Source organism: Lutra lutra, chromosome 1 (genome assembly GCF_902655055.1).
Source record: "Lutra lutra chromosome 1, mLutLut1.2, whole genome shotgun sequence".
NCBI classification, from domain to species: Eukaryota; Metazoa; Chordata; class Mammalia; order Carnivora; family Mustelidae; genus Lutra; species Lutra lutra.
The window spans coordinates 65,632,804-65,704,892 of record NC_062278.1 but is presented as its reverse complement, the minus strand read 5'-3'; the positions used below and the strand labels follow the sequence as shown (position 1 = coordinate 65,704,892).

General features: G+C 37.9%; 1 pseudogene; it reads right to left on the bottom strand.

Moving 5' to 3' along the window:
* Positions 1 to 13,646: 13,646 nt before the first annotated feature.
* On the bottom strand, positions 13,647 to 25,747 carry LOC125097196 (DNA ligase 3-like; annotated as a pseudogene).
* Positions 25,748 to 72,089: the final 46,342 nt, after the last annotated feature.

Here is a 72,089-nt window from a genome sequence, read left to right as displayed (position 1 = left end):
ATATAATGAATATATGAAATAAATACCAAGGATTACTTAAATCTAAAAATATTAGTTCTCCAGTTAGTACAATTTATAATATAATTCCAGTCAAAATATCAATGAATGTTTTTGAAAAGTTTTAAAGATGTTTCTAAAGGTCAGCTTGGAAAATTAATGATTCTAACATCCCACAAATTCTGAAAATAAAAGAATAATGAGAAGTGGTTTGTACTGGTTAATAATAAAATGGTATTAGAATGCCAAAGTCATTAAAATAGTTTGGCGTGGAGTAAGAACTGACTGATTAATTGTACCAAGTAGAAAGCATAAGGGTAGATCCAGCCACATTTATATACAGATTATGGAACAGTTCACATGAAGCTAATATAAAAAGTAGGATATATTTGGGGGAATGATGCCTTCTAAATGATTAAATAGTTAAAACAAAAAAAGGACCAACTATAAAATGCCTAGAAGAAAAGGAAAGCTGGAATTCAGGGAAAATATTGTATACATTAAAGAAAAAAAAAATCCTACAGCCAGATCGATATTTTCCATAAATAACAATGAAAATTGACACATACTATAAAGTTATTATCACTATTAAAACAAAAAATTTAAGATTTAAAAATTTAATTTTAAATTAGTAGCTTATAAGAGGAGATGCAAAGAGCTTGCTTCCTTTCTGTGCTGTCTGCCATAAGAATACAAGGAAAAGACAACCATTTACAAATCAGAAAGAAGGCCTTCGCCAAGAACCCCACCATGCTGGCACCATGATCTGAGATTTCCCAACCTCTAGAACTGTGAGAAACAAATTTCTGTTGTTTAGGTTACTCAGTGTGTGGTACTTGTTAGAGTAGCCTGAATTGACTAAGGCATATATGAGCAGATGATTAATTATGACAGTAATCATTAGTCATTAATAATGACAAAAATCCCTAGTTAAATAGTTCCTCACAAAAATCAAAGAGATGTTCATTAAGAAAATGAGACTCTCTAGTTAGTCCATCCTCTTTAATTTAACCCTTAATTGCTTAATCCATGAATTTATGCAGTTGCTCTAGGACTTTTTTGGTTTTTGGAATGAATTAAAAATTTGTTTTTCCCACAGATAAGTTAATTACTGCACTTCCTACCATTTTTTGTAATTATCACCAGGGGATGGATTTTGTATTTTTGAGGACTAAAGAAGAGTAACAGATTCAGAATGATGATATCTAGTATTGATAAAGTATTTTTATTTTTATAAAAACACTTCAATAACTACAATTTCATTTTATTCTCATGTGCATTTTGTTATAAATCTATTTACAGATTCATACTTTCTTTCCTACCACACAATAAAACTAAACTAAAATAGAATATTATGGCCATTTATTAATTTTTAAATTTTAGTTTAGTTGTAAAATACTATATTTAAAAAAAATAGGTATATTAACATTAGGAAGCCTTAAATGCAGGCAAAAATAATTATGCTTAATGGCAACTAGAATTTCTCAGAGTATATAACAATATTGAACTTCATACATTTAACAATATAGACTTGAAATATATGAAGAAGAAAGCAAAGAATTTCAGAGAGTGACAAATTTTTTTATCATAGTGTAAACCTTTAACAAATGTATCTCAGAATCTGGTGAGTCATGCAAGAAGAAACTTATTGAAGATGCAGAAAAATTGAACAACACAATGAATAAGCTTAATACAATTGATTTTTATCAAAACTGCATCTCAAAAATAGAAAATAAGCATTATTTTTAAGCTTATATAAAACTTACCACATATTAGGCCATAAAGGAACTTTTAATAAATACAAAATAAACAGTATTTTTAAAATAAATACAAAATAAACAATATCCATTTATCAAAAGGAACTTTTAATAAATACAAAATAAACAATATCCAATATCAGTCCAAATTCCTTAGAGGATGCATTATGATTAGAAATAGCAATCTAAGTTGGTCTATAAGATCTGATAAATTTGGAATCTAAAGACATACTTTTACATAGTTTATGAATCAAATGGGAAATCCTAATGAAAACAGCAAAATATTTAGGAGTGATCATCAGACTTGCAAGATGAAGCCTCAGTTTAGAAGATACATATAGCCTTAAGTCCATTTGTTAGAAAATAATTGTAAAAATAACGAAGTTTAAGACTTCTGCTTTGGGTGAGGAAAACTGAAACTGAATCTGATCTCTTACCTTAAGTAATTACAAAATTGAACAAAATATATGAAAAAGTGATTTTCAAATATTGGACAAGAGACAACACAAAATAGATCTGAGAAAAGAGAATCAAATAAGGTGAGCTGTATAATTACCTCCAATTTCATTATAGTTTCCAGGATGAAGCATAAGGAGAGGGAAATCAAATTAGGTCCAGTGGTATAACAAGACAGAATTCAGGTTTTGGGAGGCCAAAGTGCTAAAATTCATAGGGAAGAATACTAGAGAAAAGACAATTGCATAGGGAAAGAGTGCCCCAGAGATTTGTAAAGGGTTCTTCCAGAATCTTCAGCTGAGTACTAATTGGTGCATGTGGGTGAGGAAATTAACAAAGTTGGTAGAAATAACAAGTATGGGAGAACTAGCAGATAAGAATATTAAATATGTGTTATAAATATTTACCAGGGGCGCCTGGGTGGCTCAGTGGGTTAAGCCGCTGCCTTCGGCTCAGGTCATGATCCCAGGTCCTGGGTTCGAGCCCCACATCGGGCTTTCTGCTCAGCGGGAAGCCTGCTTCCTCCTCTCTCTCTCTGCCTGCCTCTCTGCCTACTTGTGATTTCTCTCTGTCAAATAAATAAATAAATAAATAAATAAATATTTACCATATGCTCAATATGAAGAGGAAAGCATGAAGTTGTTAAAGAAAGATATAGAATGGACAGATGAATGGATAAAGATGTTACACACACACACACACACACACACACACACACACACAGGAATATTACTCAGCTATCAAAAAAGAAGTCTTTCCATTTGTAATGACATGGATGGAACTATAGAATGTTATACTAAGTGAAATAAATCAGAGAAAGACAAATACCATGTGATTTCACTCATATGTGGAATTTAAGAAACACAACTGATGAACATGAAAGAAGGGAAGGAAAAATAAAATAAGAGAAAAACAGAGAGGGAGGCAAACCATAAGAGACTTAACTATAGGGAACAATAGAGAACAAACAGGGTTCCTGTAGGGGGAATAGGTGGGGGAATGGGACAATTGGGAGATGGGCATTAAGGAGGGCACTTAATATTATAAGCACTGGGTGTTGTATGCAACTGATGAATCACTAGGTTCTACCCCTGAAACTAATAATACACTATATCTTAACTAAATTGAATTTAAATTTTAAAAAGACAGCGAGAAACGAAGACACAAAATAGCCCAAATCAAGCTTCCAGAGATAGAAGTTGGTCTTGTATATGATGAAAAATACATAAGATGGGTTTAATGGCAGAATAGACATAAATAACATAATAAACAGTGATTACTGAGAAAAATCTACAAAACCAGAGGTAGTAAAAACTCCCATTTTACACTAAAGGAAAAAAGAATGATGGCATATTTCTCCTCAGAAACAATGTAAGTCAGAGAAGAGTGGAACACTCTAACCAAATAAAATTATCTTTCATAAACAAAGGTGAAATAATTTTAAGATATAGAAAAGCTTAGAGTATAATCACTAGTAGACTACCACTATACTACTTACCATTATGACTATAAGAAATGTTAAAGGGAATCCCTTAGTGAAAAGAAAAATAATGACTGATGCAAATTTGGATGTACTTAAAGAATGAAATGCATGAGAAGTGGAAAATGTGTTGGTAAATATATTTTTCTTATTATGTAAATTCCTTTAAAAAGTATTGACATTTTAAAGAAAACATAATAAAAATGTGTTGTGGGCTTTTAACATAAGTAAAATGAAAATGTATGACCCACAGTACAAAGGTCCAGCATGGCCCACTAACTGATAGAATAATAGAAAGAAAATTAGTAAGGCTAGAGAAGATATGAGCCGTGCAATTAAATCTTTTGACCTGATTTACATTTATAAAGCAGTCACTCAGCAACATTCTTTTTAAATGCACACAAAACAACTAATAAGATACACCATATTCTATGCCATAAAAACTGATGAAGTTTTAGAATATAAGTGAAGGCTGGAGCCAAAGACCAAGAAGTTCTTGAGACATCTTTGACGCAAAATGGCCGTTCATTAAAGCAAGGAACAGGACCCATAGATAGAAAGAACTGCTGGCATTGTGAGGGGTGGCTGATTATATATTATGGGGTTGGGGAAAGAATTTTCATATGCTAAAGAGGACCTACAAGATACCAGAGGCCTTGCCATTGTAAAGGGTTGTTTTTCCCCTCTAGCAAAGCATTACCATTAAGATAGGTGGGAGATTCCTGGAAGAAGGTCACACAGGTCCCACCAAGGAGTCGGGGGCTGGGGCAGGTTGCAGGGTGTCAACTTCTGCTTTGTCCTCAGCTAGCCTTCTGTTCCCTCATCAGAACAAATGTCAATAAATTCTTTAAATTTCAGATAAAATGAATTATTTGCTCTGACCACAGTGGAATTGAATTAGAAATCAGTAAGAGAAAGATATGTCGAAAATCCCCCAGGATTTAGAATCCAGTCAACATACTACTATGGAATGCGTAGGTCAAAAAATATCACAAGGGAAATTAGAAAATATTTTAAAATTATGGATAGCAAAAACACAGCATAGAAATATTTGCAGATGTAGCTAAAGAAGGGCTTAAAGGCAATTTTATAATATGGAAAATTAAGGGTCAGTAAGTCTATAATCAGCAATTTATGCTTCCATCTTAAGAAACTAGATAATTAGTTAAAACCAAATGTAATCATTATGAAGGAATCAATTAAATAAAAGCAGAAACTAATGTAATACCAATCAAACAAATCAGTAAAAACTGAGGAAATCAAAAGTGGTTTTTTGAAGAAGATCAGTTGACAATCATCTAAATAGATGGGTTAGAAAAGAAGAGGAAAAATAATATACCAATATTAAGAATGAGAGAACTAAATTCTACCCTTGAAACTAATAATACAGTATATGTTAACTAAATTAACTTCAAATACAATTAAAAGAATGAGAGAGCTGGTACAGATCCCATAGACACTGAAAAGATAATAACCAAATACAGTAAACATATGTCTATAAATTTGACAATATGAACTATACATTGATATTCCTCATGACCATCCACACAAAGTGTTAACAAAATTTTATCAGATATAATCCACAAAATATACAAAGCTAATGTCTTGGCTAAGTATAACTTATAATTGAAAGGTATAGTTGGCTTGACATTCTAAGATCAACCAGTATATTACTCACTGTATTAAGCTATGAAAAAAGAAATGTCATATAAGCAGTTTAATAGATGCAGGTAAGTCATTTAATAAAATTACATATCCATGTTTTTATTAAAAAAAATAACTCACTGCAAACAGGAAACAAAAGGAAACTTCTTCAGATAAAAACATGTATGTAAAATTTACAACTAGCATCATATTAATGGTGAAAGTTGAATCTGTTTCCCCAATATAAGGGACAAGCAAGGATGACTGCTTTCATCACTTCTGTTGAACATTGTTCTGGAGGTTGGAAGCAATTCAATAAGACAAGATAATATAATATTAAATGAGATTAATTAAGTAAAATAAAATAATTAGTACAATAAAAATAAAATACATCCAGATTTTCAAGTTAGGTTAAAACTATTGTTACTTGCAGACAACATAATCCTCCACATAGAAAATTCTAATGGGATCTGGAGGAATCAAGATGGCGGAGAAGTAGCAGGCTGAGACTACTTCAATAAGCAGGAGATCAGCTAGATAGCTTATCTAAAGATTGCAAACACCTACAAATCCAACGGGAGATCGAAGAGAAGAAGAACAGCAACTCTAGAAACAGAAAACAACCACCTTCTGAAAGGTAGGACTGGCGGAGAAGTGAATCCAAAGCAGCGGGAAGATAGACCGCGGGGGGAGGGGCCGGCTCCTGGCGAGCGGCGGAGCAACGGAGCACAAAATCAGGACTTTTAAAAGTCTGTTCCACTGAGGGACATCGCTCCAGAGGCTAAACCGGGGTGAAGCCCATGCAGGGTCAGCGTGGCCTCAGGTCCCGCAGGGTCACAGAAGGATCGGGGGTGTCTGAGTGTCGCAGAGCTTACAGGTATTAGAACGGGGAAGCCAGCTACAGAGACAGAGCCAAGGAGTGAGCTCTAAGCTCGGGTTACCTTGAACCGGTCGCAGGCTCGGTCAGCTCGGAGCGCGGCCAGAGGCGCGCACTGATTGGGTGCTGTTCTCTGAGGGTGCACTGAGGAGTGGGGCCCCAGGCTCTCAGCTACTCTGGGCCGGAGACCGGAAGGCCTCCATCTTCATTTCCGTCCTCCGGAACTCTACGGAAAGCGCTCAGGGAACAAAAGCTCCCGAAAGCGAACCCGAGCGGATTACTCAGCCCGGCCCTGGGTAAGGGCGGTACAATTCCGCCTGGGGCAAAGACACTTGAGAATCACTACAACAGGCCCCTCCCCAGAAGATCAATGAGAAACCCAGCCAGGACCAAGTTCACCTACCAAGAAGTGCAGTTTCAATACCAAGGAGAGCAGCAGAATTCCAGAGGAGGGGAAAGCAAAGCACGGAACTCATGGCTTTCTCCCCATGATTCTTTAGCCTTGCAGTAAATTTTTTTTTTCTTTTTCAATTTTTTTCTCTTCTTCTGCTAAATTTTTTTAACTTTTACCCTTTTTTTTAACGTTTTTTAACTAGTTTATCTAATATATTTTTTCCTTTTTATATACTTTCTTTATTCATTTTCTTCTTTTAATTGTTTCATTTATTTTTCTTTCTGAAACTCTTTTTATCCCCTTTCTCCCCCCTCATGATTTGGGATCTCTTCTGATTTGGTTAAAGCATATTTTCCTGGGGTTGTTGCCACCCTTCTAGTATTTTACTTGCTCTTTCATATACTCTTATCTGGACAAAATGACAAGGTGGAAAAATTCACCACAAAAAAAAAAGAACAAGAGGCAGTACCAAAGGCTAGGGACCTAATCAATACAGACATTGGTAATATGTCAGATCTAGAGTTCAGAATGACGATTCTCAAGGTTCTAGCCGGGCTCGAAAAAGGCATGGAAGATATTAGAGAAACCCTCTCGGGAGAGATAAAAGCCCTTTCTGGAGAAATAAAAGAACTAAAATCTAACCAAGTTGAAATCAAAAAAGCTATTAATGAGGTGCAATCAAAAATGGAGGCTCTCACTGCTAGGATAAATGAGGCGGAAGAAAGAATTAGCAATATAGAAGACCAAATGACAGAGAATAAAGAAGCTGAGCAAAAGAGGGACAAACAGCTACTGGACCACGAGGGGAGAATTCGAGAGATAAGTGACACCATAAGACGAAACAACATTAGAATAATTGGGATTCCAGAAGAAGAGGAAACAGAGAGGGGAGCAGAAGGTATATTGGAGAGAAATATTGGAGAGAATTTCCCCAATATGGCAAAGGAAACAAGCATCAAAAATCAGGAGGTTCACAGAACCCCCCTCAAAATCAATAGGAATAGGTCCACACCCTGTCACCTAATAGTAAAATTTACAAGTCTTAGTGACAAAGAGAAAATCCTGAAGCAGCCCGGGAAAAGAAGTCTGTAACATACAATGGTAAAAATATTAGATTGGCAGCAGACTTATCCACAGAGACCTGGCAGGCCAGAAAGAGCTGGCATGATATATTCAGAGTACTAAATGAGAAAAACATGCAGCCAAGAATACTATATCCAGCTAGGCTATCATTGAAAATAGAAGGAGAGATTAAAAGCTTCCAGGACAAACAAAAACTGAAAGAATTTGCAAATACCAAACCAGCTCTACAGGAAATATTGAAAGGGGTCCTCTAAGCAAAGAGAGAGCCTAAAAGTAGTAGATCAGAAAGGAACAGAGACAATATACAATAACAGTCACCTTACAGGCAATACAATGGCACTAAATTCATATCTCTCAATAGTTACCCTGAATGTTAATGGGCTAAATGCCCCAATCAAAAGACACAGGGTATCAGAATGGATCAAAAAACAAAACCCATTTATATGTTGCCTACAAGAAACTCATTTTAAACCCGAAGACACCTCCAGGTTTAAAGTGAGGGGGTGGAAAAGAATTTACCATGCTAATGGACATCAGAAGAAAGCAGGAGTGGCAATCCTTATATCAGATCAATTAGATTTTAAGCCAAAGACTATAATAAGAGATGAGGAAGGACACTATATCATACTCAAAGGAACTGTCCAACAAGAAGATCTAACAATTTTAAATATCTATGCCCCTAACGTGGGAGCAGCCAACTATATAAACCAATTAATAACAAAATCAAAGAAACACATCGACAAGAATACAATAATAGTAGGGGATTTTAACACTCCCCTCACTGAAATGGACAGATCATCCAAGCAAAAGATCAACAAGGAAATCAAGGCCTTAAATGACACACTGGACCAGATGGACATCACAGATATATTCAGAACATTTCATCCCAAAGCAACAGAATACACATTCTTCTCTAGTGCACATGGAACATTCTCCAGAATAGATCACATCCTCGGTCCTAAATCAGGTCTCAACCGGTATCAACAATTGGGACCATTCCCTGCATATTTTCAGACCACAACGCTCTGAAGCTAAAACTCAATCACAAGAGGAAATTTGGAAAGAACCCAAATACATGGAGACTAAACAGCATCCTTCTAAAGAATGAATGGGTCAACCAGGAAATTAAAGAAGAATTGAAAAAATTCATGGAAACAAATGATAATGAAAACACAATGGTTCAAAATCTGTGGGACACAACAAAGGCAGTCCTGAGAGGAAAATATATAGCGGTACAAGCCTTTCTCAAGAAACAAGAAAGGTCTCAGGTACACAACCTAACCCTAAACCTAAAGGAGCTGGAGAAAGAACAAGAAAGAAACCCTAAACCCAGCAAGAGAAGAGAAATCCTAAAGATCAGAGCAGAAAACAATGAAATAGAAACCAAAAAAAAAAAAAAAAAAAAAAATAGAACAAATCAACGAAACTAGGAGCTGGTTCTTTGAAAGAATTAATAAGATTCATAAACCCCCGGCCAGACTTACCAAGAAGAAAAGAGAAAGGACCCAAATTTATAAAATCATGAATGAAAGAGGAGAGATCACAATGAACACCAAAGAAATACAGACAATTATAAGAACATACTATGAGCAACTCTACGCCAACAAATTTGACAATCTGGAAGGAATGGATGCATTCCTAGAGACATATAAACTACCACAACTGAACCAGGAAGAAATAGAAAGCCTGAACAGACCCATAACCAGTAAGGAGATTGAAACAGTCATCAAAAATCTCCAAACAAACAAAAGCCCAGGGCCAGATGGCTTCCCGGGGGAATTCTACCAAACATTTAAAGAAGAACTAATTCCTATTCTCCTGAAACTGTTCCAAAAAATAGAAATAGAAGGAAAACTTCCAAACTCATTTTATGAGGCCAGCATCACCTTGATCCCACAACCAGACAAGGATCCCATCAAAAAAGAGAACTACAGACCAATATCCTTGATGAACACAGATGCAAAAATTCTCGCCAAAATACTAGCCAATAGGATTCAACAGTACATTAAAAGGATTATTCACCACGACCAAGTGGGATTTATTCCAGGGCTGCAAGGTTGGTTCAACATCCGCAAATCAATCAATGTGATACAACACATTAATAAAAGAAAGAACAAGAACCATATGATACTCTCCATAGATGCTGAAAAAGCATTTGACAAAGTACAGCATCCCTTCCTGATCAAAACTCTTCAAAGTGTAGGGATAGAGGGCACATACCTCAATATTATCAAAGCCATCTATGAAAAACCCACCGCAAATATCATTCTCAATGGAGAAAAACTGAAAGCTTTTCCGCTAAGGTCAGGAACACGGCAGGGATGTCCGTTATCACCACTGCTATTCAACATAGTACTAGAAGTCCTAGCCTCAGCAATCAGACAACAAAAGGAAATTAAAGGCATCCATATCGGCAAAGAAGAAGTCAAACTATCACTCTTTGCAGATGATATGATACTATATGTGGAAAACCCAAAAAACTCCACTCCAAAACTGCTAGAACTTGTACAGGAATTCAGTAAAGTGTCAGGATATAAAATCAATGCACAGAAATCAGTTGCATTTCTCTACACCAACAACAAGACAGAAGAAAGAGAAATTAAGGAGTCAATCCCATTTACAATTGCACCCAAAACTATAAGATACCTAGGAATAAACCTAACCAAAGAGACGAAGAATCTATACTCAGAAAACTATAAAGTACTCATGAAAGAAATTGAGGAAGACACAAAGAAATGGAAAAATATTCCATGCTCCTGGATTGAAGAATAAATATTGTGAAAATGTCTATGCTACCTAAAGCAATCTACACATTTAATGCAATTCCTATCAAAGTGCCATCCATATTTTTCAAAGAAATGGAACAAAGAATCCTAAAATTTATATGGAACCAGAAAAGACCTCGAATAGCCAAAGGAATATTGAAAAAGAAAGCCAAAGTTGGTGGCATCACAATCCCGGACTTCAAGCTCTATTACAAAGCTCTCATCATCAAGACAGCATGGTACTGGCACAAAAACAGAAACATCGATCAATGGAACAGAATAGAGAGCCCAGAAATAGACCCTCAATTCTATGGTCAACTAATCTTCGACAATGCAGGAAAGAATGTCCAGTGGAAAAAAGAAAGCCTCTTCAATAAATGGTGTTGGGAAAATTGGACAGCCACATGCAGAAAAATGAAATTGGATCATTTCCTTACACCACACACGAAAATAGACTCAAAATGGATGAAGGACCTCAATGTGAGAAAGGAATCCATCCAAATCCTTGAGGAGAACACAGGCAGCAACCTCTTCGACCTCAGCCGCAGCAACATCTTCCTAGGAACATCGCCAAAGGCAAGGGAAGCAAGGGCAAAAATGAACTATTAGGATTTCATCAAGATCAAAAGCTTTTGCACAGCAAAGGAAACAGTTAACAAAACCAAAAGACAACTGACAGAATGGGAGAAGATATTTGCAAACGACATATCAGATAAAGGGCTAGTGTCCAAAATCTATAAAGAACTTAGCAAACTCAACACCCAAAGAACAAATAATCCAATCAAGAAATGGGCAGAGGACATTAACAGACATTTCTGCAAAGAAGACATCCAGATGGCCAACAGACACATGAAAAAGTGCTCCATATCACTCGGCATCAGGGAAATACAAATCAAAACCACAATGAGATATCACCTCACACCAGTCAGAATGGCTAAAATTAACAAGTCAGGAAATGACAGATGCTGGTGAGGATGCGGAAAAAGGTGAACCCTCCTACACTGTCTGTGGGATTGCAAACTGGTGCAACCACTCTGGAAAACAGCATGGAGGTTCCTCAAAAAGTTGAAAATAAAACTACCCTATGACCCAGCAATTGCACTGCTGGGTATTTACCCTAAAGATACAAACGTAGTGATCCGAAGGGGCACGTGCACCCGAATGTTTATAGCAGTAATGTCTACAATAGCCAAACTATGGAAAAAACCTAGATGTCCATCAACAGATGAATGGATAAAGAAGATGTGGTATACATACACAATGGAATACTATGCAGCCATCAAAAGAAATGAAATCTTGCCATTTGCGACGACGTGGATGGAACTAGAGGGTATCATGCTTAGCGAAATAAGTCAATCGGAGAAAGACAACTATCATATGATCTCCCTGATATGAGGGAGAGGAGATGCAACATGGGGGGTTAAGGGGGTAGGAGAAGAGTAAATGAAACAAGATGGGATTGGGAGGGAGACAAACCATAGTGACTCTTAATCTCACAAAACAACTGAGGGTTTATTGGGAAGGGCGGTTGGGAGAGGGGGGTGGGGTTATGGACATTGGGGAGTGTATGTGCTATGGTCAATGCTGTGAAATGTGTAAACCTGGCGATTCACAGACCTGTACCCCTGGGGATAAAAATATATTATATGTTTAAAAATAAATAAATAAAATAAATAAATAAATAAATAAATAAATAAAAAAGAAAAGAAAATTGTAATGGATCAAAAAGCTTCCAGAATTAGTAAAGATGCAGGATGAATTTATCATACCAAAAATCAATTGTAAATTGAAATTGAAAAAAATAGTTTAAAATATTATAAGTATATGAAATAAAGACTACTTTAACAAATTATGCATGAAACCCTCAAACTGAAAACTACAAAATATTACTGAAAATCAAATAACTTTTTTTTTTTAAAGATTTTATTTATTTATTTGACAGAGAGAAATCACACGTAGGCAGAGAAGCAGGCAGAGAGAGAGAGGAGGAAGCAGGCTCCCTGCTGAGCAGAAAGCCCGATGCGGGGCTCGAACCCAGGACCTGGGATCATGACCTGAGCCGAAGGCAGCGGCTTAACCCACTGAGCCACCCAGGCGCCCCTGAAAATCAAATAACTTAAATAAATGGAGAGACATATCATGATCATGATTTGGAATACTCAATATTAGTTTTTTCCAACTGTATAGAGTCCATGGGGGGAAAAATGATTAAAAATCCTAGAAATTGTTTTATTTTATAAAAACTGACAAGCTTATTCTAAAAACTATATGGAAAATCAAAGACTTTTAATATCCAGAACAATTTTGAAAATTATGAGCAAAAATGAAAGAGTTACAGTATTTTATTCAAGACTTAAGGGACTACTACAGTTAGCTAGACATCATGGTATTAGCATAAATGAATATTAGGTCATTGGAACAGCATAGAGAATCCCAAAATAGACTCTAACATATACAGTCATTTGATTTTTTTAAACTGCAAGATATTTTACTTATTTTTTTTTAAAAAGCTTATTTTCAAAGAAAATAAAAAGACAACCAAGCCAGCACTCAGATCTGAAAGATCTGTGTAAACCAGTAGAAGAAACTGACTTCACTGATGGCACCCACAGCAACTAACTCCTAGCAGGGAAGAGATCAAGCACAGTTGTTGGTTCTGGAAGATGCACTGCTTGAAAAAAGGCTACCGTCCCTGTTAAGGTTAGGGTACAGCATGAAATCAGCCATAATACCTGGCTTGCTACAATGTAACTAGAGGCCCCTTGAGGGCAGGGAAGGTTTGGGAGAAGGGCATGAGCCTTTGGAATACCCAGGTCTGTGTTCGTACTCTGCCCTTGGAATGCCCGGAAGCTTTCTTAGCCCAAACAGCCACCATGTGATCTAAGAGATGCATGTGTTGTCCCTCAGGCTATGTTTCGTAGAACATGCAGATTAGCTTATCATATCTTTCCCTTAAACAGACCCTCCTAGTTTCAGTAAGACCCCTTGTCACACATCAGGAGCTTGAGAACAGTGATTAGGATTTTTGATTATCTTGAAGGACCAATAAAAGCAGGAGCAAAGAAGAGCAAAGGGTCTTCGCCTTTGAACGTTGACCCCCTTGCCTTCTCCTCTCTTTCACAGCAAAGTTTGGAGTAGTCTTTCATCAGTCAGTACAGGGATTTCTGACCATTCCTGGCATGTCCCTCCATCCCTAACCCTTTAGGGAAGAAGGAGGCCCACAGTTCTTACAGGGAGCTACCAGCCTCTGCTTCCAGATACATGCCCAAACCTACTCTGGGGAGACCTGCTAGAGTTCTTGTCCCTGATCTCCAGTACCTATGTGGCTGAGGAAATGTCAAATTCCTGCACCAGGTCCCGACTGAATGCCACAAAGGAGCAACTGAGGCAGCTGAAGTCTGGTGTGGAGGGTGGCAAGTAGATCTGCACCTCAGTGAAGATGTCCAGTAGCACTTTTGCTTGGCCCTCCTCATCAGGAGACTTCTCTCTCACTTTCACAGAGGAAGGTTTTGCTGTCAGCTTGTTGCCGCCTTTGCTACTGCAGCTACTCAGTCTCCCTCCTGCCTTCTTGGCACTGGTGGAGGGCTGCTTTGGGGACCCTTGCAAGATCCAGTAGGCTCCAACGTACCCTTATTCACTTCACTGCTGCCCCGTGTAGTGGCGTTGCACTCCTTTTCAGCTGCCACAGTGAATCCGGCCCTCTCCTTGGACAGCGGCTATAGTTCCTTGAATTGGGGCAGGTTAGTGGCACACTTCCAATCCCTATCATCATGGACCTGGGTACTATGAGGAAATCAGATGGAGATCCCATCAGCTCTGTGAGCCTCAGATTTGGAGGATTTAGTCCCTGTGATCTTCCACATGGCAGCTTTCTTTGAGTCTGGGACAGTAAGTCAGGGTAGCAGATCTTGTTGAATTTCAGCCAGTTAGGTATCTTTCTAGGACCCTTGCTGATCCTCACCACTTTCAGTTCCTTCTCTAAGGAACAAGTGTCATGTCATCATGGCCTCCTGCACACTTGGTGACTGTGCATCACTTCATCACCTCTGGCCATTTGGGTCATAGCAGCCCATGAGGAAGATGGACATCATGCCTCCTTTACTCCCACATCCATAGAAGGCTCCAAGGCCCCTGGGTCAGTTGTGTCAGCCTTGGCCCACTCATTTAAATAGTCTTTGTTCACTTTCATCCAGTGCTGCTTTCCAGGCTCATACTTACCCTTCACATCCTTCAGCTCTAGCCCTTCCAACCATCCTCAGGTTACCAAATTTATCATGTCAACCAAGTCTGAAGCTTTAGTGACTTGCTTCATTTCTGAGAACATGATCAGTTGGGAATTTCAACCCTGTTATCATGAAGAAACTTTGCTGCTCACACAGAGTTCTGTCCATCAAGCTGACATTGAAGTAGATACAATCAAAAAAGAGGCAGAAATTAGCATCCTGGAAGGCAGCTTTCTGATATACTCCCCAAGTCCCAAAGGGCTGTGGTTTGGCTGTCTTAGTGTCATTCAGGAGGACCTTAGAGTCCAATATCATGCTGTGACCCCCACAGAAAGGCTGGAGGATGTAGTCCTTAAGGTGGGCCACCTTAGGAAGCAGGATGGGCTTGAGTGTGTGGCTGAAGTAGCTGAAGTGGTTCCTGTTCTTATGCACCTAAACTTGCTCCCCACTATACTTGATCTCAGAGAACAAGCTATTAGGACACTCCTTCATTGCATGTTTGATGGACTTGTAGGCCACAGCCAGCCTGGGCTGTACTGGCATCATCAATGAAGCCTGGATGCTTAGAGCTCATCTCTGACCTAGCTCCTCCGCTCCTCCTCCATTCCTGCTCATTGCAGAGGACCCACTCCACTAGGTCCTGCAAGTTTCACAAGGCTTTGAAGGCTTTATAGGCACTGGGGCTAAGGGCATCTAACATATGTTTTGCACCTGAGTTCATCTTCAGATCATATTTGACCAACCTGATGATGTACTTAAGGTCATTGCCTGGACACCTGGAGGTGATATTCTACAGAGTCTGTTGCTGCTCATCCTCCTTGGTGAGCTTGGAGAGTTGAAGGAGGAATTCACTTCTTGGGTGGTAAGGAGGTTCTTGGCAACTGAGTGGAAAGACTTTCTCTGCTCAGAAAAAAACTCTGTCTCTGACACTTCACTGTGCTCTAGGTCTCATGCCATATCATCTGGGTTGCAGTTAAGAATGTGACTGAAAAACTTCACAATCTACTTATTATTCAAGTTGCAAACACTTTTAATAATACCTGGTGGCTGCGGCTTCATTTTTAGGTACACATCACTGTGGAAACCATCTCTTGCTGAACTTTTCCAAAGGAAGTCCTGGATGATCTGGGTCTTTGTGTCGTAGACAGGATTTTCAGCCACCATGGCACATCACTTCCAAAGCTCACATAGCAGACAATACTAATGCTTGGGGACACATTTGGAGAGGAGAGACTTGCCTTAAGTGTCTGGCTTGAGCAGGCTTCCCCAAAGTTTTTGGGCTTGACTGAAAAGCCAGAAAATTTCTGGGGATTGGTGTTGGTGACAAATGAAACATCTTTCACTGGAGATGTCACCTGGCCAGTGGCTATTAGCTTAGCTTGGACAATGGCTTTCTTCTTTAGTGTGCTTGTTGCCTTAGAAGACAGATCTGCAATGTGCTGGCTTATCTGTTCCTTCTCATTATCTTCTAGCTCTTCCCAGCTTTCCAGCTCTGTGTGGTCCTCAATATTTTTTGTGGTGGCCTGGGCCCACTCCATTTTCTCAAACATGCATTTAATATGATACCACTCTCTCATATCACCCCTGGACGCTGAGAAGGGATGGGCACCACTGTGCTGATGGGTGTACACTCTTCACAATCTTTTCATTGCCTTTTTTTTTTTTTTTCAACTAGCTATGCCACGCTAGGCACAGTCCACATAGAACCATTGCTTAGCTGTCTCACAGGGGCCACTGCAGAATTCCACCTGTGACCCAGCAAGAAAACAAGGCAGGTGAAGCATGGTCTTAGATTACTTTCCTGGAGGACAGAACAGGCTTTTTTTTCTGGAGGAGGCAGTTCCCATGAAGCAGATCTGTTTCTGACCAATGACTGAATTGTTCTATGTCAGGCCAATGATGCTGTTCTTGGAATGGGCACAGTTCTTTTCACCTGAGTGTGTAGAGGGTTGGTGGGAAGAGGCTCTTGAAAGCCAGTTATACAACTCATGGAATGACTGGGAAAATTAAAATGATGTACATGGATGAGCTGATGGGGGAGACTCGGAACTCCTTGCCTTCTCCCCTCTGGTGTACCCCACAGGCCCAGACCAGGCACCCTTGGGCTGTGCATGCCGTGTCGGTTTGTCTACAGTCATATGATTTTGATAATGGGGCTAAGGCAATTCAAAGAGGAAAAGACAATTTTTCATGAAATGGTGCTGGATAGAAAAATGAGAAAAAAAAAAGAGGGGGATAGAGAAAATGACTCTTATCACACTAAATGTATTAATGTGGATCACAGATCTAAATGTAAGAGCTAAATGACATTGACTTTGGTAAGATTCTTAAGTGAGAGATGAAAAGCATGTGCCATAAAAATAATCCATTTTCATCAAAATGAAATAATGCTTTTCAAGGGAAATTTAAGAAGTCAAAAAGAACAACCGTAGACTGTGAAAACATATTTACAAAACATATCTAAAATGGACTTGTGTCTAGAATACATAAAGAACACTTACAATGCAGTAATAGTAAGAGAAATAATAAAATGGGCAAAATATTTTCATAGACACTTACCATAAGAAAATATATAGATAGAAAAGAAGTACATGAGAAGATGCTTAACATCATTAGGGCAATGCAAATTAAAATCACAATGAGATAACTCTATGTACCCTCTAAAACAGATAAATTTGAAAAGGTTATTGCTACCAAGGAATCACAGCAACAGGAATTCTCATGTAGCACTTGTAGAGGTGTTAAATGGGTACTATTTTGGAAAACAGTTTGGCATTTTCATAAAAATTTAAACATAGATTTTCCATATGAAATAGCCATTCCATTCGAAGGCATTTAAATAAGAGAAATAGCCAATACACCCATCTTTCTAGTTACTTTATTTGTAATAGAAACTGAAGGCAATGCAAAATCCTTCAACATTGAATGGATTAACAAATTTATATAATCTGTACAATAGTATTCAGCAATAAGAAGAACGAATTACTGTCACATGCCTCAAAATAGATGAATTCCAAAAGAAGTATGTTTAGTGAAAGAAACCAGCCCCCCCCCCAAAAAAACACATACTCTGTTTTAATTTATATAAAATTCTAGAAATGAGTAATGTTATTGAAGGGACACATGCCAGTGATTGACTGGAGGTTATGCAGGAGGAAGAAAGAATAATGGATGTGTTAGAAAAGAGCGTGAAGAACCCCTTAGGGTCACAGACATGTTCACTATCTTAATTATGCTGATTGTTTCACAGGTGTATAAGTATGTCAAAACTTATACAAATTGTAAACTTAAGATCTGTCCAATATATTTTGTGTCAAGCATATCTCAAGAAAGCTGTAAAATATAATAGCCAAGTAAGCCCGAAACAAATAGTCAAAAGAAAGAAGTAAGAGTAAGGATTTTCAAAACAGAAAATATTACCAAGAAAAACAATACCAAAAATACACAAGAATTAATCAACCAAAATCAAAGACTGGTTATTAAAAAATGACAAGTGAAGGGCATCTGGGTGGCTCAGATGATAAGTGTCTGCCTTTCCCTCAGGACATGCTTCTGGGTGCAGGGATTGAGCCCCACGTTGAGCCTCACAACAATCCTGGTTTAGTGGGGAGTTTGCTTCTCCCTCTGCCTCTCCCTGCTGCTCATTCTCTCTCTCTCTCTCTCTCCCTTTAACTGTCTCTCAAGTGGATAAATAAAATCTTAAAAAAAATACAAGTGAAAGAGCCATCTGGCAATATAATTAGAGGGATAAAATAAACTACTAATAATATGTATTAGGAATTAAGAGTATAACAAGGTATATAGAGAGGTTTAAAATCAGAAGAAATAATATCAACTTTTCAATACTAATGTTTAAAACATGGATAATATGGACAATTCCCAGAGGAGTAAATTGTACTAATTTAAAAAGTAATTGAAACTCAAACTTATAATTATTATTAATCTGTAAAAATATATTAACAATTTAGCCCCAGACTAACACAATGTTACAAGTGTTTACCAAACTTTTAGTGAAATTGTTGCCTATTTTATATTCACTTTTACACAGAAAAGCTAAATAGGAAACATTTTCCAATGCATTTTGGAGGCTGCAGAAATGGTATCAAAAGTGGATAAAGATACTGGCAAATAGTGTTATTTTCAGAAATGCAAGAAGAGTTTCATGTTATAAAACACTGATTAAAAGAGGCAAAATATTTTATCAGTAGATTCAGGGAAAAGCATTCAACTTCATTTAACACTCATTCATAATAGAAGACTTCTTCACCTTCATAAAGTGTCTCTATCAAAAACCTATAGGAAATATGCACAACTGAGTACAGAAGCATTCTTTATAAAGTCAAAAAGAATTTAAAGATACCTGATAGTACTCCTCTTATTCAACACAGTATTGCAAGTCTAGTCTTTGTAATGGGACAAGAAATAACACATAAGAATAGTAAGGTTTTGAAAGGAATAACTGCTTTCTTATAATTCAGAGACAATGTGACTAAGTACATCAACAATCCAAGTTTAATTCCAATCTGTTAGAATAAATCAGAGAATTAAGTAAAATTGTTGGAAATTAATCATTATACAGTAGTATTTCTATATGTCAATCTCTTAGTTTGAGTTTCCCCCGAAAGCAGAAACTAAAACAAGAATTTGGGTGCAGTTAGTTAATTTTTGATGAACTCGAGGAGCAGTAGTTAGAAAGCAGGAGAGTGAAGAAGGAGAGGAGCAAAAGTCAATACACTGGTGAATTATTGAAGTCACTGCTATAGATGGTGGGTGTTTAATTTCACTGTGACATCTGAGAAGCACAGAAAATTTCAAATTATTAGTTGAAAGGACAGGACTCTGGGTCATTTATCCATGGCTCCTGTGCCCCCTTGGTTGGAGTTTGTTCTTGATGGCATTAACTTCCCCAGACTTCTCTGCTGTGTGTGGGTGTGCACCTAGAGGACTTCTGTGGATTCAGGGAAGACTCAGGAAGTCTTTCACACGGAATAGTCTGCCACAACTAAGGCTGGAGTCAGAGGTGAGTGGAGGGGATGTGACATAAGACCCCAAAGGCATCTGTGACAACCAAGAAGATAAAAACTTAAAAAAAAAAAAGACAAACCTTTTTTTTTAAGTTTTAAAAAAAAATTTTTAAAAACTTTGCAATCACAATAACAAATATCTCTCTGCCTATTTGTATGTGTCTATCTAAGAGTAAGCCCAATAAAAGATTTGTGAAATCATTGCAGAGAAAATGGAGAGGTATCGTCATCATGGATGGGAAGACTCAATATCTATCTCCCTCCCTGTCTTCCTCCCTCCCTCCCTCCCTTCCTTCCTTCATTATTATTATGTTCAATTAGCCAGTATGTAGTACATCATTAGTTTTTGATGTAATGTTCAATGACTCATTATTTGCATGTAACACCCAGTGGTCATCCCAACAGGAACCCTCCTTAATACCCATCACCCAGGGGTACCTGGGTGGCTCCGTCGGTTAAGCGGCTGCCTTCAGCTCAGGTCATGATCCCAGGATCCTGGGATCAAGCCCCGCATCAGGCTTCCTGCTCAGCAGAGAGCCTGCTTCTCTCTCTTCCTCTGTCTGCCACTCTGCCTACTTGTACTCCCCACCTCATTCTTTATCAAATAAATAAAGTCTTAAAAAAAATCACCTGGTTGCCCCATCCTCCCACCACCCCCACTTCTGTAATCCTCAGTTTAGTTCCCAAAGTCCAGAGTCTCTCATGGTTTGTCTCCCTCTCTGATTTCTTTCCACTCAGTTCTCCCTCCCTTTCCCTATGGTCCTCTGTGGTATTCCTTATGTTCCACATAGGAGTGAAATCATATAATTATCTTTCTCTGCTTGACTTATTTCACTCAACATAATCCCCTCCAGTTCCATCCATGTCCATGCAAATAGTGGGTATTCATCCTTTCTGATAGCTGAGTAATATTCCATTGTATATGTGAACCACATCTTCTTTATCCATTCATTGTTGAAGGACATCTAGGCTCAAAAAGACTTAATATCTTAAAAGACGCCATTTAACTTCAGATTTAATAGTAAATCCAAGGCAATTAAAATTTAAAAAGCAATACTACAGTGATCTTTGTGGGACTTGACAAGATTTATGTATACAGGGGCAAATGTAAGAATTGAATTAGCCAAGATAATTGAATGAGAATCAAGAGGGGGACTTGCCCTCTACTAGATTTTAAAACTTATTACAAAGCTGGAGAAAACATTTAAAAGGTGTTTCTGATGCAGGGAGAGGTGAAACAAATAGTTTATGATCAAACTGGGAGATTTACTTGCAATCCACTTAATTGATAAAGCATTAGTGTTTATATATATAAAGAGCAATGGTAAGTAAGTAAAAAGACAATCCAATGGCAAGATGGGTAAGTGACATGAACCAGAAATTCACTGAATAGGAATCCCAAATATACAATAAAATATGAAACCAAATCACTAGTAATCAGGGAAATGAAAATTAAAACAGTAATTATATATAATTTCACCTTTATCAGATTGGGGAAAAATTCCTAGAATAACAACTATTAATAAGAAAATGTAAAAGGGAATGTTCATGCATTCCTTCAAGTGAGTTGCTTCAAGTGAATATTGGTGCAAAGTCTTTGTGGATCAATTTTTTTAGTATCAAAGGTAGCTGATGCTGAATTTATCCACTGAAATGTATCTCAGTTGTGTTCATTGCCCTGGCTCTGGTGTATCAGTACCTGATGTATATTAGGTTCTAAGTGACTACCTATCTTACAATCAGTAACCTTTTTAAAGTAAGCTTTTGCCATATAACCAACCATCTCCAAATTTAGTGGTTTAAAACAACTTACAGCTCACAAGTCTGTGGGCCATCAGCTTTGGTTGGGACAGTTCATCTCTGGCTTACTTATAATGCCATCTAGGCTTGCTAATGATTTTAGGTCTTGACTAAGATCTGGGAGCCTTCTCTCCTCAGGCTTTTTATCATTCTACATGTTAGCCTGGACTTTTTCACATGTTGGCAAAAGAGCTTCCAGAATCAAAAGAAGGCAACTGGCAATGTACAAGCAGATTTTAATCCTCTCCTTTTATCACATTTGCTATTATCTATTGAGAAATGTGGAGGATATGAGATTTTATTTTCCTTGCAAGTTAATAAATTAGCCTGCTATAGTTTTCTGGGAGCCAGTAAGAAGATACCATTCTCTCAGACCAGATCCAAAGGGTCCAGTTACAGCATAGTAAATAGCATGGGCATCATTTTTACAACAGTTTTTCTTGCCTCTCAAGTAATATGAGAGTGACAGAGGGGTGGATGCTTCAAGTGTGGTGGGTTTCAATCGGAGCTGAGGAACTCTGAGCTTACAGAACCTAAATCTTTTGTGACCTGTTAGCAAATCCGCCTTTGCCCCAGAGGAAGATATCATCTTTTTGTTGTGGGATGATACATGATGTAGGATATTAAGCAAATCTGTCCTTTGCAGGGAGACACTCTCTTTATTCTCAAGGCTATTTGCTATGCTAACATCCTTGAAAAAATAGGCTGGAACAAAAGGCCAATTAATGCCTTGTTTATAAGAGGTATAGAAATGTGAGAGAGCCATAGAGAATTACCTTCTAACAACATCCCCTTGGCTGAAGAGTACATGGACAAGCCTAGAGTCAGTAATGGGAAGAGATAATACAGGGGCATGGATAGAGGGAGGCATGATTTATTAATTAGTATAACAACCAATCACATCCTTCAATCCAGCAATTCACACCCAGGTATAAGGTATTCTCATACATATCTACAAGGTGACATGTACATCTATCACAATATTTTTTTTTGTACAAGTGAAATATTGGATACTATGTAAAAGTTCCTCATAAGGGGAATGGATGTATACATTGTGAATATTCATATGAGTAAATGACAGTATGAAAATAATAATAAAAGGTGACTTTTATTGAGTGCTAACTACATGCATGGCATTGTTATAAATAAATTTATATGTGTAATGCCAGCTCACAGAAATAGAATGGGTATCATAAGCAGGCATTTTAACCAAGATTAGAGATCTAGAGAGATAATGGTTTGAACTATACTCTATCAAAATGGATATTTAGAACAAAAAATTGAATGAAAAAATAAATTGTGGTGGAGACAGAATAAATCCATTTACATAAAATCTAAGGATGTACAAAACAATACTATTTGTTTATTTTTTCTCTTTGTGTCTTTAGTTCTCTTTTTTTTTCTTTAGTATCTATCTATGCGAAAGTTCCAAAGTTATTCTGAGCTTCGCTTTCCTTCTCTTTCTGTATCTATCACCTCATTCCATCATTAAGAATATGTATTTTATTTGAAGCTGGGGGTCTCATGCTGGAGCCAAGCCAAGATTGGCAAAGGAGAATGCTTTGCTGAGCCTGCAGGTGGTTCTTCTACAGAGTTCTTCTGGGCAAAAAATAACACATACCTCTTGCTGCTATTCTTAACTTAAACATTTATTTTTGATACAAATATAATACATGTTCTTTTCACCTTTGTCCTTTGACATTTTCTGTTATTTACATTTATATTCACCATACTTTTAGATTTTTCCAGCTCTCTGTGAAAATCACTACACATTCTTTATCATATCCTCTGATATTTTTACCAACATTCTATCAAAGATTCTTACAGAAATCTTGTGCTTAAACATATTAATGTCCTAAAATTTCCAAAGAAATTCAGCAAATACTTGTTGAGCCCCTTGGATATTTTTTGCCATAGGTAACCCACAGTCTAGTGGGAGAGAAAGACCTATAAACATATTAACCAAACCGTGATATAATATGTGCTTAGACAAATGTGTTTATAAACCACTTTGGGCTCACAGATAAGGGAGTGATTAATTCTACCTTCAAGTCTGAGGGAAAGCCGTAGGAATTAAATGACATCAAGTTGAAACTTGACAGATAAGTAAGGGATTCCATGAGAGAAAAAGTGAGCAGGGGTATTGTGAGAAAGGTAAAGAGCATATACAAATGGTTTCATGAAGCGGGAAGGGTTGTGGAGGATAGAGGATATTGTTGGTGAAATGTAAGTTATATTAAAAGACAAAATTAGAGAGACTGAGGGGCTTGAGGGTGGACGGACACTTTGGGGTCTGGCTTCAACAGGGGCTTTTAAAAGATTTAGGGCAGGGAAGTGTCATGTCCAGGTTTTTGTTTTCAAAATTTTTGTACAAATAGAATATAGGGTGCAGGAAAGTAGTAACCTTGTTTGTTTTATTCTTATATGCACAGTCTCCAGAATAATCAAAACATACAGTAGGTGCCTAGTACTATTTGTTAAATAAATGAGCAGCAGCTAAGAGCAGAGGCAGATATTTCAGATTAGATGATATACGGTGGTCCAGGAAAGTAATGATCAGGTCCTTTATTAACATGATTTGTTTCAGTGAAATGTTTAATCCCCCTCAAATTAGGGAGCCCATATAATTTATTGTCCAAATTGGAAAACTTCTGAAAAAACTCGATGATGCATTTAAAAGTATTCTAGAGATAACAGGTGAGAACTGGACAATGTGCTGGGCATATTTCAAGATCCTAGCATATCAGGATCTCAGCCTGAGGTCCGTGGTCTGGGTGGGGGTGGGAGAGGATACAGCTCTGAATAGGTGGGGGCTGGGAAAGGACCTGGTCAGCTTTGTAGTTATTATCTATGCCTCGAGTTTTTAAAGGTTTGTGAAATATAACACCTTGAGATCACTTGGGGGCAAGTAGGTCGATAACAAAGATAACACGCAATGGGTGCGACAGAGTTTCCCCTGAAGGGGAGAATCTTCTCATTGAGAGGTCAGTCCTGGGGTAAGAAGTGAGCACACAGAAGAAGGGCCTTGGATTGACATTGGTGGAAACCATTTCCACATTTCTTGCAGTCTTATGCTTGGGCACCGAAATGCCTGCGGCTCTTTTGACCAGGGTGAGGGGGGTACATCGGTTTCTCTTTCGAGGAGGCAGATGAGGAGCAAGTCAGAGCTATGGCAACTGTTAAAAAAACCTTAAGGGTAGGCATAGGTCGGTGTACTCAGAGTATACATACAGCTAGTGCCAGATAGGAGTTATTCTTTATGTTGTGTTTCTCTCATTATCTTCAAACCATCTGTAACATTTTCTTTAAAACTGCAGATTTTCTCTGCTTCTACCATGGAGATGCAGGGGAAAGCTAGGAGCGAAAATACTGAAGATGCAGGGGTACCGAGCCAGCAGCAGCTGCCTGGGGTAAGCCCCTCTGAGGAGGAAGGGGGTGACTGCTGCAGGATGAGCGGAGCTGGGGGGTGAGAGGAGCAGTGAACAGAGCCAGACATCTGGCAGGCGTGGCGAGCAGCAAATGGGCCAAATTTGTCACATTCCCCAAAAACATTTTGGAAAGGAAACCTGGTAAAAGGCAAAGCTTTGCAAAGTCAAGAGGACTGAGAGTGTAACTGCAAATTGGGTTTTACAGCCTGAGGCTGGGGAGGTGAAGATATTTGGGTTGAAAAAAAAAAAATGTGGTTTGTTTGTTTATTGATGAGATTTTTCTAATTCCCAGAAGCAGAAAAGGTTTTCTTCACTCTTGCCTTATCTTCTTCCTAGGGCCCATATGGCCAACAACAACCAAAAAAAAAAAAAAAAAAAAAGTCATACTTTCATTTTTTTTTCTAGTTTGCCTTCTCCATTTTTTTTTTTCTCTTTACGTTTTCCCCATCACCATTCACCAGTTTTTTCCTGTATCCCTGTTTGCAGTGGCCACCTACTGACACTGATGGTGCTTCTGAACTGAGGTCAAGAAAGAAACATTCTGGGCTTAGCATACTTCAGCCACGTGGTTTTCCTGCTTCTTGCCATTGCTTTTGTGGGTTTTGTCACTTTACTCGTTTGTGTGCGGCTAGTGTGATATGTTCTCACAGCCCTCCTCTTGTTTTGTTCTTCTTGCTTGAGCCGCTAGAACGTCTTACAGAGCTCACACTCCTCCTTACCCCGATTCTGCACGAGCCCCTTCCCAGCAGAAGTCTGTAACTCACTCAAGCCCTCTTTCATGCACAGAGATGCAAACACATCATTTATTTCTCTGACCATCCTTAATGAGCAGAAGTAAAAGGTTACTATTATTATCATTTTGCCAGTAGAGAAACTTAAGTCCAGAAAGGTCTTTATGAAAGCCTGCTAGCCATTATGATAGAATCTCATACATTAAGTACAGAAAAATCTATTAGAGCTGTTAAAAATCACTGAAGCTGGGACCTCTCGGTGGCATCCAAAGCAATTTTAAGAGAGGGCACTTACCAAATCAACCCACGAAAGAATGTGGAGTAGGAGTCCATGATGACCACAGCCCACGTAGGCAGTGCTGTTCTTCCAAACTTTCCTGACAGCCTGGACACACAGCAGCACTGTTGCTGTCATTAAGAGCCACCATGATGGCTGGTTCTACTGCCTGTTTAACCAGCTGCCAAGTTAAAGAGTGAGGTTTGGTAAATGGTTAGAACAGATACAGTTTAAAAGCAAGAAAACGGAAATGTAATGCATGATTTGCACTGGTTTTAAACAGCATTAGCTTAATTTGTGAGAAATGTAAATATGACCCTTTGGAAATGTCAGGAGCCCACATTAGTGACTCTCGCATTCGTGTAAGACAGAACACACAGAAGCCTGGTGTCCACATTTCACAATTTAAGAGCCATAGTCATGGTCCTTTAACAACTCTGCAGCACTTTTACAAATGTCTCATTAACAATGTTTCCATATCATAAAGCCAGATGGGAGAGGCCATCTTTTATTTATCAGTCTCAAAATAAAATGTTATCATCTCTGGGATTTGAAAAGGATTTTGGTGGCTTCAATTCTCTTCCTCATCTTCTCATCCCCACTATTCCCACCCCCAGCCAACTTTTTGTTGGTCTGAATTGCTCTGCTCCAATGGGAAAGCCAGCTAATTAAGCTGGTATCTGTTATTCATGCTGGCTCTATCAGCCATCCAGCTAATATAAGCCATTGGTTTCCACACTTGCCAGAGCCTGAAGTTTATCCAGGGATCTTGTTTAAAATACAGATTCTTGGGCTCCATATCTACAAAGTATAATTTCAAGAGTGTGCCATGGAAGTCTGTATTTTAGGAAGTTCTCCAGTGATTACTATGTAGCCCTGTGTTTGGGAACTATTGAAATTCAAAACTTCTCAATCTGACCAGTGTCCAAACTGGGATGTAGATGGTGCCCCTATTAAGAACTTTGAGGTTGCCAGCAGGCCAAAGAATGACAAAGGGTCATGGCAGAGGCACACATCTCCTTCTATAGATGCTAGGGAAACTTCAGGATCTTATGGGGACCATTAGGTAGAGTTGTAGATATAGAGAAGAATAGGTTTGTTCTGGAATCTCTCTGGAAAGTGTGTGTGTGTGTGTGTGTGTGTGTGTGTGTGTGTGTGTGTGTGAGAGAGAGAGAGAGAGAGAAAGAGAGAGAGAGAGAGAACTGTCTTCACTGAATCAGGGGACACTGTAACATGTGGTCAGGGACTGGCAAATATTCCAGGCTGGTGAAAGCAATATAAGGTGTGTTTAGGGCTATGTGCTTTAAGATAGAGTTAGAAAATATGTTGGTGCTATATTGAATGCTTGCTGAGTAACATGATCTTTCTGTTTTGAACAAGTAAACATTCACATATGCATAAAATATTATTCTTTATAGTGCAGTTAGTGGGGAATTTTCAAGGAAAGACATGACATCATCAGTTATATCCTTTAGGATGATATTCTGATAAAAATGACTGGGATGGAATCAATTGGAATGGGAAAAATTAGAAGTGGGATCAGTTTGGAGTCAGTATCATGATAAAAAAGTGAAATTCAAGCAATGACCATCAGAATATAGAATCAGGAATTGATTTCAAAGTAATTTCTTAGATAGGACTCACAGAGAAACTGGTCAGAGAGAAGGAGGAATTAAAGATGACTCAGATGTTGATGTTTTACTTGAGTGGCTGAGGAAGTGATCATGCTTGAGAGATAGGTAACACAGTGAAAAGAGTAGGCTTTTCCTTCCTGAACTTGAAAGTGTGTGGGACATGGAATTGGGCCAGTTCCATGGGCAGTTCAACAGGGTGATTGGGACTGGAGTCCAGAAGGAAGTGGAAATGAAGGATTCAGGTTGGTGATTGGGGGGTAATTGGACCATGGGAGAATGGATAAGATGTGTCAGAGGGAGCATTTCAAGAATGGAAACAGTGGCACACAGAAAAAGGGGGAAGTATAGGTCAAGGGGCCATCAAAAAGAAAGATAATTTTAAGGAAATTCCAGAATGCCCCATTCTTGGAGTAGTGGTTGGTGGTTCCTGTAATGCTGCATTGGGGTTTGGATGTGGTGGTGTTGAGATGAAGAAGGGACTTGTGGGAATGCTCAGATGAGGATCTCTCTCATACTAGCTTTAAGCCATGGGAGATGCCAAGCTAGGGCAGTGGACAAAGCCAAAAGCTGAGTAGGAAACCTAGATCCAATACCAGCAAGAGAACTCTAACCAATTGTGAAAACCTTGATGCCAGAGTACAGAGTCTGAACCCAAGGGCCAGAAGACTGAGAACTAGCAGTGGACCTGGAATTCACTGGGTTTAAAGACATCTGAGTAAACACTGTCTTGTGGCTTTCTTTATATGGGCTTGCTGCAGCATGCTGTATGGGCGAACTATTCGAATACAAAGTCAAGGGATAGATAATAAAAAATAGGAAATGTTCTAAAGACTTCTTGATATTAATTTCTTAAACCTTATTACAGTGTTTGGCACATAGTAGATTATCAATAAAGATCTGATGAAGGAATTGGTAAATGAATTAAAGAAGCAGATGACTTCTGGGAGTAAACTAAATTCCTAGGAATCCTAGAGATGGGGGTCAGCTTATAACAGTTCTATTGATGAAGTCTGGGGATACAAAACTTTTTGGCAGAAATGTGAAAGGGAAGTGCATTCACCAGAGAAAACATCTAGGTCACTTTGCTATCCTTTATAGAAAGGGAAACTTCCCATCCTAATCCCCCCTCCCCAAGGAGCTGAAGAGATAGTCCTCTGTTTTCCTTATGAGATTGGCGAACTGATAAAGAATAATGAACCCTATCAGAATCCATAATTATCTCACACGATTTTAGTTTTATAAACTTGTAGTGCTATAATTTTCTGTCTTTTCTTTGAACCATTGTTTTGAAAGACTGCAGTGTGTTCTTTATTTTCCCCTGCACCAGGACTGCCGTCATCCAGCATATCGCATCCACTATATCATATTAATGGCTGCCAGCTCAACAATTTGATACTCAATCCCATATATCAACCGCTGATATAATCCATTGCCATACAGTATATTTCATTTGCATTTATCTTTTCCGTATACAGCACTCTCTTTTATCACTCTTTCAGCGGCCCCTCTTCTACCCCCACCCCTGTTTATTCTTGCTGGCACACATCTATACATCCTTCCTGGCTGTGTTATTAATAATCCCTACAAAGACCTTTCTCCCCCTTCTACCTTTTCCCCTCTCAGTAACTGACACCTCCTTACATTTTGGCCTTTTAATGCGGTAGAATCAGGCCTGAATGAGGATGTTTCTTTGTTATTTTCACAGACATTAGCATAGCTGCCTGAGCTGGGACTCAGGCACTTTCTCTAGATATGATTTATGACATCAATCCAATTTATGGCCATTTAAAGGAATGCTGAACTGGCTGTAAATCAGCAAAAGCACATAAAATACTCATGAGAACTGCTGGAATCCATCTGCATCAGCCTCCATCACCTGTAACAGCAGCCAATCAGCAGCAGAAGGATGGAACTATCATGTGGGCAGAGGGAAGCAATGGCAATGATAGGCTTGCATCAAGGAGAAACAACTCACCTGACAACAGTAACAGAACAGACATGAATTTCAGGTGGGTAAGAAAAGTCTGTAGGGGCAGAGAGTATGAGTAAAATTTGGGGCTGGTAGTCAATAAGTACACATTAAGGAGATGTTGCAAAGGAAGGCAAAAATAACATTTTTAGTGGTTTACAGTTTACAAAGTAACTTCATATGTAGTTTTTCATCTTAATCTGTTGGCAAACTTAACAATTGGGTTTAATTTTGCCTATTTTATCTCTGAGAAAGATCTAGGCTGTAATTACCAAAGGGTCAAATTAAGTCCATTTTTTTCTAGAATATAGTTACATAAATAAATAAATAAATATTTAAGAAAAGAATTACTTTGTGTTACTGTAGTCAATTAATTAATTGAAGAAAAACCTTACAATACTTTAGATATATTGCTAGGCACCAAGTAGCATTTTTGCCACAGATGATTTACTCTTTCTTTACATATAAGGATGAATAAACCCCTAGAGAAATTTTGGCTATCATAAGGTATTTGTCTTCCAGTGCATTGTTGAAAAAAGAAATCCTTCAATTAAAGACCGGTTTTAAGTGTCTGCCTTCAGCTCAGGTCATGATCCCAGGGTCCTGAGATTAAATCCTATATCAGCCTCCCTGCTCAGCAGGGAGTCTGCTTCGCCCTCTCCCACTCCCCCTGCTTGTGTTCCCTCTTGCTGTCTCTCTGTCAAATATAATAATAATAATAATAATGGCAGTTGTTCCTTCCTCAGCCCTTTGGCTTTTTTGCTAGTACATTCTACCAGTTCTTTCATTTGCATTATGTTGTGATGGTATACATTGGCGGAGGGATAATATTTTGACCTGTCAATTTTTATTTCTTGCTTCCCATCTTTTCCCTCTTTCTCTCTTTTTCCCCCATTTAAGCAGGTAACTGATGCTTTGCCCATTCCCTTGAGGAGTTATATGGCAGAGAAGAAACTTGAAATAGACCTCAAAGACCTCTTAACTTTTATTTACCAAAGCCAAAGGCTCAGAATGGGAGAAAATTTTCCAGCTGAGCAGAGTATCTGGGAGAATCAGGAGGAACAAGTGGATCAAGCCCTTTCTGGTCCTTCTCTCATCTATAAAGAGATTTCTCTGTGCTAAGAGGAGGAGAAAATGGAACCTTGAGTTACAGAGCCCTGGAGATCTGGGCCCTGCTCATTGGCAGTTTTGCTTGGAGATCACAAGACTCCAGGTGCCTGTATCACTTTAATTGAAAAATATGTTCACAGTTAATTATTTCTAAAATGCTTTGGGGGGGGTTGTGTGTGTACGTGCATGTGCACACACATCTTAGTTCTCTTTTTTTTCATGATAACCTAGAGTTCCGCTTTTTTTTTCCCCCAAGTCCATTGCTGGCATATTCCCTGGCACGTACATTTTTTCCTATACCTGGTCTTCCAGGAGGTTGTACATTTCCTAATGATTTTTTACTATTTCCCTCACCTGCTTCCCTCACCTCCCATAAATTATTTCCCTTGGACAAACTTTTCCCCAACTGTGCATAAGTTGAACCTTTCAGAGGAAAGATGCTATAAAACATCTAATCGATAAATAACCTTGTTCTCTTCATAGAGTAAAAGAGTCAATCAATCTTTACTCCTCCACATAAATGTGCATATCTTATAGCTCAAATCCCATTATAACTACTTCCATGGGCAGGTGGGGTTCTTTTTGGTTGCAAAGGAGATTCTGTAATAAGTAAAGAGGGTACCTTATTTACCAGACTTCTTTACCTCCTTTTCAAACTAGGTGGGGAGGTGAACAGCAGCAAAGCAGGATAGGCTTTGCATATCATAGGTACTGACTACATGTGTAAGACGAGATCCATATTCTGACCTTGGATGAGCTAACCCTGCACAGGCCTGTATTAATTTTCAAGCAACATCCAGGACATGGACGGTAATCCCTAGAGGGCTCAAGAGCTTTCCTCAACAAGATGTTAACACATTCAAAAAATGCAGATGAACTATGCCTGGGATTATGTAGTCATTACCCTTGATTAAATTTAATCACTATAACTTATGAAGGACATGGAGTTGTTTGGTTCTGAATTGTAAAGACTGGTTGTTTGTGTTTTATGAATTTGGTAGAAATGTGCCATTACACTATTTAATTTGGGGGTATGTTTGAGTGATTTAACAATTTCTATCACCTCATCCTATCATCAGTGGACTTGAATTCCCCTTCCGGGTGGTAGGCTGGACATACTAGAAGAGGCCTTGTTGAGAAACTACAAGTGAACAGTCACATGGAAACAGATTTCAGTGAGAGATGATTCTCTAAGACAATGGCAGGGATCAAGGCTGGAGGGCATAGGGATAGGCGCAGGGGTGCACTGTACGTGAGTTCAGCTGCCTTGAGGTACAATGCCAAATCACATGTATTCCTGGCCTAGGAATCCTATTGCTTCAGCCCCTCGTGTAGGCTGTTTGATCCTAGTCAAATTTATTAACCTTTCTCTGCCTTAGTTTCTTTATGTGTAAAATAAGGATAGCAATAGTTTATTTCAAGATTAATTGAGGTATTTCACGTGAAGTGCTTAGAATAGTTTGTGGCACATAGTAAGTGTTGGCTAATGTTACCTATTAATATTTCTGTTACTATTATTGTTAATGCAATTCATTCTTGTTACCTCTTCTTACTAAAGCCAACCTAACTAAATTATGCCACCATGATTTATTTGGCCCCTAGCTCCTTCATATTATTTCTAAATTGTTATGTTATCACCACTTCCTTCTCTGACAACTTCTATAATCCACATATGCTGCAATTTAAGATTGCATATGTTCCCACTCAGTGCCTATACATTGCATCAATTCCATCCAAGCCCCATAAATCCTCATCAGTGAACAGCATAGATTCCTATGTCTTGCCCATCTGGTTTTCCATATAGTCTTTCCAACTTCTTGGTTATTTATCTACTGGAATTTATATCCTATCTATTCAAGGGGGGAAAAAAAGGATTTAAGGCAGTAAACATTAGTATCAGAAAGCTAGCAACACTTTCAAAAGGAGCTAAATTGCCATATTAAAGATTTAGATTGTATGTGAAATTCTTTTCCTGAGTGCAAGAGTTATTGAATGCTGGAGAGGCTTGCCAGATTGTTTCAACTAAAATATCAGAGCTTTAGGCTCACATATTTGTATCCAAGTGGTATGTGAGCATAGTTCAGAAAGCTGTGGCCTACAATGATCAAGGAAACTTACAGATCGTATCAATTTTAATTGCCAGATCATTTTGTTAAAATAAAAGCAACAAAATAGAATTGATAGAGAACTGGGTGGGGGATGCTTGGATCCATCTTGGATTAAAGAGGCAGGTAGTAGAACTATTTAAATGGCATGTTTTTCCATTTAATTATTCTAATCCCACTTGCAGAACCCTGAGTTAAGAAAATCAGTTCTCCTCAATCTCCTCTATTAAAAGACACACTTAAAAAAATGCAAGTTTCCAGGCCCCATCCAAGGTATTTTAAACTAGAATCTTCAGAATGCCGTATGGTGAAACTAGATGTTTAATAGGCACCCATGTGATTTTTATTTTCAAATAATGTTTGGAAAACATGGAATTTGATGGCCACTTGGTAATCTCACTCATGTCTTTTGTGCCTCACTGTGGGTCCCCCTAGGATCTCTCTCAGATTGGGAGAGTCCTCATGCCACCATTGTGAAAGATTTTGAGCAGATACCATCAAAAGCCTATTTAAAATAGGGAGAACTTAGCATCTTTGAAGCATGTAAGAAATGTTTCTAAGAAAACTTTCAGATTTTAAAGCCATAAGACATGGTCAACCTCTAACATTTATGATCTATATAACATTGCTTAGCATATCAACTTTCTATGCCTCAGGTTTCTCCACCTGTAAAATGGGAATAATTACACTTTAGGGCCTTCATCAAACTGTGAGACTGAATGAGACAAGGAGCAAAGTCTCACATAAATGTTATTATCCTTTCTTTATTGGGGCTTCAGCTATCCAGGATGGCTTTCTGATTAATCTTTAATTCTTGCCTTCCTCTATCCTTTCAGCAACGCAGTGACGATCTGTGTTTGTGTGTGTGTGTGTGGAGGGGCTGTACAAACTCTATTAATCTTTTTTATTCTTTTCATAATTTTTTTTTTAATCCAAAGAGGAATGCTTAGAATTTCTACATGCCATCCCATACTCTTCTCCAAAGCCAGAGGCTGATCTGATGCCAACCCAGCCCTCTTTATCCCACAGAGTAACAGGGAAATGTGAAGCTGGCTGTTGGCACTGCTGCTTTCTATGACTTCTCTTTTTTTAAAGGCAAAGTTATTCCACAACTTGACTAGCTGGAACTGAGATAAACAAGCTTTCCGAAGTCACAGAACCCAGAATAGAACTTGGATCTCTGACTCATCAGAGGCAGTTTAAAATTTTTCTCCATCTGCTCTAAAAGTATAAAGAGCCTGGTGGTTCTTGCGCTTCAGTCATTAGTAGAAATAGGAAGGAATACCCAACCCATCTAAAAACATCTGTCTCCCCTTTGGGTGCATCCACCCAGTACCTCATTCCCTGGGATGCCCTGCTCATCAAAAATTATGGAAATCACAGCACTCTGTGATGTAGCCACAAAGGGACTGAACATTTTCTATTGTTCAGGAAGTCTGAAGACCTTGAATGGATAGAAAGGAGAATGGTATGATGTACAATTCAGGGCAAAATGTGGCCAATAATAGAACAAGGACAGGCGGACTTGGAGAAAGCATGCTCTTGTGTGTGCATGGATACACGTCTAAACTCTAATGTGGTTAAAAATCACCTCAAGGTCTAGTTAAAATGCAGATTCTAAAGTAGAGGTTTGAGGTGAAGCCAGCAATCTACATTTCTTATAATCCCCAGGAGATGTTCAGACTGCTGCTCAGGAGACCACATTTTATGAGCAAGGGGTTTGTCCCAGACCTTAGGCAACACTATGTACATTAAGTTTGAGAAGCATTGATTTAGTGTCGAGAGTGATTCTCAAACCTGGGCTATACATTGGAATCACCTGGGGAACTTAAGAAAGTGTGGCTCTATCTACACCCAGACATTCTGATCTGTTTTGGAGTGCAGACAAGGCATTGATTCCCCGGGGACCTCAAATATATAGTCAGTTTTGAGAACTCTAGATTTATGTCTAAACTCTAGATGAATGCTTCTCAGAGTACAGTTCCTAGGCCAGCAGCATTAACATCACCTGAGAACTGCTAGAAATGCCAATCTTTTTTTTTAAAAATATTTTATTTATTTATTTGACAGATAGAGATCACAAGTAGGCAGAGAGGCAGGCAGAGAGAGAGAGAGGAGGAAGCAGGCTCCCTGCTGAGCAGAGAGCCTGATGCGGGTCTCGATCCCAGAACCCTGAGATCACGACCCAAGCCGAAGGCAGAGGCTTAACCCACTGAGCCACCCAGGCGCCCCTAGAAATGCCAATCTGGGTCCCACCCCAGACCTTCTGAATCAGGGACTCTGAGGGTGGAGCCCAAGAATGTGTGTTAACAAGTTCTTCAGGTGATTCGGAAGCACGGTGTAAGTTTGAGAACTAGGGCTCTAGTAGAGATTACCTAGGACACATATTACCGTGCTTCTTTGACAAGTTCCCAGTTCTGTACATCTTGTGTGAGACTAGAAATCTTACTTTGAGGCTGCAGGTCTACACGCAGGAGATCATGGAGAGAGAAAGCGTGACTGTAGTTTTGAAAGACCCTAGGAACGAACTTAACTGGAGAAGAAGAAAGAATGGACTCAAAAACACACAGCTAGAAGGTAAGAGCCGAAAATCTTTATGGTAAAAACTAGAAATCTTTAAAGTTATTTCTAAATTTCTAAATTGTTTGGTGTCTTTCTTCTTCTTTCTTTCTTCTTTCTTCTAAATTGTTTGGTGTCTTTCTTCTTCACTAGAAGAGAACTCTGAGGTTGCAATTCATGTTTTTCTTGCTTAATGAAGAATGAAAGAAAGGAAGAATTTAATGACTTAAAATGAGGAATACAAATCTGTTCGTATATAACCACTCCTAATCATTCATTCGGCAAACATTTAATGAGTTCCTGTTGTATCAAGCATTGGCCAGATACTGGGGAAACCAGGATGAGTAGCCATGTTCTTGAGGAACTTACAGTTCTTCTGACCTTCATTCACATAACCCTGAATTTATTTTCCCATCTCCACTGACATATTTGTCAAGCGTTTCTATGCATCAAGCATCTTATGAGGTGCAGCATGTAGGTTAGCAAATAAAACAGACTTGACCCTACCATTGAGAGGATTGCAGTCCAATGGAGGAAACAAACAAATAAAATAAATACTCGAATGAATATATATTTTAAATTAGCATAAGTGTTCTGAAAGAAATGCACAGGACATGGTCATGGGAGGAAGCTTATCTTCACTGGGCTGGAAGGAGTCCCTTGGAAACATTAACACGACACCCCAAAGAGAAAGGACGTAGTTAAAGTAGTGGTTCAGAGTCTGGGCTTTGGAATCCAATAGGCTGATTTGTCTAGAGAACTTTGTGAATATGTAACCTTGAACAAGTTACTTTAATTCTCTAAACTTTAGTTTCCATTTTTTGTAAAATGAGTGTGGTAATAGGACTTACTTCATAGGGTTCTCATGAGGAAAATGAGATATGCCGTGTAAAGTATTGTGTCTGATGTATGGCATACTTTATGCACATATTATGTTAGAGAGACGGACGGGGCCATGTGAATATCTACTGTGTGTTGGCTTTTTTAGATGCTTGAAATACAAGGACAAATACGAAGCATTTTTGTCTTTGAAGAGCTTACAATAGTGGGATTGCATAGTTTATACTCAGAATAACAGTCTTTCACAGTAAAAGGAGATGACCATGGCACAATCTGTATTGCATGTTGTGGGAGAAGACACTTCAGACAAAGGAAAAGGGGAAAACCCTAAATTCCAGGCTGGAGTCTTGGTAGATAAATCCTTCCTGAGATTTTGGATTATGGATATTGAAAATTTTCCCAATGAGCAAATCTAGTATACCTGCCTTATCTTTGAGGGCTTAGGGGAGGGCTATATTCTTATGCCCAATCAGGCATGGAAGCAGTGCTAAACCTCATCCATCCCTCACTGGATGTTGAACCTGAGAACCACTGAAAAAATGTGGAATTACTCAACAATTCATTAAGTGTTAAACATTTCTTGAGTACATTACTACTCCATGCAGTATGCAGTTTTGTAGCAGTAAAAGACTAAAAAGTAGTCTGGCTTTAGAAACCTCAACATTGAATTTTAATAATATAATAATAAATACCATTTATTGAGCATCTACTATGTGCCAGGCACTTCTGACACCTTATATACATTATCGCATTTGATCCTCAAAAAAAAAAAAAAAGTCCTCCATGAAGTAAATGTTATTTTTCAGACATGGTAACTAAGACTTAAGAGGATTAAGCTGGGAAGAATGAAATATAGAGGCAGTTCTATCTGGTGTAAAACCTGTGTTCCCTTCTCACGTCCACTGTTTTTTTTTTTTTTCTGTTGCTCTTTTTTTGTTAAATTTGGGGTGCCTACTCCATCTTTCATCTTGGTTTTCACTTTTCTATCTAGGTAATGCAATAAGATAGAATTAGGGCAAATAAAAGTAAGATTCTCAGGGCACCTGGGTCGCTTAGTTGGTTAAGTGTCTGACTCCTGGTTTTGGCTCAGGTCATGATCTCAGGCCTGGGATCAGGCCCTGCACCAGGCTCGACTAAGTGTGGATTCTGCTTGAGATTCTTTCCCTCTCCCTCTCCATCCCGCTCTGCTCATATGTGATCTCTCTATAAATAAATAAATGAAAGAACGAGCAAAAGAATGAATGAATGAATGAATCCCCTTTTAAAAAGTGTAAGTTTCTCTTTCTCTCTCTCTAAAACAAGAAAATAAAATCTTAAAAAAAAAGAAGAGTAATATTTTCTCTCTCCTCCACTCCACCCCACTTGAAGCAAGGGTGAGGTTGGAAGTAAGAGATTGGAAATTACCTTTCCCACCTAAGCCTCTGGAGAACTTATTTCCATATCTTTTTAGAAATCTATAGTGCTTTTTCTAATTAGGGTCTTTTTTTTTCTGTATATGTTTCATCTTTTCACATATGGAGTAAATGCAGTACTATAGCATTTGTGAAAATGGAGAATAGAAAATGAGTTTCTATAAATTACCAGACAGTTGTGAGACCTCAAGATTGGCTATTGAGAATGGATGGTCCAGGAAATACGGCTTCAGTTTGTGCTGGACTGACTGCTATATTATTTGATTTTTTATTTCTCTTTACAGAAAGATATAGTCATAAGTTAATATGCTTTTCATGCTTATGAAATGATACTTATTGCTTCATCATTATGAAGCTTCAACATGTTCTCTGAGGTGCTCTACTGTTCAAAAGGATTATAGACATATAAAAGTTGGTGGCATCTTTTAGAAGTGGTATATCCTGTTTGTGGTCTCTACTGCAGAGACACCAAATAGAGACTGTGGGGATGGTTATCATGCTTTATTTTGCCAGTATTTTGGCCGGGAAAGGTTGACTCCACCACTTGTATTTGATCAGAAAATCAGTTTATGATATTTGTGTGTGTGTGTGTCTGTGAACCTATTCTCAATCACAGTATTGCATTAAGAAAATATCTATTCACTCACTCTGTATTTACCTTACTAAGGCTCAATTTTGTCAACTGCCCAGTTTGTCCAGTTCCTTCCAGTTTTTATATTATGACTCTTAAAGATTGCCAAAATGATTTTCAGTTCCTTGCTTCTACTTTGTGTTTTCCAGTTGAGATTGTTGATGACTGATTTCTGAGCATTGATGTCAATGAAAAGTTATGACTTTAGTCAGGTGGAAATGATGCATTGGTGCATGACATTAATGTTCTCAATTTCTCTTAACTTACTGGACTGTGAAATTCATGAGCACCTAAAGCACTTTGAAATTTTAAAACATTTTTTAAGCAAAGTTGTATTATCTTTTTTTTAAAAATTTAATTTAATTTTTTCAGTGTTCCAAGATTCATTGCTTATGCACCACACCCAGTGCTCCATGCAATATGTGCCCTCCTTAATACCTACCACCAGGCTCATTCTTCTCCCAACTCCCTCCCCTCCAAACCCTCAGTTTGTTTCTCAGAGTCCACAGTCTCTCATGGTTCATCTCATCCTCCGATTTCCCCCAATTCACTTTTCCTTTCCTTTTCCTAATGTCCTTCATGTTATTCCTTATGCTCCACAAGTAAGTGAAACCATATGATAATTGACTCTCTCTGCTTGACTTATTTCACTCAGCATAATCTCCTCCAGTCCTGTCTATGTTTATACAAAAGTTGGGTATTCATCCTTTCTGAAAGAGGCATAATATTCCATTGTATATATGGACCATATCTTCTTTAACCATTCGTCTGTTGAAGGGCATCTTGGCTCTTTCCACATTTTGGTGACTGTGCCATTGCTGCTATGAACATTAGGGTACATATGACCCTTCTTTTCACTACATCTGTATCTTTGGGGTAAATACCCAGTAGTGCAATTGCAGGGTCATAGGGTAGCTCTATTTTTAATTTCTTAAGGAATCTCCACATTGTCTTCCAAAGTAGCTGTATCAACTTGCATTCCCACCAACAGTGTAAGAGGGTTCCCCTTTCTCCACATCCTCTCCAACACTTGTTTCTTATCTTGTTAATTTTGGCCATTCTAACTGGTGTAAGGTGGTATCTCAGTGTGGTTTTTATTTGAATTTCCCTGATGGCTAATGATGATGAACATTTTTTCATGTGTCTGTTAGCCATTTGTATGTCTTATTTGGAGAAGTGTCTGTTCAAGTCTTCTACCCATTTTTTGACATGATTATCTGTTTTTTTGGGTGTTGAGTTTGAGGAGTTCTTTTTTTTTTTTAAGATTTTATTTGTTTATTTATTTTTCAGAGAGAGAGAGCACGCACAAGCAGCCAGAATGGCAGGCAGAGGCAGAGAGAGAAGCAGGTTCCCTGCCAAGCAAGGAGCCTGTTGCAGGACTCCATCCCAGGACCTGGGATCATGACCCGAGCCAAAGGCAGCTTAACCAACTGAGCCACCCAGGTGTCCCGAGTTCTTTATAGATCTTGGATATCAGCCCTTTGTCTGTAGTGTCATTTGCGAATATCTTCTCCCGTTCCATGGTTTGCCTCTTTGTTTTGCTGACTGTTTCCTTTGCTATGCAGAAGATTTTGCTATGCTCTTGATGAAGTCTCAAAAGTTCATTTTCACTTTTGTTTCTTTTGCCTTTGGAGATATGTCTTGAAAGAAGTTGCTGTGGCCTATGTCAAAGAGGTTACTGTCATGTTCTCCTCCAGGATTTTGATAGATTCCTGCCTCACGTTGAGGTCTTTTATCCATTTCAAGTTTATCTTTGTGTATGGTATAAGAGAATGGTCGAGTTTCATTCTTCTATACATAGCTGTCCAATTTTCCCAGCACCATTTATTGAAGAGACTGTCTTTTTTCCACTGGATAATTTTTCCTGCTTTGTCAAAGATTATTTGACCATGAGTTGAGGGTCCATATCTGGGCTGTCTACTCTGTTTCATTCGTCTATGTGTCTGTTTTTGTGCCAGTACCATACTGTCTTGGTGATCACAGCTTTATAGTAAAGCTTGAAATCAGGCAATGTGATGCCCCCAGCTTTGTTTTTCTTTTTCACCTTTTCCTTAGCAATTCAGGTTCTCTTCTGGTTCCATACAAATTTTAGGATTGTTTGTTCTAGCACTTTGAAAAATGCCAGTGGAATTTTGATAGGGATGGCATTGGAAGTATAGATTGCTCTGGGCAAATGTATGGGGGGGTCTGGGGGGCTCAGGTGGTTAAACATTTGATTCTTAGTTTCCACTCAGCTCATGATCTCAGGGTCATGAGATCAAGCCTGGCATTGGGCTCACCTCAGCCTGGAGTCTGCTTAAGACTCTTCCTCCCTACTTCTACTCCTCCCTTCACCATTCAGGTGCATGTGTCCTCTCTAAAATAAATACATAAAATCTTTAAAAATTTTTTAAAAGTAAAATAAATGCATGAACAGCAACTTTGTGCTAATATTGCATTTATAACTTAACATGGATTTTTCCATATACTCTTGTATTAGTCCTGTGAATTGGTCCCTTACCCTTAGTTTGTAGGTAAAATGAAAATGCTGTGACAGCAGAACACTGGCCTTCAAGATTGCCTGAGATCAAGGTCTGACTTTACCACTTAGTTATGTGGCATGATAACTTAATAAACCATGTTGTCTCCATTTCTTATGTGTACTGGATGGAAATAATATAATATGTAACTCCATATGGTTGTTCTGAGATTCAGTGAGATAATGAATATAAAACTTATTAGATGGTGCCTGGTATAGAATAAGAATTCAGTAAATGTTTTCTGTTAACTATCATTGCCCACTGTAACAGAGCTATACGTGGTGGTATTAAAATTTGAATTCAGTTCCCTTTGTCTCAAAAGTCCATAGTTTAACTACTGTAATGAAGGGAATCAGAATATGCTGCCCCCAAAATATGCTACTTTGGCATAAGGATTATTTTGAGCTGAAAGCAATTGAGAAACAGCAGACACAGGAAACAAAACAAAACAAAACAACAAAACACCTCTTCCTCCTTTCTGTTTAAAAGCAGGAAATGAATTACCCTTGTGAAGGTGACTTCCTACCCTTTCCTATCCCAGAAAGAGATGACTCTTAACATTGAAGATGACACCAACTTAAATCTGTATAAACAAATCATACTTAAATAATTCTATCTTCTATCCGTTTCCCCCATATATTTACTTTCCCATAATTTACCATCCTAGAAGCTCAACCCTTATTTCTTTGTTTTGTCATGTTTCTACAATTTATCACTCTTTATTAAAATGATATATAAGCTCTCAGGCCTAACTACCTTTGAGAGATTTTCACTGCTTATCTATGATTCCATCCCCCCCACCCCAGGTGCTACATAAGAATATGAACATCAAATAAAATTTGTATGCCTTTTCTTCTGTTACTATATCTTTGTCAGTTTAATTTGCAAGGCCTAAGTAACTGAACCTAACAGGTAGAGGAAAGTTTTTTTGTTTTTTTGTTTTTTCCCTCCTCTACAGTACCATGCGTCCAGAGATGAGTCATTAGCCTAAGAAGATATGTGAGCAATTACACACCATGCTATGATTGTGGTGGTTTGAGACTGTTGTGTTGAATGTCTTGTCCCTATCTGTCAGTTCTCTATCTAGCATTCAGCATAATCTTTAAATATATAAATCAGATCATAACACTTTCTAAATGACTTCAGTGTCTTTCCTGATCCTAGTCTCTGCCCTGTGTTACAATCTCTGCTTTCTCACTCATGCTACTCAGCAATACAGCCATCCTTTCACTTCCTCGAACTTGGCAATCTGTTCATAGTATCAGAGATTTTATACATGATGTTCCCTGTACCTGCAAGAAATCTTTTACTTTTCTCTTGGTTAATTCTTATTCATCCTTTAGGCCTCAGCTTAAATATTTTATCTCCGAGAAGACATCCCTGACTATACCACTCCCTCAGCCTCTCTATCTCCAATAAAAGCCATCCATAGTTCATAGCCTTACTAGAGGTGCTAATTATGTATTTATTTATGTTTATTTGCTTAATATCTGCCTTTTCCGATATACTGCTAACCCTATCAGAGTAGAGATCGTTTCTCTTCCGTGTGGGGTGCAGAAAGAATATTATTTTTTATAGGCATCCTTCCTCAAAAATTCTACCATTCCCAAGAGTCTGAACCTCCTTGAAGGGTGTGTGTGTGTGTGCACACATAGATACATGTGTGTGCACACATACATATGTGTGTGTTTGAGACAGAATTTCTATTATAATTGCTATAGACATATAAAAGTTTTATGGAAAATTTAAATACCTATGTACTTACTATAACATTCTCAATTTCAAGCCATATTTCTTTACATTTTTTAACTTAAAAGACCAGATACATTTGAATATTTCTTTCAGAGATAGTCATTATATTGAATTTGGCATTTATTATCCCCATTCATGTTTTTGTATTATTATTACAGGTGAATATATCTTAAATGATACGCATTATTTAGCTTATTTGTAAACTTTAAAGGATTTATCACAGTGTCATCCTTTTTTTTGTTTTCTGTGTATTTATGTTTTAAATGTTGGGCTGTGTTGCTATCAGTAGTTCTAGTTCATTTTCACCAATGTATGTATGAAATTTGATAAATACTGTCTGTATTTACTGTCCTGCTGATGGACATTTAGGTCATTCCCAAAGTTTCTCTATCAACGTTGTGATGAACTTGGTATTCATGTCTCCTCGTGAACATCTGCAAATTTTCCCTAGGAAATACACCTCAAAGTAAAAGTACAGAGTCAAAAAACATGCTCATTTTTAAATGTGGTAGATATTTTTTAAATGTTCTCCAAAATATACCAATTTATTCTCTGCCAGCATGATATGAGAATCTCAGTAGTCTTGCCAATAATGATATTGTCAAAAAGTATAAGGTTTGTCCACCTGATGTTTGCAGAATGGTATTTTATTGACTTAAGTTCTTTTTGTATCTTCAGAATATAGTAGGCATTAGACAAACAGTTATGTTTCATGGTATCATTGCTTAATATTCCATTCAATGCCAGAACTTAGCTCTTATGCATAGTATGGAGAAGATATGATCCCTATAGAAGAGTATCACCAATAGTGAGACATCCAAAGTAGAGTTTGATTATAAGATTTAAGAAATCCTTCCCCTCTTCTGTTATCTCCAATAAGTAGGAAGGGAATTGAGAGCCTCTTCTAAGTAACAGTTTTACCAAATAATTCTTTTAAATAGAAAATTTATGGGGTTTCTCTTACTTTTTTCTCCTCCTTTTTCTCTCTTTCATTTCTTTCTCTGCCCTAGGAGGCAGGAGTGTGGCCTGAGGTGAGGAGGAGGCAGGTGGGATGTGGGGGTTGGGAGGGGCAGTCATACCTAAGGAGCTATTGGCAGGGCCAGAGGCCAGACAGGTAGCAGTGCTGGGATCTGAGGAGGTGTTGGTGCTCAGGGGCCTCGGGGCTAAGGGCTGCAGAAGTATCTACTGTGGTCTGGAGACATACAGTGGAATTAATCACTCACTGCAGAGAAGGAATCTACACATATGGAAAAAGAGAAGGCAAGAAAGAACCCTGAGGTAGCAGGTTAGAACTGGTGATATATATTTTATCCAGCAGAATCAGGCTAGCCGGAGCATGTTCTCATGACAATTAGAAGCAAGGGGAGAAAGAGAAAGACAAAACGCATTTTCAAGCCTCTGCTTGCATCAGCTCTGCTAAGAAACTAGTCTAATGTCTAAGCCCAGAGTCAGAGTGGGAGAGGGCTACAAATGTATAGGGCTCCATGACTTGGATGCAGGAAGTTCCATTAATTGGGCCATCATTGCAATCAATATACCACATATTCCTTCAGGAGGATTGCACAAAAATCACAAAGACAAGCCCTATTCCTCCTTATGTGAGCTATTGGAGGAGTGGATACCTGAGCAAAGATTTCTAAAGTATTTATATTATCTCTCCTTTTTTTGGTCATCTTATTATATTTAGTTTCGTCATTGAATAGTGTGAGTTTAACTTGTAGTTAGGAGTTTAACTTCTGTTTTTTTTTAATTTATTGATTTTAGACAATTTCTATTTATTTCCTGATAATAAAATGAGACAGCGATTACCCTTCTTTCCATCATTCTTTTTTTTCCCCAAAGATTTTATTTATTCATTTGACAGAGAGAGAGAGAGAGAGCAAGCATAAGTGGGGAAGCAGCGGAGGGAGAGGGAGAGGAAGGCTTTCCTCCAAGCAGGGAGCCCGATGTAGAGCTCATTCTCAGGACTCTGGGATCATGACCAGAGCTGAGGCAGATGCTTCAAAAAATAAGCCACCCCAGTGCCCCTCTTTTCATCATTCTTATCTACAGGTCACTTGTTGGTCATTTATTTTAACAAGTTTCTATTAAGATCCTTAATATTTATCTGTTTTAAACCTGTACACATTTCAGAGCTCATCAGTTGATTTCTAAAAATTGAAATTGCCTCATATAACTCAAAGTATTATAGTTGTATACATATTATTCACTGTAAAACTAAGAAGTGTGTTTAACTCAGAGAAGGAATTGCTACCCCGTGGCATTTCAACTCTGTGGTAGAAGAATTCTCTCAGCTTCTTGTTTTAATGAATTCCTTATTCAATGCTTGTAAGCTTTCTTTCCTTCTTTTGGGTCATACTTGAGTGTATATTCTAGGTCATCCTCTTTGTATCCTTTTTGTTGTTGCTGCTAGAGTAACTTCTTGAGTAATTTCTTTTATTCATGAAGACTGTGTGGATTGTAAACTTTCTAAGTTCTTGCCTGTTACCAAGTGCCTTCATTTTTCTCTTGCCTTTGCTTGCTATTTTTCTAGGCATAAAGCTTTGGCTTAGATTCTTTTCTCCTTGAGAAGGTCAAGGAATACTACTGTGTTCTCTGCCCTCTTAATTGTTGAATATATAAAATTATCCCTAAAACTATGCAGTTTCACCTGGATGTTGGTGTTTTTATTCTGCATATATTTGATGGTCCTTCCATCTAAAGATTTTGTGCCTCTCTCCAGATGAGGAATTATCTTTTCTTGTTTCTTGCACTGGCTCCTACATTGTCACTGTTTCTACCTGATTGATACTTTATTATATCATCATTGAATCAAACTTTTGACCACAATCTAAAATAAGAACTACATTTACATACTATTAATATGTACATTACATTACTATATATGATATATTCTAATCTCATTTCATTTTCAAACAATGCTACTTGTGGTGGTGCCTGGGTGGCTCAGTTGTTAAGTGTCTGCCTTTGGCTCAGGTCCTGATCCCAGAGTCCAAGGATCAAACCCCACGTAGGGCTCCTTGCTCAGAGGGAAGCCTGCTTCTTCCTCTCCCACTCCCACTGCTTGTGTTCCCTCTCTCACTGTCTCTCTCTTACTCTCTCTCTCTTTCAAATAAAAAAATAAAATCTTTTAAAAAAAATGCTACTTGTAGAGCACTAATTTGATATCATGACCCATTAAACAGCTAAATCTACAGTTTGAAAACCAGTATGTTTGGTCAATGGTGCTCTTTGGGACTATCTTCATATGTTTTATTTATTTTTTAGAAGATTTTATTTATTTGAGAGAGATTGAGAGAATGAGTTTGGGGAGGGGGAGAAGTGAGGGAGAAGGGAGCACAACGTGAGACTCAATCCCAGGACTCTAGGATCATGACCTGAGCCGAAGGCAGACACTTAACTGACTGAGCCACCCAGATGTCCTCTTCATATCCTTTAAATATACTTCCACATTTTTCCATTTATTTCTTTTACTATATATATATATATATATATATATATATATATTTGATTTTTAACTTTATTGTGTGTCAATAAATAGATCTTAAGTTAGGTCCACTTTACTAATTTGCCAAACTATTCAATTTTTTGTTTTCTCTCATCAGTGTTTTTAATTTCTAAGAACAGATTCCTACTTTCTGAATACCATTTTCATAGTGCCATATTCCTTTATGGCTACAGTTGCCTCTTCCCCCCCCCCCTTTTTTAAAATTGAGATATCATTTACATAATATAAAATCCACCATTTTGAAATTGTGCAATTCAGTGGGGCGTTTTCCTCTATATTTACTATGTTGTACAAGCATCACCTATATGTAATTCTAGGACCTCTCCATTACCCAAAAAAGGAAAGCCTATGCTTGTTAGCAGTCAGTTCCAGTAACATCTTCCTTTCCCTAGCTCCTGAAAACCAACAATCTACCTTGTAGCCCTGCAGATTTACTTAATCTAGCCATTTCACATAAACAGAATTGTAATAATATGCTTTTTGTGTCTGTTTTTTTTTGCCATATAGCACAGTATTTTCAAGGTGCATCCATGCTGTAGCATGTAATAGGACTTCAATCCTTTTTATGGCTGAATATTCCATTACCTGGATATGCCACATTTCATTTACCCATTCCTCAGGTGGTGGACATTTGGGTTCTTTCTAATTTGGGGCTATCATGAATAGAGCTAATGTGAACACTTGTGTACAGATTTTTGTGTGAATATGTATTTTCAGTTCTCTTGGCCTTAAATTTAGAAGTGGAATTGCTGGGTCATATGATGATTTAAACTTCTGGACAAGCTTCCAAACTATTTTCCACAGCGTCTTACCATTTTACATTCCCATCAGCAGCATAAGGAAGATTTCAGTTTTCTACATCCTCCTCACCACTTGTTTGCTGTTTTGTTTGCTTATTTGTTTTAATTCTAGCCATCTTAGTGGGTATGAAGTGGTATCTCACTGTGGTTTTTGTTTGCAATTTCCTTCTTTTTTATTTGCATATAGTTTATTACTGTTCCATCTTCCTGATGAATTGACACTTCAGTCCTTATGAAATGACTTTCTCTTCTAGAAATATTCATTTTTGGGGCGCCTGGGTGGCTCAGTGGGTTAAGCCGCTGCCTTCGGCTCAGGTCATGATCTCAGGGTCCTGGGATCGAGGCCCGCATCGGGCTCTCTGCTCAGCAGGGAGCCTGCTTCCCTCTGTCTCTCTCTCTGCCTGCCTCTCTGTCTACTTGTGATCTCTCTCTGTCAAATAAATAAATAAAAATCTTAAAAAAAAATAGAAATATTCATTTTTGGGGTGCCTGGGTAGCTCAGTCAGTTAAGCAATTGACTCTTGGTTTCAGCTTAGGTCATGATCTCAAGGTCATGAAATCAAGCCCTGCATGCTCCTTGTTGGGTGTGAAGCCTGCTTGGAATTCTCTCTTTCCCTCTCCCTCTGCCCTACCCCCTCTGCCCCCTTGCACACGTGTGCACTCTCTTTCTCAAAATTTTTTTAAAAAAATACTCATTTTATTAAGATCAATTTTATTTGATATCAGTTTAGCCATTCCAACTCTCTTTTGGTTACTGTTTCTATACTAGATAGTTCCCTATTCTTTTACTTTCAAGCTGAGTATTTAAGTCTGAAGTGTATCACAGGTAGAAAGGGTAGACAGTACATGGTGAGATCATGTTTTCATATTTATTCAGTCTGACAACATTTGCTTTTTGAATAGAATGCTTTTTTAAAAATTTGATGTAACTACCTGTATATTTGAATATTTAACTATATAAATATAGAATATATGTATTGGGTATATATACAGATTATATACATAAATAGTATTGTATTTACCAACATGTGTATGACATTTCTGGTATTCTCAATTCCCTCCTGTGGATTCCAATAGGATTTGCAGTTTCCTAATGACTAATGATGCAGAGTTTCTTTTTACATGCTTTATAGCCATTTGCATATCTTTCTTGGAGAAATGTCTATTTAAATATTTTGTCCCCTTTTCAACTGGGTTAAATATGTCTTTTTTGTTATTGGGTTGTAAGAGTTCTTTATATATTCTGGATGCTAGATGTTTATCTAATATATGCTTTAACATTCTGTGGTTTGTCTTTTACTTTTTTTATTGTGTCCTTACATGCACAAAAGTTTTAAATTTTGATTAAGTGCACTTTATTTTGTCCTTTGTTGCCTGTGCTTTTGGTATTATACATAAGAAACTGGTCTAATCCAAGGTCATGTAGATTTATGCTTGTTTTCTTTGAAGAGTTGTATGGTTTTATAGTGCTCGAATTTATTCTTTTGCATGTGGACATCTAATTCTAGCTTCCATTTATTGAAAGGACTATTTCCCCTAATCAGTTGTTTTGGTACCCTCATTGAAAATCAGTTGATTATGTGTGCATGGGTTTATTTCTGGACTCTCAGTTTTATTCCATTGGTCTATATATCTCTCCTGTGCCAGTACCTTGCTCTCTTGATCACTATATCTTTGTAGTAATTTCTGAAATTGGGAAGTCCTCCTACTTTTTTCACTTCTTTCAGGATTATTTTCATAATCCCTTGAATTTCCATAAGGATTTTAGGATTAGCTTGTCCATTCACTGTTGCTTCTTGAATTTCTCTGAAGCATGAGACTACTTTAAAATATTTTAGTTCATAACTTTTTGTTCCTAAATTATCTGTCTTTACTCTCTTTACTTATCCTGATTATGCTCATCAATGCTTTCTTTTTCTCAGTTGTTTGAACTTCTTTTCACAGTAGTTGCCCATATATATCTGTTGAAGTAGTGAATGAATAACTGACTGACTTGTAAGAATGGATTTCTAGATTTGTTGGTTTTTTTTTTCTTACGATCTAGATCAAAAGTTATGCCCTTCAGACATATTCCTTACTGCAATGTCAGTAGTGACTCTGATGAGTACAGTCTACACAACTCATGATTTGGGTGCTCAGTTGCAGGCACATGCATTATGAGTATTCTTAAGTCATTTCATTCTCTTTATTCCTATAGATAGAGATAAGGTCTTTTATGTACCTGTTTGTCTTTGTCTTTCCCTCTTTGTCCCTCTCTTTCAACTTCTCTCCTCCTCTACTTTCCATTGCCACAGTGGTGCTCAGTAATTTAGACTCATTAACGTTGATACTGACTTTACCTAGACAGAAAGAGCCGTCACTAGGTACACAACAGTTTTACTACAGTTTTACAGGTTTCACCTGAATTTCCACAATTATATGATAATCTTTCCCTTTTCATGCAGCTTACATAATAGAAAGCCTTCTTCATATAAGAATTTATAACTGAGGGGCGCCTGGGTGGCTCAGTGGGTTAAAGCCACTGCCTTCGGCTCAGGTCATGATCCCGGGGTCCTGGGATCGAGTCCCGCATCGGGCTCTCTGCTCAGCAGGGAATCTGCTTCCCTTCCTCTCTCTCTGCCTGCCTCTCTGCCTACTTGTGATCTCTGTCTATCAAATAAATAAATAAAATCTTAAAAAAAAAAAAAGAACATTGACTTAGAGCATCAAATGACCCAGAAATGAACCCAGACAATTTTCTAATACAGCTCAGAAGGACAGAAAGAAATAGTTTAAAAAAAAAAAAAAAGAATTTATAACTGATAAAATAAGTTTTTATACGAACTCTTTTTGCAAGAAAGAGGTTACTAGATACTATATAATCTAAGTATCCTTTAATAAATGTAAAAGGCATTTGCCATTTCTTGTGTGCTCATTTTTGAACGACCTTCCTATATTGGTGGACTCTTAGGAGAAGTCGGCCTTTCAATATGGAATCCACAGGTAGAGGGCAACAAAGATGCAGAACACACCCTCCATGTAGCCAACTAGATGTTGTTGCCAAACACTTCGGATCTTGAGGAAGTGAAACAAAGTTAAGATATGCCAAGAGATTATATGTGAAGACTGCTATGGAATCATAAGCCTTATGTCCCAGGAGTGAGTATTCATAGGCAGTGGTATCCAGGCATGGTGTTGCGATGGTAGGATCTTGGCTGCTTCTTACTTCCCCTTACTAACTATACTTTTTCTGAATTTGTCTCTGTGGCATTCCTCATAATTTGTGAGCTACCCAATATCCTTCAAATGAATTATATTCTAATAAAATTAATATAGTTTTGTTTCTGTGGTTTTCCACAGCTGCTGATATAAAAAAAAATCAATAAAAATAGTTCTCTAAAAGTTAATCACATTAGAAACTCTTAAGTCATTGTGAATTATTTAATTCATGTATTTATTTAATTCATATATTTACTTTTAATAAGCAGACTTTTTCCCATTCTCCAACCAAATTCTGAAGAGTCACCTGACTTTGATTTGTAGCTTTTGACTCCTATGTCCTTTTCACTAAGCATCTATCCATACCTACTTCTTACACATTCCTCAGCTCTCTCCCTCCTTACAAAACCATTATAATACAGACCTGACATAGTGATTTGTTTTCTCCTATCTTCTACTTTTTCTAAAATAGCACTGCAGAACATTTTATCTCCTTTTTCTATACCCATTTCCCAAATTGCTCTTTTCATAATTTTCTTCAATAGAAGCAACTCAAAACTCACACCATTTAAATATCATAGAATGGTAATTTCCATTGTTGAAAATTCACTATAATAGTGTTCCCCCAAATTCTCATGCAGACCACTAGAATTTATTGGATATAATAATTCGTTTCTAGGGACGCCTGGGTGGCTCAGTTGGTTAAGCAGCTGCCTTAGGCTCAGGTCATGATCCCAGCGTCCTGGGATTGAGTCCCGCATCGGGCTCCTTGCTCAGCAGGGAGCCTGCTTCTCCCTCTGCCTCTGCCTGCCATTCTGTCTGCCTGTGTTCACTCTCTCTCCCTCTCTCTCTGACAAATAAATAAAAAATAAAAAGATAATAATTCATTTCTAGTCTAGTCTTTAGTCTAGTCTTTAGTTTCTAGTCTAGTCTAATGTCTCAAAGTGGTAGAACCATCTAACATCACTTATTTTGCAGAGATTTTCTATGCATTACTTCTATCATAGAAGAATCTGGGGAAGGCTCTTTAGTCCCAAACAGGACAGGAGGAAATCTGTGCCCTTCTATGTCCATAGGTGCTGTTCCTCCTTAATCCAGAGGACAGGTCTCTGTTCCCAAACAAAGCAACCTGCTGGAACTGAGTGGCATCTTCCTTCTTTCATCAGGACATGAACTTGCTAGTTTGCCTAGTCTTTTTTTTTTTTTTTTTAAAGATTTATTTATTTATTTGACAGAGAGAGATCACAAGTAGACAGAGAGGAAGGCAGAGAGAGAGAGAGAGGGAAGCAGGCTTCTTGCTGAGCAGAGAGCCCGATGTGGGACTCGATCCCAGGACCCTGAGATCATGACCTGAGCCGAAGGCAGCGGCTTAACCCACTGAGCCACCCAGGCGCCCTAGTTTGCCTAGTCTTTACCACTTCCTTCTGTCTCCTGAAAAGCCAGGGGTAGCTTGAATTTATCCTATGGGGTCAGAATTGGTCATTTCCATGATCTGCCTCTTCCCAAAAAGGCTTTGAGTTTGTGAACTCTGGCCCTACACCATCAATACAAATAAGCCTATTTATCATCACCAGTAACTCAGATTTACTTAGCAACTTCTCTTTTGTCTAGAAACACAAGGCTAATTACCACTTTCCTCCCTCCCCTTTCCAGATCATCGGAGCAATGAAGCTTGACTTCCCTTTGGTAGGAAAAGAAGGATGTTTCCGTACTTGTTTGTTGTTGTGTTTTCTTCTGGCATGGTAAAAGACAGCATAAGGCAGTTTCTCAGTAGGCAGTCCAACTGCCTCAACTTTACATTCAGTCATCCTGGTACTCATGCAAGTCACATTTCACTTGAGGGGAGCTCATGCTTATAGAGGGTTTACTGAACCCCATCTACTCCCTGACTATAGTTTCCAGTGGTCACTGGATAATTATAAATAACAGCAAATATTTAGAACACAGAAAATAGGATTTTCAGAAGACCTCAGATCTGCCAGCGGACGAGATGCCAGAGTGGGTACCGTATAACCGTGGAGCCCTCTGGGAGAGAAACCAGCTGCAGCCACTGCCCCTTTGAGGGTGATTAGAGTCAGCTGCTGTCTAGTTTGTTTTACTCCAAATAGGCAAAGTGTAGTGATGAGACATTGTGGGGTCTCTCAGGATTCCCTTGTTGCTCCAACCTAGGAAGCCAATTTGGGCTTCGCGAAGAACCTTCTCTTCCTCAAATGTCTCCAGGCTTCTGCCAGTGACTTGTTTGGGCCTTGCTGGGGGACACTGGGAAGGGTGGTGTATCTGTTCCCCTGGGGCTTCTGCTCTATATGGCAAGGATCCAGGGGCTGAGGTTGTGTTTTCGTTGTGTGCCCAAAAGTCAATCCAGAACCTGGCTAATAGAGAAGATGCTTATGTTGGTTTCAAGGTGCATTGTCAATTATAGAGAGGAGAGCAACTCCAATTTTCTCCTGAGTCCTCAACTGTCCTTTTCTGGAACCTAAGTACTGTGGTGAGTTGTTCATTATTATAATGCCTTAAACCTCCTCTTTTTTTAAGGCCCTTCTTTTTAAGGCTTGCTCACCATTTCTGAAAAAAAAATTATTATATTCATATACTTGAATTTTGCTGTCTAAGCATAGGTGTCCCACATAATAGGAGACCAGAGATGTGGACCTGAAAAGTGACTTCAAACTAATGGAGGGAACAAAATCCGGGCAATGGTTCTCTTTGTACAACTGATTGAGGTTTTAAAGACCTTTCCTTTTCCCTCCTTGCCTTTTGTGTTACTTCTATAATAAAGAGATCTTGCAAATCCCTTTGGCATTACCACAGAATGTAAAGGCCATTTACCACCCAGGCACCTCCCTGCTTTTATTACCACTAATTCCAGCCATGAATATCCTGAAGTGGGCAAATTGCCCTTGGACCAATTGAATTAGGTATTTCCATAACAATGCATTCTAACGGAAAATCCCCAAATATCATAGTTCACCAAAACACGTTTTCCTTAAGGTCCTATAGGCCAGCTGGGGTAGGTCTGTTTCAGGGTGAAGTCAGCTAGATTTTATTCCAGGCTTTAGATTGATTTCAGGTTATCTTCATTTGTCTCTTCATTCTCTTTGGGTACATGGCTATCTAGGAAATATTTTGATGGTGAATGGCTGTATTGCAAGAGGACAAGTAGGAACCTCTTAGGACTCATCTCAGAAATGGGACATTTACTTTTCACCTGTATTCTGTTGGCAAAAGCTAACATGTGGCTAAACTTGAGTATCAGTGGGGAGGGAAATATAATCTTCATCTAGAGGATGGTGCCACAAAATCACACAGTAAAGGACATGCATAAGTAATTCTCATGTAGGAAGGTCATGAAGAGTTGTAAATGGTAATGAAGAACACAGGAAGGGGGGACTCCCTAAAATAAGGGAAAGGATTCATTATTAAATAATGAAATTATAAATGATGGGAATGTAAGTCATCCTGTCTTGGGAAGGTGGATATTGATTAAAGGGAAGATGTCTTATGCAGAAGACACAGCCAAATTGGTAACGTGAATAAACAAGTTATTTTTTTTAATTGTCCCCAAAAAGGTTTATTTGGCAAACATTACTCTGATAAGAAAGATAAGAAAGGAAAGAGGTTGAGACAGTAAGCATAGAAAGGTAAGAAGAAAGAGTAAGAAAAACTGTTCTCGAAAGTGGCAATCAGTACCTATGACATATATCCTGGAACAACATTTATGAGGGTCAGATGGTCAGTATTCTGGAACCATACTTCCAATTCATGGTAACTGGTGTCTAAGTTGCAAAGATTCCTTGTTCACAAAATTTCTTTTGATACTTTTTTCTCCTGTTCTCAATGATTTAAAAGATTCATTTAATGAAAACATTAAAATGACTGAAATATAGAATCTTAGAGATTATAATATATTCTGCTTGAATTGACTGCAAAATATCTATTTCCCCCTTCTTACTAAGAGAATGCAGTATTCATGTTGGTTGCAATGTACCCAATTAAAAATGTACATTTTCCAATCTCTCTTGCAGCTATGAATCTATGAAGTAGTTACATACTTTTTACTTATATATGAGTTTTTGGGTGGAGCTTTTAGGTAAACTTTAGAAGGTCACTCTGCTGGAACTTGTTTCTTGCCCTTCCTCCTGCCTGGATGGAAGCTAGAGATAGAGTGACCATCTTGAAATCACAGGTGAAAAGCATTAAATCAAAAGCCATCACTGAACAGAACTACTGGAATACTGTTCCCTGTTGGCATTGGGGAGCCTCTATACAAGCCCTGCACTAAATCTCACACCTCTTATTATATCAGGGAAAATAATCTCTGCATGTGGTTCAGTCCCTGTATTTGGACTTCTGCTGAAAATGTATCACCTTGCTAAGAAAGTAGTGGAAGGTCATTAGAGATCACCTCATCAACCCCTTCCTCTTTGTCTTAAAATGAAGAAAACAACAGTTCTGAGAAGTAAAGCGATGTTGTCTAAGATCAATCAGCTGGAGGTCTCAACAACGCTTTCAGCATTATGATACTAGAATTGGGATCATAGAATGATAGTTGAATTAACCTAAAAAACAACAACAATGATGAGGATTCATAGCACAGCTACATTCTGCTCCAAAGCCATGTACCCACAGTATGTTTCTGCCTGTGTGACTATGACCTTCAGCATGCTGGGCACTTCTAATTTCATAGGCCAGAGTCAATTGACCTCCAGTTGTGTTGACATTCCCTATGCTCTCTAAAAAGAATCAAGCCTGGAAACACTGAATTGTGGATAGCCTTGCCAAAAGACAAGCTTAGAATTTTGGAGACTCTCTCCTATGTATGCTAATAACTAGAAATGGTAGTAGTTCAGGGGAACCAGGTAGTCTCCCTCTGTTTCCCAGGAGGAGCAGCAGCTGGCAAACCTGCTGACCTTACAGTCTCTAGATGCTCTTTGAAACAATAGGTAGGCTTGGGTTGCCAGGAGCACAATATAGCACAAGCATCCTGAGATAAATCCCCAATATGAGGGCGGGAAGTTAATTGGCTGGCTGGAGTTTAGGAGACCCTATCTAGACATTTCACTTCCTCTCATAATTACTGCTTAAGGAACTGCTGCATGGGGACTTAGAAAGGAACCTATCACTGCTGCCTTGGGAATATTTACTGAGATATTTTCTATGTTCATGCAGTCTTAAGAAGTCTAATGCTGTGGTCTGTGCTCCAGTTCTCAGCACATGCCCACGCGCACATACACGTATTTGAGCCCAACATTCAAATTTGCATTATGAACCTCAGAGCTGTTTGCTCTCTCTTTTCCAAAAACGGAGGCTACTATTTTTCTTTTGGGGAAAGAGTGGGTAGGAGAAATATATCTCTAACTTCCAAACTGCCTCAACTTAAATTCCTTTTACAAATAGCAGTCGTTTTCTCACTGACATCAGTTAAAAGGCCTTTCAATTGAAATTGTTGAAGTGACAAGATAAACGGGTACATTCATCTTAAAGCTTGAGAAATACACAAGGGAATGAGGCTCTGTCAGAATTAGAAAGAAGCCATGAAAATCCTTAGATTAAGCTAAATATGCAAATGCAGTGAGTTTACTAAATTTTAATTTACTTACAAGAGAAACTAAACACTATAATGATCAGATTTAAATACTTATTGTTGAGGCACCTGGGTGGCTCAGTGGGTTAAGCCGCTGCCTTCGGCTCAGGTCATGGTCCCAGGGTCCTGGGATTGAGCCCCGCATCAGCCTCCCTGCTCTGCAGGGATCCCGCTTCCTCCTCTCTCTCTGCCTGCCTCTCTGCCTACTTGTGATCTCTGTCTGTCAAATAAATAAATATAATCTTTAAAATAAATAAATAAATACTTATTGTTTTGTTTTTTTTTTTTAATTACCAGATTTTTTTTTCCTTCTTCTTGTCTTCCCTTACATATTTGGTCATTTACTAGCCATTGTTTTCTTCCTTTATGCATAATATCTTTTAAAGGATCTTGCATTTGATACCCATGAGAGCTCAGTAGATTTAAGTTCTGGCAGTGGTGCTTGTATCAAGATATTGATGAGGGAATAAGTAATAATCCAGCATAATAAAAGGGAATTTCAGAAACATTTAAGAATATTTTATCAATTAAGGAAAGGGGAAACTTGCTTTTCCAAGACAAAATGTGTGATAGTTTGATAGTTAAGATATATGATAGTTAAGATATATGGTTGGAAATACATAAAGTAATGAAAATATTATTTTATTAGAAGAAGAATGAGGACTTCAAACTATTTGAGATCTCTGTTTCTCTGAGAAATTTCTGACTAGAGTTTCCAGATTTAGCAATAAAAAACACAGGATTTCCAGTTAAATTTTGTTTCAGATGAGGTATGAATTGCACAGAACATACTTATACTAATTATTTGTTGTTATCTGAAATTCAAATTTAACCTAGTGTCCAATATTTGACCTGGCCACCTTATGTCCCAAGATACCCACACAGACTCCTCTTCTTGGCTATTTCAGATCTCCTGAAGCCATTGGTCCTCCTTTCTGCATTAACATGGTCTATTGTCATATTGATATAAAAGAGACCCCCATTATCAGCACTGTTAACTATCCTTCTTAGTCTATCAGAAAAGGGACCAGAGCAGTAGTTAAGTACTTCCAGAGTTATTTATTTTTTAATAATACTCTTGACACACAATGCTACATTAGTTTCAGGTGTGCAACATAGTGACTCAGCAAGTCTATATGTTACGTTGTGCTCACCATAAGTGTAGCTACCATCTGTCACCATACAGCCTCATTACAACACTGTTGACTATATTCCCTGTGCTATGCCTTTTATCTCTGTTACTTATTCATTCCATAACTGGAAGTCTGTATCTCCCGCTTCCCTTCACCCATTTTTGTCCATCTCTCTACCTTCCTCCCCTCTGGCAATGAAGTATCCATCAATAGATGAATGGATAACAAAGCTGTGGTAGTATACACAATGGAATATTACTCGGCCATAAAAAAGAGAATGATATCTTGCCATTTGTGACAGCTTGGATGGACCTAGAATGTATTATGCTGAGTGAAATGAGTCAGACAGAAAGACTAATACTATATGATTTCATTTATATGTGGAATCTAAAAAAAAAAAAACAAAACAAATGAGTAGGCAAACAAAAAGTAGAAACAGATCCATAAATACAGAGAACAAACAGAATTACAATTTTTTAACTTTTAAATTTTTTTTTTATTTTTTATAAACATATATTTTTATCCCCAGGGGTACAGGTCTGCGAATCGCCAGGTTTACACACTTCACAGCACTCACCATAGCACATACCCTCCCCAATATCCATAACCCCCCCCCATCAACCCTCAGTTTGTTTTGTGAGATTAAGAGTCACTTATGGTTTGTCTCCCTCCCAATCCCATCTTGTTTCATTTATTCTTCTCCTACCCCCTTAACCCCCCATGTTGCATCTCCTCTCCCTCATATCAGGGAGATCATATGATAGTTGTCTTTCTCCGATTGACTTATTTCGCTAAGCATGATACCCTCTAGTTCCATCCACGTCGTCGCAAATGGCAAGATTTCATTTCTTTTGATGGCTGCATAGTATTCCATTGTGTATATATACCACATCTTCTTTATCCATTCGTCTGTTGATGGACATCTAGGTTCTTTCCATAGTTTGGCTATTGTAGACATTGCTGCTATAAACATTTGGGTGCACGTGCCCCTTCGGATCACTACGTTTGTATCTTTAGGGTAAATACCCAGCAGTGCAATTGCTGGGTCATAGGGTAGTTCTATTTTCAACATTTTGAGGAACCTCCATGCTGTTTTCCAGAGTGGTTGTACCAGCTTGCATTCCTACCAACAGGGTAGGAGGGTTCCCCTTTCTCCGCATCCTTGCCAGCATCTGTCATTTCCTGACTGGTTTAGAATTACAATTTTTTAAATTGAACTTATTTTCTTTGATTTTTACCTCCGTTATTATAGGACATATTAAAACCTATCTCCAGTACCTGATTCAGTGATAGATATATAAAATAATGGAAAATTCATCTTTTCCTTACAAAATTAACCTTTGTCATCCTTAACTCCATCTTATTTCAGAGTCCCCACAGCTCCCATTTGGGCGCTGCTTGACAAGTTAGGGGATAACCTTTCTTCATCTGAAAGCCCTTAACCTTTGTCACACTCAGCCCAATGTTTTTTATTTCTTTTTCTCTAAGAAGGGATCTAGGTTATTCATTCCATAAAAATGTGAGAAATACCACAATACACATAATAGAAAAAGTATTCTCTCTGAACACCACACTAAATATGATGAAATTTGCTATTCAGATAAAGAGTTGGATAAAAACTATAAGGTAATCATAGAAGAAGTAGACTTTGAGCTCTTAGTGATCCCTAACTACTCCTGATGATAGTGGGGTAAATTCAAAAATATAGTGTACAACTGTATTATCTCAAACCTGCTCATTAATAGATTACTGTCAACCTGGAGGTATATTTCTTGTGATTTGGCTCAGATTATTCTGTTATGTCTGTCTTGCTCAACATTATTCTTACTGACTTGGATTTAGATTATATTTACCTGGAATTTACGTACGAGATGCCAAAATACTGATTTTTTAAAAGGGATGAAAAGAGTAGATATATAAGTTGTGTATGTGCAAATATGACTTAAGCTATTTTCTGTTAGTTGTATCAGATAGGAGTTGCTAGTAAGTTGGTTTATAGATAGCTGGGCATAAAACTAATTGTTAGGAAGAGGGGCTGTGAGTTACTACATTCTATCAACATTATTGATTTAATAAGATTTACCTTTACATGCAGTTTTTGAGCTGTGTCCACCATTAGTATTTTCAGGTGGTATTGAGATGCCAGGGAACTATATCATGGGGCAGCTAAAAAAAAATGTGGTATTACTTTGTGCTCATATCCTAATGCAATAAATACTATCTGTATATTTTCTTACATTCATAGCCATTTGGTCTATGTGTGTGGCCTAATAATCACTGTTACTGAATATTTGCACCAAGTCACTACATTTCCACCAGATAAGCAAATTTCTCGTATTAGCAGGCATCTGGGACACGGAAGCAAATTTATTACAGAGAAAAGGTCATTATGATGGTATCTATTAGATGAAGCTAGAATGCCTTCTTGCACTTAACACATACTGGACAAAATGATGCAGCTGAGATTAGGTTATTACTGGAGCAGAGGGAACAAGAAGAGCCTGAGGGGTAAAGAATAAATAGGGATTATTTCATGAGAGTGATTAAAGAAAAATGTGAGTTGTATGTGTGTATGTGCATGTGCATGTGTTCTTACATAAAAGTAAGCAAGATGGAAAAGAAAGGAAGCATTAGTTGAATTTAAAAACAATTGAATACATCCCAATTCACAAAGAGAAAGTAAACAGAATCAGTATGGTGCAAAAAAATTTCATTAAATCAGCAAACATAGAGCAAGATGGATTAATAAAAACCAAATCCATCAGTTGTAACAATAGATGAAAATAATGCCACATTTTAAAAAATGCTCTCAATTATAGTAAAAATAACTAAATAAAACTATGTTCCTTAAAAGAGATGCACTTACAGCATCATGACACTGAAAAGACAAAAGTAAAAACTAGTATTAGGCAAAATCAAAAAAGGAAAAAAAGATCTTAAAAGTTAAACAAAGAAAAAGGAGAAATGTTCATTTCTTCATAATGTATACAATGTCAAAAACTCTATGAAGGGATTCTCACTGGATGTCAAACCCCAAACAAAAGATAGGAAAGTGCTAGAATTTCATTTTATTCTGATAAATGATATAATCCACAGAAAAGTTATGAGTCATAAAGATTTATGTCCTGAATATCATTACATCAAAATGTATAAATCAAAAACTATTAGATAAATAAAGAGAAGTTGGCAATAGCTTATTTCTGTAAGTCCTTTATAAACCAAAAAAAAAGATAATGATCTAGATAATATAATTAATGAGGGCAATTTTATGGATTAAAAATAAATATACAGATATCTAATTGAATATCTTTGAACAAAATATAAATTTATTGCCTCTAATCTACTTTTTAAAATAATTTCTGTTAGACCACAGTAAATACTCAAAAATTCCAGAATGTAGAAAATAAGTGGCTCAAAATAAATGGGCCATAGTCTCTGCTTAAAAGAAGCAAGTAAGTAAACAAAAATAAAAAATAAACCGTAAATGTAATTCAGGTCACTTGAAGTTAAACACATCCACAAAGTCCTTTTATGAATAACTTATGAGGTAAAAGGAAAGTTAGATTATAATTAATAATTGCTAACACTTGTTAAGTATTTATTATATTCCAGCGCTGGAAAAAGTATTTTAGATATATGACATATCATAGCCTCATACCAATTTATTTAAAATAGCAGCTCAGATTTATTCTTTCTCCAAACACTAATTCATTCCCTGACATTATATGACTTATTTATGTGTTCATTTGTTTACTGTCCATTCTCCACTAGAATGTAAGCTCTGTGATGGCAGAGATGTTGTCTAGTTTCTTTGTCCATACTTCATCCTCCAAAGATCTATATCAGTTCTTCATAGATATTTCTAAATTCTGTCAGGTGTAGATGCTATTTTAAGTTGTTGGATAAGAAAATGAAGGTACAATGCTGAGTGAAATAAGTCAAGCAGAGAGAGTCAATTATCATATGGTTTCACTTATTTGTGGAGCATAACAAATAGCATGGAGGACAAGGGGAGATGGAGAGGAGAAGGGAGTTGAGGGAAATTGGAAGGGGAGGTGAACCATGAGAGACTATGGACTCTGAAAAACGATCTGAGAATTTTGAAGGGGTGGGGGGTGGGAGGTTGGGGGCACCAGGTGGTGGGTATTGTAGAGGGCATGGATTGCATGGAGCACTGGGTGTGGTGCAAAAATAATGAATACTGTTATGCTGAAAAAAATAAAAAATTAAAATAAAAAAAAAAAAAGAAAATGAAGGTACAGAAGGATTAATGAACTACCCAAATGTCATGGTGCTGTTGAGAGACCAGAGTTTGAGTTCTTGGGCTTATTTAACTCTAGCTCTTAACCACAACACTACCTATATTTTGGGAATATATTGACAGTTTAAAAAAAAATAAATTAACCTAAAGTTTTAGCCAAAGTTGATTCATAGGAAAACCATAACTTAAATGTTTCTATTACTAATTAAAAATGAAATGTGATACATGGTACATTAATGTCATGAAGTCAGAAGAAGTACAAAAGCTATGGAATGCAGGAGGAATGAAGTTTAAAACAAAAAATGAATGTCAAAAGTTTCTGTGAATAAAAGTAATAGCAGATGTCAAACAGGAAATATATTTGAAATCTATAAGACAAAGAGAATGATAATATTAATTTATAAAAAGTGCTTACAATTCAGTAGTAATAACTGCCCTGAGGAAATGATATGCTAATTTTATTCTAAACACAAAGTCTAGCACTACACATCTTTGTGGAAGAAAATGACAATTAAACAGTAAATTATAAGATTTAGCCAAAATTAACTCAAAGGTAAATTCTTGGCCTATATTCATTACAAATTAAAATGAAAAGGGAAATCAATAATTCCTTGGGGGTACTAGGAAGAAGACATGATTTCAAGGATTTAACAAAAGAAATAAAAATAGGTAATAGAGACACTAGCTCCTCCCCCAGTATTTCATACAATAATTGCAAATCCTTATCAAATTTATGGATAATCCAATTGTGCTGAAGATGCAAGGAAACAGACACTTTCAAATATTTGCTTGTTAGAGTGTATTTGGAATATCCTTCCAGATCAGTGTATTGTGAGCCTTAAATGTATTCCTTCTCTTATATAGTAATTCCATTGCTAAGATTATATTTTAAATAAGTAAACCTAGATGTAGTTCAAGATTTAAACACAGGGATGTTCACTTCAGCATTATTTCAAGTAAGAGAGATTACAAAGAACTCTCCAGGATAGGAAGTTAAATTATGGAAAATGAACTTCCCACTGGGCATTTAATTTCTTGTCATTCATTCACTCATTGGAACGTCTGCATCCAGTGCTTGCTATTAACAGCCATTATGCAGGCTCTTGATAGTATTACAGTAAACACACCATCTCTAGCTCTCAGGTATCAAAGTCTAGTCCAGTAACCTAGATTTGTGTTTAGATACTGGGTATACCCAGAGGTTCAACATTTCCTTTCTTTGTAAGGTGACCAGGATGATATTACTACAATTCAAAATCTGTCCATGTCCACATTCTTTAACATGATGTGTGGGCCCTTGGTGCTGTGGTTCCTACTTTCCTCTCCAATGCTGACTTTTGTGCATAGCCCTCCTCGTATGCTGAACTCTTACTTTCTTCAAAGGAGCCAAATCCTCTCTGTCCTTTGAACTTGCACATATTAAGTTTGCCTGCAACACTTTTCTTTGTGTGGACTCCTAAGTCCAATGTCTATGAAACATCCATTCCTGCCCAAAGTCTTCTCTGAACCTAGTGGCTCTGGCCAGTCTCTCATGTGCTTACATATCACCTCCTGCCACCAGAGAGCACTCAGAACACTGAAACATAATGTATTATTGACCAGTTTCCTTGAGGGTAACAGCCAAGTCTAGGTCCTTCAGAGTTAGGCATTCTGTAGCATCATAACCACCTGTGTGGGTCACAGCAGCCAGTCTAGTACACACCAGATTCTTACAGCACAAAATGAGTTTTAAAAAATGTTTTGAAGAGGGTACATGGGTGGCTCAGTTGGTTGGGTGGCAGCCTTCGGCTTGGGTCATGGTCCTAGAGTCCTGGGATTGAGTCCTGCATCAGCATCCCAGCTCCATGGGGAGGGAGTCTGCTTCTCCTTCTGACCTTCTCCCCTCTCATGCTCTCTTTCTCTCTCTCTTTCAAATAAATAAATGAAATCTTTTATTTAAAAAAAAGTGTTTTGAAGAGTATTTGCCAATACTGAAGAAAGCTTTTGATAAGCAGCATGTGACACAACTATTCAAATGTATCTCCAATTTTAAGTTATAGTAAATATGTTAAAGTGAACACAAATATAGTCATAAAAAATAATTTTAATTTGAGCTCAACTATTTGCCCCTGAAATTTCTTTCTCCATTTTTTTTGTTTTGTTTTGTTTTGTTGTTGTTCCTTTCTGGCCATTTTCTACTTTTGCCTGAGTAGTCTTTCTTAAACTATCAATTCATGTGAATCCCCCTGGCTGAATTTTTTCCAGGATCCCCATTTCCTGTGTGCTTCCCATAGCCGACTCTTCAGCTTAATCTCTTCTCCTTGCACCACACCTGCAGGCTTAAGAAAATGATTACCAAATTCTTTTTCACAAGTTGTTCTCTCCAACTAGAATGTTCTTCCTCTTTATATTCTATGGCTAAGATCTACTTTTTCAAGAATCAGCCTAGATTCCACATGTATAGCAAGCTTTTCTTGATCTTCCTCTACTCTTCCAGTGCCCTCTACAAATGCCTCTATCATATACATAGTACCTAGGCAGTTTCCTCATGGCCTCTTGTTTATTTGCCTCACTTATTGGTCATAGACTTCCCTGGAAGGTGGAGTCTCTGCCTTTTAATACTTCATCACCAGTTGTTAGCACAGTGCCTGGTATATATTAGCCATTCAAATATTTTTTTTTAAAGATTTTATTTATTTATTTGGCAGAGAGAGATCACAAGTAGGCAGAGAGGCAGACAGAGAGAGAGGGAAGTAGGCTCCCCGCTGAGCAGAAAGCCCGATGCGCCCCATGCGGGGCTCCATCCTAGGATGCTGGGATCATGACCTGAGCCGAAGGCAGAGGTTTTAACCCACTGAACCACGCAGGCGCCCTGATTCAAGTATTTTTGAATGAATGTATGAATGAATGAATGAATGAAAACTAGGTATTCTTATAGGCCCGTTTATCTATACAACAAGAAAATATCAAAGTCAAATATTATACATGATTTCCAGATAACATTTTATATAATTTTTAGTTTAATATAGAGTAAAACCAAAATGTGTTCCCATTTAAGTGCTAATAACTGTATTAATCATATTTTTCAAAGATTTTATCCTCCTAACAAACTTGGGAGGTGATTATATATATATATATACATATATATGTATATATATACACACACATATATATATAATTCAATTTATATTCAATATTATATTCAATATTTTATATATATATATATAATTAAATTCTCTATGTATAATCACCTCCCATGTATATAATGTGTATATATGTGTGTGTGTATGTATCTCTCTCTCTATATATACATATATTTATATATCTGTGTCTACATCTATAAGAAAAGTCAAGAGAGTTAAATAACTTACATAATACTATGTGGTTAGTAAAACAAAGAACAGGAAATAAAACCCTGGTTTGTCTGATTCTAAAGGCCAATGCACAGTATCATTTACTAATTATTTCTGTTTTTCAAATAATAAAAAACACAACCTGACAAATATTTATTATGTGCCAGGCCCTGTTATAGCTGTTTTACCTCTATTATTTTATTAAATGCTTATAAATACTCTATGAGTTAGGTATTATTACTATGATTCTAGTTTTATAGATGAAAATAAAAGAGTACAAAGAGGTTAAATAACTTGCCCCATCACAGGCATCTGAAATGAGGGAGAACTGGCTTTGAATTCAAATAGTCTGACTTCAAAATCCAAGATTTTAACTTGGATTAATTTAAAATTAATTAATTTTAAGCTCTACTATCTCTCAGTGAGGAAGTCTATTGAGTTTCCAGATTTTCTTTAAAATGCTAACATAGATTCAGTCAAGTGTTCATAAGATACATATTGATAAACATTTCTGAGACCTAGCTGTGAAGAAAAGACTGTTTTGATTAATTATAGGTAATCAAGATTAATGAAGTGATACAACTCCAAATGAAGTTTTAGTGATCATTAGAAGAGGAGCCAATATAATCCTATACAAAAAGCATTAATAGAATTAGAACAATAATTAGAATGCCAAAAAGACTCATTGTGAAATGTTAAAATTGGCATCAGTGAAATGGAAAAGTTTCCTTAATTTTAAATATCATTACTGCAGCAATGCTCACCTGATATAATGATGGTCTGTCAAAAATTACAAAGAAAAAAAAAAGAAGAAAGAGAAACTCTTTGTCTAAAACAATTCAAGTTTTATCTAATTTGATATAAGAATACAGTTTTGCAATTTTTAGTACTTATTTAAGTATTCATAGTCCGATATGTTTCATGGGAGGTGATGGAAGGTGTGTGTGTGTGTGTGTGTGTGTGTGTGTGTGTGTGTGTGTGTTTAATGCAATTGTCACTTTTTAAACTTCCATCTCAAAGAATTTGAGCAAGGATTACTTTCAAGAAAAAAGTAGATAAGTATCAGAACAATCACAGAATTGTTTGAACCTGTTGTCTTTATTGTATTGCCGATGTTGTATCTATCACCATATAGAATGGGTGAGTAAAGTGTGAAGAGTAAGTCTTTACATTTTGGAGCATTTTAAATACTTGTTTGGATTTTTAAATACCTGATTTAATACCTGATTAAATACTCATATCTTTGGCTCTTTCCAAGCCAAAGTGATAGAGCTACCTACATCCTTTTGTGTAACACCTTAACTCTCACAATTAATAAAGGAAAATTCTTTGGCAGATCAGGCACAATGCTATACTAGACACATTTACAGACACAGGTCAAGCTAAGCATTTGCAAAGGTGGATGCAAAATTTTAAAGACAAAGCTTAGGTCATATAACATCATAAACTATTAACTCCCTAAGTGTTAGTAGGCAGACTTAACAGTGATCATTTTTGTGCCTACCAATTAATGTTAAGACTAAAGATTGGCCAGTAGACCAGGACGGTGTCAACATCTGCATGGGGAAATAATTTATAAATTCTGGTTTAGATGGTTTGTTTTGAGTGTATAAAAATATCCAATTATTTTTTCAAAACCTCTCATCCACCTCTACCTACAAGGGGAAGTCTGGAACTACTACCTTCCTTTTCTCCATATTTATTTCAGACACTTTTGATGGTTCATGTCCCCTTAGCTACAGATACTGCTAAATGTCATCCAGCGGTCTGCTAAACCTGACCCAGAGCCTTGCCTAATCAAATGTTTTTAGTGTTAGAAGCACCATTTTGAAGCATGATTAGACCCCAGATGTCTTTTTTTTTTTTAAAGATTTTATTTATTTATTTGACAGAGAGAGATCACAAGTAGACAGAGAGGCAGGCAGAGAGAGAGAGAGAGGGAAGCAGGCTCCCTGCTGAGCAGAGAGCCCGATGCGGGACTCGATCCCAGGACCCTGAGATCATGACCTGAGCCGAAGGCAGCGGGCTTAACCCACTGAGCCACCCAGGCGCCCCCAGACCCCAGATGTCTTGATGCTCAAAGTCCTATTCACTATGTGCTTGGATGACCTTCTAGGTTCCATGTCCATCAGGCTACAACCACTGCTTCCCACCCTGGTACTATGTATGCCTCATGGGTATGTTTGGATTTCTCCTCCATAGCCCAGTGTTTATGAGTTCAGTATTTGGGATAGATAAGGGATGGAGTCATAGCTTGGCTCAAAACAGTAAATAGCTGTATGACCTTGAGCAAGTTACCAAATCATTTTTTGTCTTGATTTATTTTATTATTAATGTATACTTAATTATTTTTAGCAAATAGAAGTTAGCATTCATTCAATTCTTAATATTTTTCAAAGTTCTTCATTATATTGACTCCTGCAGTCCTTACAAGAACAATCTGAAGTAGTTAATTCTTTTATCCTCATTTTACTAAAATTTACTCTGTAGTCAGGCTTTAAAAATTTACTACCTCGGGGTGCCTGGGTGGCTCAGTGGGTTAAGCCGCTGCCTTCGGCTCAGGTCATGATCTCAGGGTCCTGGGATCGAGTCCCACATCGGGCTCTCTGCTCAGCAGGGAGCCTGCTTCCCTCTCTCTCTCTCTCTCTGCCTGCCTCTCCGTCTACTTGTGATCTCTCTCTGTCAAATAAATAAATAAAATCTTAAAAAAAAAATTACTACCTCTCATAGATGAGGATTATGCTACTGTTTTTATAGAGTGACTGAATAGAATAATTCATTTATATTTTTGTACAAAATGCCTAAAATAATGCCTGGGATATAGTCCTCACTAAATCGCATTATTACTACTAATATGCCTCAATTTCTTTTTTTTTTTTAAAGCTTTTATTTATTTATTTGACAGAGAGAGATCACAAGTAGGCAGAGAGGCAGACAGAGAGAGAGGAAGGGAAGCAGGCTCCCCGCCAAGCAGAGAGCTCGATGCGGGACTTGATCCCAGGACCCCAAGATCATGACCTGAGTCGAAGGCAGAGGCTTAACCCACTGAGCTACCCAGGCGCCCTGTGCCTCAATTTCTTAATTCACATTATACTTTCTTTCATCTAAGGAAATCTTTCTGAGCATCAGTCCTCTCCCTGAGGCCCCAATAACTTCCTTTCTCCCTGTTACCCTGCTTTAAAGTGTTTAATGCCCTTGGCGCTCAGGTTTTTCTACTCATTTAAAGCCAAATCTTACCACTTTCTGCATATTAAGCTACTGCCATGTCTTGCCACAAATATCAGAGTACCTTAGTAGCCAACTCCAGACCGTATAGGAGTTTGGACGCTGGACATCTGGTTAATCCACTAAGATCAAACCTGAAAAGTTCAGTTCCCTGGCCCTAGTCTTTCTAGTTTCTTATCAACTTCTCTCCCTAGAGATTCACATTCAAGATCCCTCAATTCATCACAGCTGAGACAGCATAGTTAATAATTTTAGATGCTGGAAAAAAAAAATGTGAACAGGTTGGAAGATATCACCCCAAAGAACTCTATCTATTTCAGCCACACCAACAGAAAGAATTTGATGTTTCAGGGGGACAAATAGATACTATCTAGGACTGTCAAATCTGGATGATTTTTCTAACAGTGATTTTGAATTATACAAATCTGTCATAGGAACCTGATACATAAGAGCTTTTTACAATTGGCCTCTTGTAGGAACAGGGATTTAATCACATTAATATCTTAAGAGGACTTCTTAAGGAGGTGAGTCACATAATCTCTCTGAACCTCAGTTTCCTCATTTATGGAGTGAGGATAATATGATGATCTAATATAATGAAGGTAATTTTTCAGTGATCAGGATCAGAATTATAGGCTTAAAAGCTGTGGGAAACGGAAAACAGAGTAGTAGCACTCTTCTTTGTCATAATGTTGTCCTTGCCTCATTTAAAACTAAAGAGACAGATGCAGAAAATGGTCCTACTCCCCATAAAGGGGCAAGAAGAATAAAATTGAATGGTAGATAAGAGGTGGCAGCATGTCCTGCTTAACTTCCTTCTGAATGTCTCCTGTAACACAGGAAACTTTCCTTTGACTCATCTTATGCTACTTTAATGTAAGCCTTTGTGACTTGGGCCTTTACACTAGAATTACAACGGAGCCTTTTACTTTTTGAGGGCTTTGATTTTTTAATCTCCATAAAGAGCTCCTTCAACCTTCTAGCTGTGTTTCCTTTATTCCTATTTTTTATCCTATTTCTCTTCATCATTTCTGATGAAGGTCCTTTCTCATTGTTGAGATAAGCACTATTAACCACTGCCTGAGTTTATTGAGCACCTGTGCTGTGCTCAGTTCTGTGCTAGGTGTGGTAGCATTAGAGAAGGAGTATAAGGAGCTCACCATTTGGTCGTGATATGATTGTGAGTAAAGTATTATTGCCTTCATTTTACAAATGAGCAATCTGAGATTCAAAGAGGTAAATAAATTTTAAGCTAACAGTTAGTAAAGGGAAAAATCCAGGATTCAAATCCCAGGCTTTGTGACTCCAAAATGATAAGGGTATGTGTTTCATCTACATGATTCAGGAGGAAACCAGTTTGACCAGAAGAAGGTAGCATGTGGGAAGTAGGCAAAAATTGGGCAGCACTGAAATACATTACTTACTTTCAAGTCTGCATGTAACCTGCAAGAGGATTTTAAATTTGACATAGCAGGAAACTGAGAACTCCTGGATGTTTTAGATCTAAGAGTTTATGAGAAGTGGTGATTAAACATGAGTACGGTGATGAGAAGTTGGAAGGAGGAAGACAAAGTTAGAGTCGGGGACATTGCCCCTATAATCTAGCCACAGAAAGGGGAAAGATTGTACCAGGTAATGACAATAGAAATGGAGACAAAGACATAGATACATGTCATTTGACCAAAAGGAAAAACATTTCATAACTTATGACTGACTAGTAAGGGAGTGATGTGGTGAAGGAAGGGACTTAGTCAGGCAAGGGAACAGCCAAGGGAACAAAGTTCAAGAAAGGAATGTCGAACACAATTTTCTCTTAAATATTGAAAATCTTTCTTGCAGAAAGCAGTGTACATTAGCTCTGAGATGGTCCCTACCCTTATGGTGCTTATAACCCAGTAAGAGAAAAAGGCAGATAAAACACTGAAGCTGAGGGACTATGGAAAGGGAAGTAGTAGAAGGAACTTGATGAAACAAAGAAGGGAAGAACTGGGTAGGAAAAAAATTGTACACAGCCCTTGAAGGGTAGTTAGGGTTTCAATAGTGTCAAATGTAAGAGACAATGATGGCTATTAGTTCTGGCCAAAAATGGCAAGGTTTGAGGCATGGGAGTGGGGTTCACTGGTGAACTCAAAAACCCTAGTGAGGACAGGAGGTAGACTGCTTCAAGCTAGCAATGAATTTAAAGAGGCCATTCTGGCTACTCAGAAGCCTTGTCATGGGAAGAGGAAATGAAATTAATATTAACTGGGGCCTAAGGTCAACACCTGTGGGAAAAAGTAACTGGATGAAGGTAAGAGCTTATCAGCTAGAGTTGAAGTTGGGGTTAGGCAGGAATGTGGTGTGGTGGATGAGTTAAGTGTTGAGTTTAAAGAGGAGGGTGGGACATTTCATCCTTTGTTTTAGGAATAAAGAATGTGAAATTGGACAGACAGGAAATTAGGACCACTCTTTGAATACCTATGGCATGGTTTTGATTTTTCCATATAGGTAGGAGGAAAGATAGTCATCTTTTGAGGGCCAAGGTATTTTTTGAGGTCTGGGGGCTTGAGAAGAGCTGCTTGAAGTATTACTGGAGATGACTAAGAATAAAATCTTACCGGGAAGTAGCCATTGAAGTCAACAAAGAAAGACCGGGCCTTTTAGATTTGGCATTTTCCCTCAGCAGCACTCAGAACATAGGGAGGAGCAGGCTCAGGAGATAATTGGGGGAGGGGGAGATTGTGGTGGTGGTTCAGGATTAGGATAACACAGTATCCAGAAATAATCAGAGAGGCAGCTGGGAAGGCAGCTGGGAATGGAGAGAAGGCCGTGGTCATGAGGCTGGGGTATCTGGTCAGCAGGAGGGGCCTCCCACATGGGACTGCTACTGTGAGCTATGTGAGTTCACTGAAGACAAACAGCTGACTTATAGGGATGGGTGGGGAAGACAGGACAGGTGAAAATGGTGTAAAAAAAGAACTAGAGCCATTTATTAGAGGATTCAAAAACCCACTGCCCGGACCCTTAAGATCGAATCCTCTGACTTTTCTAGTGTTGACAGATGGGGAGAAGATTGTCAGGATCACAGTATATGGTTGAGAGAGGAGGCGGTCTTTCCTCCCTGTTCTTTTCTTCCTTTTTATTTTTATTATTTTTCTTGTCAGTATTTAATTGCCACCTTTATTTCCTTTGAGAGTCAAGAAATCTGCTTTCCCAGTCGAGAGGTACAGTAGATGGAAGAGACAAAGAGGGGATGAATACATTTGCTCCCCGTGAGTCAGTTCTTTCTCCTCCTCTGCTCCCCTCCTTTTAATTATTCACTACCATCCTCTTTATTCACTTATCTTCTCATCTCAATGTTCATGTCACATTGTTATTCTTAAATCATAACCACTGGAGGGGAGAGAGGGTTGTCAAAACCTAAAATATGGAGGTTACCCATTTCTAATGCTCATATGTAAAACAGAGCTCAGCAGTGATTCCTCTGGCCTCTTCAGAACCACTCCTGGAAGTTTCACCTGAGCTGAGCACAAGGACATGAGAGTTTTCCATTAGCTTCTCAGTCTTCTTTCTCTCTCTCCCCTTCCCACGGATGAAAGACCTTGGAGCACAGACATTCATAAATTAAAGTGTGTTGTTAATTATTCTTAGACACAAGAAGCAGTTTTTTCAAATGGAACATATATTAGACTTCAAAAGAGCAGTTCTATTCCTAGCTCTTTAACACTAACTCACCAGTGATTTCTAAAGAAGAAATGCAAGTTTTAGAAAATGATAAATATAAACATATAGATGGGGTTTTTCATGGTATAAACCAAACTATTCTAGCAAACTTTGTTTTTAGTCACATAACTACCCTGCCCCCCCAGTGAAAGAGTATACTAAAATGCAGCACTTAGTCTGGGGTAAATCAGGTGGAGTAGAGGATGAGGTCATTTCTTCCTCAAGCAGTAACATCATCTCTTCCTCCATGCCCCCCACCCTTGTTTTATCTTCTTGGTTCATCCATTCCTTCATCTAGTTATTTATTCATCACTTCCTTATCAAGCACTGTGCTAGGCTTTAATGACACAAGATAGATGAGACATAGTCTCTGCTCTCAAAAGCTCACAGATGACAAAACAATTAACTTTTTTTAAGGAAAGAGCCACTGTGGAAGATTGAGACAAGTGACCCCAGTGCAGCAAATGCCGTGGGGAACTCCATGAGGCAGCCTTGCATGAAATCCCAAGAGGATGGCTTTCATTAATTCCATCTAACATTGTGATCTAGCCTCTGTGGTTCTCTGTAGTCTCAAGGCCTGATCTCAACTGAGGAGCCCACCCTAAACAGGGCTGTCTCTGAAGAGCAAGCTCATGAAGCTTGACCTTCCAGAGATGGACTATAATGGGGAAGACCAACAGGAAATACAATTTTCAGGGAAACAAATACTCCTGCTCTCTAGTAGAATATATTCTCTAAAGAGGAGATACATGGAACATGGAAGAGCAGTCAGAAGATTAAAGATTTTAGCTGTCTTTACTCTGATGCATTAGGTGATGGTTTCATATTTTACACTCCAGAGAATGTTTTTATTTCCTTCCAAGTTTCTAGAGGACCTCTATA